Below are 72089 nucleotides of genomic sequence, written 5' to 3'. Positions count from 1 at the left end.
GTTCCCTCGCCGCCTATGAACGGGTACTGATCGGCCTCGTCCACGCCATCCGTCATTGGCATTCGTATCTCTGGGGACGCCGCTTCTTGGTGCGCATGGACCACTACAACCTCAAATTTCTCCTCGACCAGCGCCTCACGACGATCCCACAGCATCATTGGGTCAGCAAGCCCCTCGGGTTTGACTTCACCATTGAGTACAAGCCCGGTGCTATGTACACGGTGGCCGATGCCCTCTCGCACCGCGACACTGAAGAGGGTGCTGTCCTTGCCATCTCCGTGCCTCGGTTTGACTATATCGAGCACCTCCGCCAGGCTTAGGACACCAATCTGTCCCTCGTCGCCATTAGGGACGAGATCACTGCAGGCACCCAGGCGGCGCCGTGGTCCCTCATCGACGACATGGTGGCCTATGATTCTCGCCTCTACGTTCCGCCGGCGTCACCACTACTGCCAGAAATCATGACCGCCGTGCACGAGGACGGCCACGAGGGTGTGCAGCGCACCGTGCACCGCCTCCACCGTGACTTCCACTTCCCCAACATGCGCCGCTTGGTCCAGGACTACGTCCGAGCTTGCTCCACCTGCCAGCGATACAAATCGGAACATCTTCATCCGGCTGGCCTGCTCATGCCGCTGCGGTCCCACAGGCGGTTTGGACCGACATCGGTCTGGACTTTGTGGAGGCGTTGCCGCGCGTCGGGGGAAAATCTGTCATACTGACAGTGGTGGATCGTTTCAGCAAGTATTGCCATTTCATTCCCTTGGCTCATCCGTGTTTTGCAGAGTCCGTGGCCCATGCTTTCTTCACCGACATTGTTCGACTCCATGGCATACCTCAGTCGATGGTGTCTGACTGCTATCCGGTGTTCACTTCCAAGTTCTAGAGGGAGCTGATGCGTCTCATGGGCACCAAGCTGCACATGACAACGGCTTTTCATCCGCAATCGGATGGCCAGACGAAGGCAGCCAACCGTGTCATTGTCATGTACCTACGCTGCTTCACCGGTGACCGGCCCCGTCAGTGGCTTCGTTGGCTGCCATGGGCGGAATACATCTACAACACGGCCTATCAAACTTCGCTCCGTGACACGCTATTCCGGGTGGTCTACAGCCGGGACTCGCCTACCATTCGGTCCTATTTGTCGGGCGAGACTCGTGTCGCTGCCGTCGCCAAGAGCATGGCAGACCGCGATGAGTTTCTGGAGGACATCCGCTACCGGCTTGAACAAGCCCAGGCGGTCCAGAAGCTGCACTACGACAAGCTGCACCGGCAAGTCTCCTACGCGGTGGGTGACTAGGTTCTACTCCGTCTACGCCATCGCCCGGCCGCCTCACTGCCCCAGGCGACCACAGGAAAGCTGAAGCCTCGCTTCTTCGGGCCGTACCGCGTCACCGAGCTCATCAATGAGGTTGCCGTGCGCCTCGCCTTGCCTCCGCACACTAGGCTGCATGACGTCTTCCATATCGGCCTCCTCAAGAAGTTCATCGGTGATCCGCCAGCTACACCGCCACCTCTCCCGGTCATCCACAACGGCGCCGCTGTTCTGGAGCCCGAACGGGCAGTGCGCATCCGCTTGGCTCGCGGCGTTCGACAGGTGCTCATCCAATGGAAGGGAGAAACCGCGACCTCTGCAACCTGGGAAGATGTGGACTCCTTCCTCCACAAGTACCCTGTGTTCCAGCTCGAGGACGAGCTGCTAGTCGAGGGGGGGAGAGATGTCATGTGGGGCCACGCCTATACAAGGAAACAACGCGCCCGGGATGGTCGCAGAGCCACTGAGGATCTGGGCGCGGTCGCCATGCAGAAGGCATGCCAGCTGAAGATATGGGCGTGATCTCTAGGCATGCAGATCAGGAAGAAATGACAAGTGGCTAGATGGAAATAATAGCCGATCAAGACCTTAGATTTAGGAGCAATTAGCTCCAATTTGTAGTGTCCAATGACCTATATATGAGAATAATCAGGATGAATAATAATCAAGAAAGAATCATTACCTAATCTCTCTTCTTCCTCCTCTAAACCGACTGGAGCTGAGAGGCAAAACCTCGCCCAGCTACCACGGGCTGCGGCTACGAACTCCGTAGCCGGGGTCCTGCTAGTCTCGGACCTGACGTCCTTGACAGCCGCTGTTCAGGAATCGCCGGGGGCAAGGGACTGGAGGAGGTGCCGCCGCTGCTCGGTAACAGAGCAGGTACTCGTGCATCGCGGTATGTTTGGCGACGGCGTTTGAGACAGAATAACGGAGCAGGCTGGATACGGGGCTGGGCTTGGACGGGCCTGGCCCAGGCGGGACCCAGTTGCAATATAATGTAAAATAATTAATTTCTTTAATTAGTTGCTTTCAGATTCGTGCCATTTTTTAAAAAGGGAGTACCGGAGCAGTTGCCGTCCAAAAATTAGCTTATCCTGACAGGGCCTAAATATCTGTTCAGTAGTTAATTTATACACCCCATTGTTGGTTCGTTGCTATATATGTGAGAAAAAAAATTCAAGGTATATATACCCTGGGTGCAGAATGGCTACTAGATCTGTTGGATGTTGACAAATTAAGATACCGTACTTAAAACGATTCTCTTTGGAAAATCAGAGAGAGAGCGCCTCCTAACAGCTTGTATGCTTCTAATATTTTTTAGCTGGATAAACAACATCAGCAGATTAGGAACCATGGACACCAAGATCAGGTAACAAAACAAAACTCAAATCTCATGTACCCACGAACCAAAATCACATTTTGTAGTGAACAAGTGAACCTTACATGATTTACTTCTTCAAAAGATTCATCCAACTGCAACACGTTGCCTTTTCCCACCGACTTAAGCAGACCAAGGAAAGCATCCAGCGGAATTTTTTTTGAGACTCACAGCCTCCGCCGCTACAAGGTCCAAGACCAATCTGTATCATACGCCCAAACTATATAGTATATACATGTTGTAAATCACAACCACCTCCTATGGTACACTGTAGACTACCAATGGCACTGCCATATGCCTGCACCTCTGTACTTTAGCCATGCTGTAAATGTATCAGTGAAGATATCTTAACTATGCAAATGATCGCACCTACGACATGTGCCTCATACACACCTAATTCTGCCCATAGCCTTTGCCCACGCGAGCGAGGGTGCGCACCCTATACTAGTACATCATAATAATTAAAAAGGTATGCAGCAACGCACGAGGATTCTGTAAGGAAAATGGATCCTAGGCCCATTTACTTTGGATTTTGTTGCTTAATAACCAACACAACCAAATTGGACTAATGAATTTGCACGTGATTGTTTTATAGTTCAATAGGATGCAAGACGTGACTTGGACAAAGGCGACGTGATGATTCGATGATCAACACATCAAGCAAGACCTTAGGAGCACAAGAGAAGACCCAAGATATTAAGCAAAGTCCAAGCATGAAGATAGAAACCAAGCCGCACGCAAGAACGCGAAGAAATGAGTTCACAGAAGCGATCGGACGCTGGAAGAAAGTGACCGGACGCTCCGATCAGTGGCTCGGCAAAAGCAGGCGTCAGCAGCAGCGATCGGACACTGAACAAGTGAATCGACCGGACGCACCGATGGCACTGTTCATCAGTCCGACAACACACTCAGCAAGTGACCGGACGCTGGCGGCAAACCGACTGGATGCAGGACAGCAGCGTCCGATCGAGTACAGAGAGGTTTGCAGAGCGGCGAAATTGTGACCGGACGCGTCCGGTGGCAAGTGACCGGACGCTGGCAGCGTCCGATCAGTTGTTCGCGGCTCCAACGGTCGGGACGACCGGACGCGTCCGATTAGGACGACTCCAGCGTCCGGTCAGTAGCAGAAAAGCAGGACTTCATCCCCAACGGTTACTTTCTCAGTGGGGCTTATAAATATAACCCCCAACCGGCCAAATGAGGTGTGTGGAGCTAATGAAACATACCAAGGGTGTTGATACACCATTTTAGTGATCTCCACTTACATAGTGCTTAGTGCTTGATTAGGTGATTAGCGTAGGTACTTTGCGAAGTGCTTAGGTTGATTAGACCACCGCTTATGTACTTGCTCTAGGTTTAGGCCTAGTGTTTAGTGATGTTTGCAAACCTGTCACCACTCGGTGCTTGCGAGCACCATTGTTGTACATCGGAGGGGCTTGTAGTCTTGTGAGATCACACCAACCAATTTTGTGGTGTGGCCGCCACCGTGTACTAGAGGGAACAAGGCCCGCACCGTTTCAGCCGGAAGCTTAATAGTGAAGACGGCAGGGAGCATCCAGGAAAGGCTTGCCGGAAGGCACGTCGGAGACCCACTTGCCTGTGGGGATGGCCCGAGGGTATCCACGGAGTTACCCGACCGGGAGCTTGGCCCTGGTGAGGGATTCCTTGCGAGGGGCTCCAACGAGGACTAGGGGAAGCTTGCGCACTTCTCGATACCTCGGTAAAAATACCGAAGTCGTCGATGGGAGTTTGTATATCTCTACCTTACTCTTTAGCTTCCGCATTTACATTGATTGTATTACACCTTTTGCGGTAGAGATAGCAACACACTAGAAAAACCGTAGTTGCACATTTAGATAGTTTTGCTCGGGTTAGAAAAAGAGGCCATAGTTTTGGAGTTAGATTTTTAAGTTGCCTTATTCACCCTCCTCTTAGGCGTTACGGTCCCCTTTCAATTGGTATCAGGGCCGGTTGACTCAATTTAGACCTTTGGCTTAACCGCCGTTGAGCCGACGCTATTTAAAGTGGTTGTGATGGATACCTCTAGGCCTCCGCACTTTGACGGCACTAACTTCCCTTATTATAGAGCTAGAATGGCTTGCTACCTTGAGGCGGTTGATTTGGGAGTTTGGAGAGTCACTTGTGATGGGATGAAACCCATTAAGAATTCCGATAAACCCACTAAGAGTGATGAAAAAGAAATTCATTTCAATGCTAGAGCTAAAAATTGCTTGTTTGAATCTTTTAGCATGGATGTGTTTAACCAAGTATTCACTTTAAATACGGCACATGAAATATGGTTAAAACTCCAAGAGCTCCATGACGGCACATCTAATGTCCGTGAGCAAAATCATTGTCTAGCTAAGCAAAATTATGATACCTTTATAATGAATGATAATGAGCTTGTTCGTGATATGTATTCTCGTTTGAATCTAATTATCAATGAGCTCCACTCAATAGGACTAACCAAGCTAGGTGATGCGGACATCGTGAGGAAGATCATCTCCGTGCTACCAAAAAAGAAATATACAAGCATCATCACCATCCTTCACAACATGGAGGACTTGAGCACCATGACCCCGCCCATAGTCATTGGCAAGATAGTGGCATTTGAAATGTCATGCAAGATGGGTCAAGAAGAAGCCTCTTCATCAAGCAAAGGCAAAGCTCTCGCATGTAGTGAGAAAAAGAAGATGAAGAGCAAGCAAGTTGAGATAAGCTCAAGCTCAAGCTCCTCAAGTGAAGAAGAAGAAGAAGATGAGGATGATGATGATGATGAAGATTCAAGTGATGATGATCAATCTTCCTCCTCCACCTCCGACCATGATGAAGAATCAATCAAACTAATCAACAAGGTGGAGAAGATGATCCAAAAGCTCAATGTCAAGGGTGTGCCCATCCAAATCCAAGATCTCATTTTCACAAATCAAAGAAATGAGCAAAGAAAGAGAGGATGCTATGGATGCGGCGAGTTGGGGCACTTTGTGGAAGCTTGTCCAAATAAGCCCACACCCAAGACAAAGAAGAAGGCATGCAAGAAACAAGCCCTCACATCTATAAGGACATGAGATGATTCTACAAGTGAAGAAAAACACCATCACAAGAGGTGAGGGCGCAAGCACTCATCATCAAGCTCTTCTTATGTGTGCCTTATGGCACGAGGTAACGAAAGCTCATCCTCTAGTGAGAGTGATAGTGATGATGAAATGCCTTCTTATGAAGAAATTGTGCAACAAAATCTTAATTATGTTAAAGTTTACACTAGTCAGCAAAAGAAGCTTGGAAAGATTAAAGAGAAGCTAGATAGTTCACAAGAAGCATATAAAACTTTGCTTGAACAATATGAGAACTTTGCTAATCTCAATGTTGAACTATCTACTAAAATTGAGAAACTTAAGGCTAGTGCAACAACAAATGCATGCACAACTAATGGTGAGCAACTTGTTAAGAAAAATGAAAAATTAAAAGAAAAATTAGCTAGCTCACAAGATGCTTATAAAAGTTTGCTTGCTAAAATGGAAACCATGTGCAAACATTGTGATGAGCTAACTAATAAAGTTGCTAATCTTGAAGCCATTAGTGCAACCCCTACCAAGGCATCTAAAAAGAAAAATTCTAATATGTCTAAAAAGGATGCCTCTATTTCTTGTAATGATTTATGTTTAGACTCATCCTTGTGCAACCAAGTTTGTGTTGAGAAAGTTGTTGTAGATACGTGCACACAAGAGGTTGCAAAAGAGAATGAGCAACTCAAGCAAGAAGTAGCTCGCCTCGCCAAGGACTTGACTCAAGTAAAAGGCAAGTCGAAGCAAGCCCAACTTCATCAAGATAACACCATCAAGGGAGTGAAGAAGCTTGATGAAGGACAAACCGTGGTTCGCTATGTGTGCCACAAGGAAGGTCACAAGTCCTATGAGTGCAAGGTGAAGAATGGGGGAGGAGCAAAGAAGCAAGAGAAGAAGCAAACAAGCAAGATCTCCAACACCTACACCAACAAGGTGGACAAGAAGGCCTCCACACCATACTTGCTAAAGAAGAAGAAAAAGTACAAGGTGGTGGCCATCAAGGTAAACAAGCAAGCCAACAATGGAGTCAAACGCTTTTGGGTGCCAAAGGAAATCATCTTCAACATGAAGAGCACCAAGAAGGTTTGGATCCCGAAAGGGAAGTGAGAAGTCTGATGGACTCGGGGAATTTGGAGACTTGGCAAAGTTTTGGATGCATTTCATGGGATGCATCATGATGGACAAAATCATTGCCAAGTGGGTTAGTGAATACTATGAACCCAAATTCCCCTCCCCATGTTAGGTAACTAGATTCAATTTACTTCAATTGGTATTAGATTTAAATTTTCCTACAATTGGAATCTTTTAGCATCTAGTTACCCTTCATGCCTAGGTTTGCATTTGCATTCTTATATATTTTGTCATGCATACACTAGGTATTTCATATGGTAGGCTTGCTCGGTTTCGTTCTTATTCCTTGGAGCAATCCTACATGGTTTAAAATTGTTTAGGAGCATGGCACATAGCTTGTCCTTCAATTGTTCATCTAATATCTGCCAAAGTCCAAATTATAGATAATTTCTCTCGAATATCGCATTCGAAAATGACTCTCACATTCATGTGATGTCATCTTTCAAGTGGTATTTTGATTCTAAAATCAATGTGCATGTTTCCTATAAGTATTCCATACTTGTGTGCACAAATTTAGGGGGAGGTTACTCTACAAGTTGGATGCTTTGAGACTAACACCTTTTCAAGCTTATCATATGTGTAGTAGTCTCATTGCAAGGAAAATGGAGTCCCCGGAGTTAAGCATCATACTTCAAATATCCACCACCGATTGCAAGTGGTAGAAATCAAATTGATTTCTACATGTGGTATTTCTAAACCAATATCATCATGTTAATTTCATTCTAATATTTATATGCCTTCTCCGTGCATTATATAGATTAAATTCCCTTGTGCAATACTTTGCCAATTATACATATGCTTTGCTTTCTATCATATGTATGCATATATTTAGGGGGAGCTTAGTCTATATAATGTGAGGGTCAAATTTTATGATCTATTTCACTTTACACACAAAGGATCACAAAGTTTGACCATCCCTTGTGCTACTAATGTCTTCCTTTTTGGTGTTTGATTCCAAAGGGGGGAATCTAGAGGTCCAAAAGCAAACATTAATTTGTAGTAATGGTCCGAGAAAGGGAGGATAGTGGATTATGGATTAGCCTATGTAATGGGGAGAATTTGTAGGAAGCAAGGCTTAAATCCATAATACCACGTGAGGACATTTGCAAGGACAAGATAAGTTTTATGTAGTCTTACAAGTAGTATCTTTTAGCATCATATAATCTTGCCCCTTGTATTGCATCATAGCAAGTAGATAGGTTTTAAATTCAAAATTTTTATTGTTTGCTTGCTTTGGTCGTGTTGTCATCAATCACCAAAAAGGGGGAGATTGTAAGAAAAATGGATTCTAGGCCCATTTACTTTGGATTTTGATGTTTGATGACCAACAGAACCAAATTGAACTAATGAATTTGCAAGTGATTGTTTTGTAGTTCAATAGGATGGAAGACGTGATTTTTAAGTTTTGCTAGGGTTAGAAAAAGAGGCCATAGTTTTGGGGAGATTTTTAAGTTGCCTAATTCACCCCTTCTCTTAGGCGTCATGGTCCCTTTCAGTTTCATCTAGTTTAAATAGTTGTGCTATTGCTCTCGTCGGTAGTGGATCCAGCTGCTCAGGCCATCAGTATGGCAGCGCCACAACCGGTAGTGGAACCTCACGCCATTGCGGGTAGCAGCTCCAAGCCGCGATCCTTGGACATCGGATGCCAAAGAGGCGCGTGGGAAGATGGTGTCGACGACGCGAGACGTCTGGACACCAACAACTTACCATCACCGCCCTTCCCCATCGTGTCCATGCTCCGAGCCAAGCAACCCATCGGCACCTTCACCGGCAGCATCCACACGCCGCCACGAACGCCATGCCATCTCCACCTCCTCCTCCGGCGCAGCGCTGCTTCTGACTGAGCGAGCGCCACCACATCTTCCTCCAGCCGCCTCTATTCCGGGCACCGCGAGTGAACGCCACCCCATCTTCCTCCAGCTGCCTCTATTCCTGGCACCGCACCGTCTCCGGCACAATGAGCATCGGTCGCCACAGCCTGCTCCTCTAGACACCACCTCCGTCGTCACTAGGTCAAGGCCGTCATGTGTGCGAGGTGCCGTGTCGCTGAACGAGCGAGTGCCCGAAGATGTGTGAAAAGGTAGAAAAGGAGAGTAGGCAGGGTTACGGGTTCAAACTCGATAATCTTGAGCTCGGATTCAAACTGGATAATAGTTTTACCTTAGTTTATGCCTCTCTATATGATCATATATTTTCATTTTTAAGCTTTCGTATTTCATAGCTTTTAATGATTAGTTTACCTGATAGGTAGTATAATATGAATACTGCTACATTTTATCTTTTCTTTTTGGCTTTTCTACTAAAGCCACGTGTATTCCAAAGCTCACAGCCTATACGTATATGCTGGTATATATATGCCCTTTAGGATGAATTTAGTCAACTATCATCGACAAATTAAATTGTTGACTTTAGATATCACCGGTAATATCTCATTTACATCTTTTCCCCATTCAACTGCTGATATGTTCTCTAAATTGTAACCTCAAAATTCCCGCAGCAACGCGCGCGGAATTCAACTAGTTATAACAATCCATGATCAGGATGCTCCATGCCAATATTGGGAACCATCTACACAAGGCCGGACGAAAAACTCGAAGCTCGTTAGCTCGCTCGGCTCGTGGCTGGCTCGACTTGGCTCGGCTCGGCTCGTTATGATAACGAGCCGAGCCGAGCCAAAATTTTAGCTCGTTAGCTATAACGAGCCAACTCAAGCCAGCTCGCGAGCCGCTCGCGAGCTAAACGAGCCAAGCTTCTAAGAAAAAAAGTATCAAAACTTATATTAGTTTTTATATTATTTCATGCCTTGCACTTTACAATTGACTGGTAACTGGTCTAGATCCTATAAATTGACTGGTAACTGGTCTAGATGCATTTCTTTTATATTATTATTATTCTCAAACTTGAGATAAATGTAAATATTATATTTTGTGTATTTTTTATACCTAGCTCGCGAGCTTAACGAGCCAACTTAAGCTTTTAACGAGCCGAGCCGAGCTGGCTTTCTAGCCCGTTACGATAACGAGCCGAGCCGAGCTAGCTCGTTATCTTAACGAGCCGAGCCGAGCCGAGCCAGCTCGTTATCCAGCCTTATACATAAGTGTGTCATGTATTGCTCGCCGATTTCTCATGACATAATTGCGCCTAAAAGGACTATATATAAATAATTCACCAGACATATGTTACTCAACACAAGACATCTCATTGTTTATTATTACATATATTGAGTAGGACACTGCTCAGAAGATTCATCACAAACATGTCGTACATATATGAAATCAACCATAAAAGGAACTTGAGCTCTATCACTCGTTCGTATTATTCAATTGATGATGCTTGCCTTTCATATATCAAGGCATAAAAAAGTATAAAGGCAACCTAGCCAATAGTCGGAGGTGGCTCATCACAAACGTATCGCAAACCTTGTTCGTCGATGGCGTAGTAAAGAACAACCCGTATAATTCCTTGAGGGGCGGGTGGAGGTGGACCAGAATTCAAAAGTACGCAAACGACCATTTGTACATCCGTCCGGTCGCTCTTGATTTGGAGCACTGCAGTGTCAAGGTCCTCGGCAACCAGTTCGGGCCATGTTGTCTTCAGGGGGGCAGCCATGATCACGTACTATCCTTAGCTTTTCTCTCTTTTGAAACTGTTATAATACCAATAAGAATCAATAATCGAGCAACACTGACAAAATCAATAGAAATTAACATAACATGTTGTTTCGAACTAATGCTATCATCTTTAATTTGGCAAGAATAAACTTGATACTGCGATAGACATCCTACTTTCATACTAAGCAGATGTCTTAATCGATTGCTCCAGGCCATAAACCAACCGAGCAGCTAACAGTCTACTAAAATGTTAAAAGGAACATTTTATAAAGCAATAACTAACAAAAAAAAACATGACAACCTCCAGAGAAGAAGAAGAAAGCAGTAGCCTATAGCGATGATGCGTGCTGTATGTAAATGTGTGTATATATACACACGGACATTTGTATAGTAGCTTGCATACTCTCGGTGAAAACAATGTAAGCATTTTGTCGACCATAACAATGCACGCAGTCTGCCTCTTCTTAGTGCCACTGATTGTCTGTTCTTATCCTTGTTCCTAAGGAGACAGCCGAATACCCATAGTTTACACTGAACTATGTACGTGAGCACACACGTCTACCTCTTCTCGGTGCTATATTGTCTATTCTTCTCCTTGTTCCTAAGGAGACATCTGAATGCACATAGTTTACACTGAACTATGTACGTGAACACAAAGGTGAGCACAAGACTGCCTCTTCTCGGTGCTACCAATTGTCTGTTCTTCTCCTTGTTCCTAAAAGGAGACAGCTGAATGCCCATAGTTTACACCGATCTATGTACATGAGCACAAATCTGCCTCTTCTCGGTGCTACTAATTGTCTATTCTTCTCCTTGTTCCTAAGAGACAGCTGAATCCTCATAGTTTACACTGAACTATGTACGTTAGCACAACGTGAGCACAAACCATGTACACGAGCAAACACATTATATAAGGCTTTAATTTAATAACTGAAAATTTACAGTATACTCGTCCCAGCTCAAAAAAATATATGTTTTTTGGACCATAAACTTACTATTATTAGTTACAAGGTCCAACGTTATGCATATGTATCGGGTTCATAAACCTGGGGTTCCTAATGGCCCGCTTCCCATTAAAAGCTCGGCCCAGCAGACGGCATTACAAACGACGCACAACTCCTGGGCCGGCTCAGATACCTAACGACAGGTCGGAAGAGCGATCCAGTCTCCGACCGGAAGGCCAGGCCAAGGAGGGGACGACGCTCGCTTCCGGCTCCGATCCGCTTCTCCGACCGGAAGGCCTGGCCAAGGAGGGAACAACGCTTGCTTTCGACTCCAACACGCTTCCCTGACCGGAAGGCCTGGCCAAGGAGGGGACGACGCTCGCTTCCGACTCCTTCCTCCACAAGTACCCTGCGTTCCAGCTCGTGGACGAGCTGCTAGTCGGGGGGGGGGGGAGAGATGTCATGTGGGGCCACGCCTATACAAGGAAACAGCGCGCCCGGGATGGTCGCAGAGCCACTGAGGATCTGGGCGCGGTCGCCATGCAGGAAGGCACGCCAGCTGAAGATATGGGCGTGATCTCCAGGCATGCAGATCAGGAAGAAATGGCAAGTGGCTAGATGGAAATAATAGCCGATCAAGACCTTAGATTTAGGAGCAATTAGCTCCAATTTGTAGTGCCGAATGACCTATATATATGAGAATAATCAGGATGAATAATAATCAAGAAAGAATCATTACCTAATCTCTCTTCTTCCTCCTCTAAACCGACTAGAGCTGAGGGGCAAAACCTCGCCCAGCTACCACGGGTTGCGGCTACGAACTCCGTAGCCGGGGTCCTGCTAGTCTCGGACCTGACGTCCTTGACAGCCGCTGTTCAGGAATCACCGGGGGCAAGGGACTGGAGGAGGTGCCGCCGCTGCTCGGTAACAGAGCAGGTACTCGCGCATCGCAGTATGTTTGGCGACGGCGTTTGAGACAGAATAACGGAGCAGGCTGGATACGGGGCTGGGCTTGGACGGGCCTGGCCCAGGCGGGACCCAGTTGCAATATAATGTAAAATAATTAATTTCTTTAATTAGTTGCTTTCAGATTCGTGCCATTTTTTAAAAAGGGAGTACCGGAGCAGTTGCCGTCCAAAAATTAGCTTATCCTGACAGGGCCTAAATATCTGTTCAGTAGTTAATTTATACACCCCATTGTTGGTTCGTTGCTATGTATGTGAGAAAAAAAATTCAAGGTATATATACCCTGGGTGCAGAATGGCTAGTAGATCTGTTGGATGTTGACAAATTAAGATACCGTACTTAAAACGATTCTCTTTGGAAAATCAGAGAGAGAGCGCCTCCTAACAGCTTGTATGCTTCTAATATTTTTTAGCTGGATAAACAACATCAGCAGATTAGGAACCATGGACACCAAGATCAGGTAACAAAACAAAACTCAAATCTCATGTACCCACGAACCAAAATCACATTTTGTAGTGAACAAGTGAACCTTACATGATTTACTTCTTCAAAAGATTCATCCAACTGCAACACGTTGCCTTTTCCCACCGACTTAAGCAGACCAAGGAAAGCATCCAGCGGAATTTTTTTTGAGACTCACAGCCTCCGCCGCTACAAGGTCCAAGACCAATCTGTATCATACGCCCAAACTATATAGTATATACATGTTGTAAATCACAACCACCTCCTATGGTACACTGTAGACTACCAATGGCACTGCCATATGCCTGCACCTCTGTACTTTAGCCATGCTGTAAATGTATCAGTGAAGATATCTTAACTATGCAAATGATCGCGCCTACGACATGTGCATCATACACACCTAATTCTGCCCATAGCCTTTGCCCACGCGAGCGAGGGCGCGCGCCCTGTACTAGTACATCATAATAATTAAAAAGGTACGCAGCAACGCATGAGGTTTCTGTAAGGAAAATGGATCCTAGGTCCATTTACTTTGTATTTTGGTGCTTGATAACCAACACAACCAAATTGGACTAATGAATTTACAAGTGATTGTTTTATAGTTCAATAGGATGCAAGACGTGACTTGGACAAAGGCGACGTGATGATTCGATGATCAACACCTCAAGCAAGACCTTAGGAGCACAAGAGAAGACCCAAGATATCAAACAAAGTCCAAGCATGAAGATAGGAACTAAGCCGCACGCAAGAACGCGAAGAAACGAGCTCATAGAAGCGACCGGACGCTTGAAGAAAGTGACCGGACGCTCCGATCAGTGGCTCGGCAACAGCAGGCGTCAGCAGCAGCGATCGGACGCTGAACAAGTGAATCGACCGGACGCACTGATGGCACTGTTCATCAGTCCGACAACACACTCATCAAGTGATCGGACGCTGGCGACAAACCGACCGAACGCAGGACATCAGCGTCCGATCGAGTACAGAGAGGTTTGTAGAGCGGCGAAATTGTGGTATTTCTAAACCAATATCATCATGTTAATTTCATTCTATATTTATATGCCTTCTCCGTGCATTATATAGATTAAATTCCCTTGTGCAATACTTTGCCAATTATACATATGCTTTGCTTTCTATCATATGTATGCATATATTTAGGGGAGCTTAGTCTATATAATGTGAGGGTCAAATTTTATGATCTATTTCACTTTACACACAAAGGATCACAAAGTTTGACCATCCCTTGTGCTACTAATGTCTTCCTTTTTGGTGTTTGATTCCAAAGGGGGGAATCTAGAGGTCCAAAAGCAAACATTAATTTGTAGTAATGGTCCGAGAAAGGGAGGATAGTGGATTATGGATTAGCCTATGTAATGGGGAGAATTTGTAGGAAGCAAGGCTTAAATCCATAATACCACATGAGGACATTTGCAAGGACAAGATAAGTTTTATGTAGTCTTACAAGTAGTATCTTTAGCATCATATAATCTTGCCCCTTGTATTGCATCATAGCAAGTAGATAGGTTTTAAATTCAAAATTTTTATTGTTGCTTGCTTTGGTCGTGTTGTCATCCATCACCAAAAGGGGAGATTGTAAGGAAAAATGGATTCTAGGCCCATTTACTTTGGATTTTGATGTTGATGACCAACAGAACCAAATTGAACTAATGAATTTGCAAGTGATTGTTTTGTAGTTCAATAGGATGGAAGACGTGATTTTTAAGTTTTGCTAGGGTTAGAAAAAGAGGCCATAGTTTTGGGAGATTTTTAAGTTGCCTAATTCACCCCTTCTCTTAGGCGTCATGGTCCCTTTCAGTTTCATCTAGTTTAAATAGTTGTGCTATTGCTCTCGTCGGTAGTGGGATCCAGCTGCTCAGGCCATCAGTATGGCAGCGCCACAACCGGTAGTGGAACCTCACGCCATTGCGGGTAGCAGCTCCAAGCCCGCGATCCTTGGACATCGGATGCCAAAGAGGCGCGTGGGAAGATGGTGTCGACGACGCGAGACGTCTGGACACCAACAACTTACCATCACCGCCCTTCCCCATCGTGTCCATGCTCCGAGCCAAGCAACCCATCGGCACCTTCACCGGCAGCATCCACACGCCGCCACGAACGCCATGCCATCTCCACCTCCTCCTCCGGCGCAGCGCTGCTTCTGACTGAGCGAGCGCCACCACATCTTCCTCCAGCCGCCTCTATTCCGGGCACCGCGAGTGAACGCCACCCCATCTTCCTCCAGCTGCCTCTATTCCTGGCACCGCACCGTCTCCGGCACAATGAGCATCGGTTCGCCACAGCCTGCTCCTCTAGACACCACCTCCGTCGTCACTAGGTCAAGGCCGTCATGTGTGCGAGGTGCCGTGTCGCTGAACGAGCGAGTGCCCGAAGATGTGTGAAAAGGTAGAAAAGGAGAGTAGGCAGGGTTACGGGTTCAACTCGATAATCTTGAGCTCGGATTCAAACTGGATAATAGTTTTACCTTAGTTTATGCCTCTCTATATGATCATATATTTTCATTTTTAAGCTTTCGTATTTCATAGCTTTTAATGATTAGTTTACCTGATAGGTAGTATAATATGAATACTGCTACATTTTATCTTTTCTTTTTGGCTTTTCTACTAAAGCCACGTGTATTCCAAAGCTCACAGCCTATACGTATATGCTGGTATATATATGCCCTTTAGGATGAATTTAGTCAACTATCATCGACAAATTAAATTGTTGACTTTAGATATCACCGGTAATATCTCATTTACATCTTTTCCCCATTCAACTGCTGATATGTTCTCTAAATTGTAACCTCAAAATTCCCGCAGCAACGCGCGCGGAATTCAACTAGTTATAACAATCCATGATCAGGATGCTCCATGCCAATATTGGGAACCATCTACACAAGGCCGGACGAAAAACTCGAAGCTCGTTAGCTCGCTCGGCTCGTGGCTGGCTCGACTTGGCTCGGCTCGGCTCGTTATGATAACGAGCCGAGCCGAGCCAAAATTTTAGCTCGTTAGCTATAACGAGCCAACTCAAGCCAGCTCGCGAGCCGCTCGCGAGCTAAACGAGCCAAGCTTCTAAGAAAAAAAGTATCAAAACTTATATTAGTTTTTATATTATTTCATGCCTTGCACTTTACAATTGACTGGTAACTGGTCTAGATCCTATAAATTGACTGGTAACTGGTCTAGATGCATTTCTTTTATATTATTATTATTCTCAAACTTGAGATAAATGTAAATATTATATTTTGTGTATTTTTTATACCTAGCTCGCGAGCTTAACGAGCCAACTTAAGCTTTTAACGAGCCGAGCCGAGCTGGCTTTCTAGCCCGTTACGATAACGAGCCGAGCCGAGCTAGCTCGTTATCTTAACGAGCCGAGCCGAGCCGAGCCAGCTCGTTATCCAGCCTTATACATAAGTGTGTCATGTATTGCTCGCCGATTTCTCATGACATAATTGCGCCTAAAAGGACTATATATAAATAATTCACCAGACATATGTTACTCAACACAAGACATCTCATTGTTTATTATTACATATATTGAGTAGGACACTGCTCAGAAGATTCATCACAAACATGTCGTACATATATGAAATCAACCATAAAAGGAACTTGAGCTCTATCACTCGTTCGTATTATTCAATTGATGATGCTTGCCTTTCATATATCAAGGCATAAAAAAGTATAAAGGCAACCTAGCCAATAGTCGGAGGTGGCTCATCACAAACGTATCGCAAACCTTGTTCGTCGATGGCGTAGTAAAGAACAACCCGTATAATTCCTTGAGGGGCGGGTGGAGGTGGACCAGAATTCAAAAGTACGCAAACGACCATTTGTACATCCGTCCGGTCGCTCTTGATTTGGAGCACTGCAGTGTCAAGGTCCTCGGCAACCAGTTCGGGCCATGTTGTCTTCAGGGGGGCAGCCATGATCACGTACTATCCTTAGCTTTTCTCTCTTTTGAAACTGTTATAATACCAATAAGAATCAATAATCGAGCAACACTGACAAAATCAATAGAAATTAACATAACATGTTGTTTCGAACTAATGCTATCATCTTTAATTTGGCAAGAATAAACTTGATACTGCGATAGACATCCTACTTTCATACTAAGCAGATGTCTTAATCGATTGCTCCAGGCCATAAACCAACCGAGCAGCTAACAGTCTACTAAAATGTTAAAAGGAACATTTTATAAAGCAATAACTAACAAAAAAAAACATGACAACCTCCAGAGAAGAAGAAGAAAGCAGTAGCCTATAGCGATGATGCGTGCTGTATGTAAATGTGTGTATATATACACACGGACATTTGTATAGTAGCTTGCATACTCTCGGTGAAAACAATGTAAGCATTTTGTCGACCATAACAATGCACGCAGTCTGCCTCTTCTTAGTGCCACTGATTGTCTGTTCTTATCCTTGTTCCTAAGGAGACAGCCGAATACCCATAGTTTACACTGAACTATGTACGTGAGCACACACGTCTACCTCTTCTCGGTGCTATATTGTCTATTCTTCTCCTTGTTCCTAAGGAGACATCTGAATGCACATAGTTTACACTGAACTATGTACGTGAACACAAAGGTGAGCACAAGACTGCCTCTTCTCGGTGCTACCAATTGTCTGTTCTTCTCCTTGTTCCTAAAAGGAGACAGCTGAATGCCCATAGTTTACACCGATCTATGTACATGAGCACAAATCTGCCTCTTCTCGGTGCTACTAATTGTCTATTCTTCTCCTTGTTCCTAAGAGACAGCTGAATCCTCATAGTTTACACTGAACTATGTACGTTAGCACAACGTGAGCACAAACCATGTACACGAGCAAACACATTATATAAGGCTTTAATTTAATAACTGAAAATTTACAGTATACTCGTCCCAGCTCAAAAAAATATATGTTTTTTGGACCATAAACTTACTATTATTAGTTACAAGGTCCAACGTTATGCATATGTATCGGGTTCATAAACCTGGGGTTCCTAATGGCCCGCTTCCCATTAAAAGCTCGGCCCAGCAGACGGCATTACAAACGACGCACAACTCCTGGGCCGGCTCAGATACCTAACGACAGGTCGGAAGAGCGATCCAGTCTCCGACCGGAAGGCCAGGCCAAGGAGGGGACGACGCTCGCTTCCGGCTCCGATCCGCTTCTCCGACCGGAAGGCCTGGCCAAGGAGGGAACAACGCTTGCTTTCGACTCCAACACGCTTCCCTGACCGGAAGGCCTGGCCAAGGAGGGGACGACGCTCGCTTCCGACTCCTTCCTCCACAAGTACCCTGCGTTCCAGCTCGTGGACGAGCTGCTAGTCGGGGGGGGGGGGAGAGATGTCATGTGGGGCCACGCCTATACAAGGAAACAGCGCGCCCGGGATGGTCGCAGAGCCACTGAGGATCTGGGCGCGGTCGCCATGCAGGAAGGCACGCCAGCTGAAGATATGGGCGTGATCTCCAGGCATGCAGATCAGGAAGAAATGGCAAGTGGCTAGATGGAAATAATAGCCGATCAAGACCTTAGATTTAGGAGCAATTAGCTCCAATTTGTAGTGCCGAATGACCTATATATATGAGAATAATCAGGATGAATAATAATCAAGAAAGAATCATTACCTAATCTCTCTTCTTCCTCCTCTAAACCGACTAGAGCTGAGGGGCAAAACCTCGCCCAGCTACCACGGGTTGCGGCTACGAACTCCGTAGCCGGGGTCCTGCTAGTCTCGGACCTGACGTCCTTGACAGCCGCTGTTCAGGAATCACCGGGGGCAAGGGACTGGAGGAGGTGCCGCCGCTGCTCGGTAACAGAGCAGGTACTCGCGCATCGCAGTATGTTTGGCGACGGCGTTTGAGACAGAATAACGGAGCAGGCTGGATACGGGGCTGGGCTTGGACGGGCCTGGCCCAGGCGGGACCCAGTTGCAATATAATGTAAAATAATTAATTTCTTTAATTAGTTGCTTTCAGATTCGTGCCATTTTTTAAAAAGGGAGTACCGGAGCAGTTGCCGTCCAAAAATTAGCTTATCCTGACAGGGCCTAAATATCTGTTCAGTAGTTAATTTATACACCCCATTGTTGGTTCGTTGCTATGTATGTGAGAAAAAAAATTCAAGGTATATATACCCTGGGTGCAGAATGGCTAGTAGATCTGTTGGATGTTGACAAATTAAGATACCGTACTTAAAACGATTCTCTTTGGAAAATCAGAGAGAGAGCGCCTCCTAACAGCTTGTATGCTTCTAATATTTTTTAGCTGGATAAACAACATCAGCAGATTAGGAACCATGGACACCAAGATCAGGTAACAAAACAAAACTCAAATCTCATGTACCCACGAACCAAAATCACATTTTGTAGTGAACAAGTGAACCTTACATGATTTACTTCTTCAAAAGATTCATCCAACTGCAACACGTTGCCTTTTCCCACCGACTTAAGCAGACCAAGGAAAGCATCCAGCGGAATTTTTTTTGAGACTCACAGCCTCCGCCGCTACAAGGTCCAAGACCAATCTGTATCATACGCCCAAACTATATAGTATATACATGTTGTAAATCACAACCACCTCCTATGGTACACTGTAGACTACCAATGGCACTGCCATATGCCTGCACCTCTGTACTTTAGCCATGCTGTAAATGTATCAGTGAAGATATCTTAACTATGCAAATGATCGCGCCTACGACATGTGCATCATACACACCTAATTCTGCCCATAGCCTTTGCCCACGCGAGCGAGGGCGCGCGCCCTGTACTAGTACATCATAATAATTAAAAAGGTACGCAGCAACGCATGAGGTTTCTGTAAGGAAAATGGATCCTAGGTCCATTTACTTTGTATTTTGGTGCTTGATAACCAACACAACCAAATTGGACTAATGAATTTACAAGTGATTGTTTTATAGTTCAATAGGATGCAAGACGTGACTTGGACAAAGGCGACGTGATGATTCGATGATCAACACCTCAAGCAAGACCTTAGGAGCACAAGAGAAGACCCAAGATATCAAACAAAGTCCAAGCATGAAGATAGGAACTAAGCCGCACGCAAGAACGCGAAGAAACGAGCTCATAGAAGCGACCGGACGCTTGAAGAAAGTGACCGGACGCTCCGATCAGTGGCTCGGCAACAGCAGGCGTCAGCAGCAGCGATCGGACGCTGAACAAGTGAATCGACCGGACGCACTGATGGCACTGTTCATCAGTCCGACAACACACTCATCAAGTGATCGGACGCTGGCGACAAACCGACCGAACGCAGGACATCAGCGTCCGATCGAGTACAGAGAGGTTTGTAGAGCGGCGAAATTGCGACCGGATGCTAGCAGCGTCCGATCAGTTGTTCGCGGCTCCAACGGCCGGGACGACCGGACGCGTCCGATCAGGACGACTCCAGTGTCCGGTCAGTAGCAGAAAAGCGGGACTTCGTCCCCAACGGCTACTTTCTCAGTGGGGCTTATAAATATAACCCCCAACCGCCCAAATGAGGTGTGTGGAGCTAAGGAAACATACCAAGGGTGTTGATACACCATTTTAGTGATCTCCACTTGCATAGTGCTTAGTGCTTGATTAGGTGATTAGCGTAGGTACTTTGCAAAGTGCTTAGGTTGATTAGACCACCGCTTATGTGCTTGCTCTAGGTTTAGGCCTAGTGTTTAGTGAGGTTTGCATACCTCTCACCACTCGGTGCTTGCGAGCACCATTGTTGTACATCGGAGGGGCTTGTAGTCTTGCGAGATCACACCAACCGATTTTATGGTGTGACCGCCACCGTGTACCGGAGGGAACAAGGCCCGCACCGTTTTAGCCGGAAGCTTAATAGTGAAGACGGCAGGGAGCATTTGGGAAAGGCTTGCCGGAAGGCACGTCGGAGACCCACTTGCGTGTGGAGAAGGCCCGGGGCTATCCACGGAGTTACCCGACCGGGAGCTTGGCCCTTGCGAAGGATTCCTTGCGAGGGGCCCCAACGAGGACTAGGGAGAAGCTTGCGCACTTCTCGATACCTTGGTAAAAATACCGGAGTCATCGACGGGAGTTTGTATATCTCTACCTTGCTCTTTAGCTTCCACGTTTACATTGATTGTATTACTTCTTTTGCGGTAGAGATAGCAACACACTAGAAAAACCGTAGTTGCACATTTAGATAGTTTATCTATTGCATAAGTTTTGCTAGGGTTAGAAAAAGAGGCCATAGTTTTGGAGTTATATTTTTAAGTTGCCTTATTCACCCCCCTCTTAGGCGTCACGGTCCCCTTTCAATTGGTATCAGAGCCGGTTGACTCAATTTGGACTTTTGGCTTAACCGCCGTTGAGCCGACGCTATTTAAAGAGGTTGGGATGGATACATCTAGGCCTCCGCACTTTGACGGCACTAACTTCCCTTATTATAGAGCTAGAATGGCTTGCTACCTTGAGGCGGTTGATTTGGGAGTTTGGAGAGTCACTCGTGACGGGATGAAACCCATTAAGAATTCCGATAAACCCACAAAGAGTGATGAAAAAGAAATTCATTTCAATGCTAGAGCTAAAAATTGCTTGTTTGAATCTTTTAGCATGGATGTGTTTAACCAAGTATTCACTTTAAATACGGCACATGAAATATGGTTAAAACTCCAAGAGCTCTATGACGGCACATCTAATGTCCGTGAGCAAAAGCATTGTCTAGCTAAGCAAAATTATGATACCTTTACAATGAATGACAATGAGCTTGTTCGTGATATGTATTCTTGTTTGAATCTAATTATCAATGAGCTCCACTCAATAGGACTAACCAAGCTAGGTGATGTGAACATCATGAGGAAGATCATCTCCGTGCTACCAAAAAAGAAATATGCAAGCATCATCACCATCCTTCACAACATGGAGGACTTGAGCACCATGACCCCGCCCATAGTCATTGGCAAGATAGTGGCATTTGAAATGTCATGCAAGATGGGTCAAGAAGAAGCCTCTTCATCAAGCAAAGGCAAAGCTCTCGCATGTAGTGAGAAAAAGAAGATGAAGATCAAGCAAGTTGAGACAAGCTCAAGCTCAAGCTCCTCAAGTGAAGAAGAAGAAGAAGATGAGGATGATGATGATGATGAAGATTCAAGTGATGATGATCAATCTTCCTCCTCCACCTCCGACCTTGATGAAGAATCAATCAAACTAATCAACAAGGTGGAGAAGATGATCCAAAAACTCAATGTCAAGGGTGTGCCCATTCAAATCCAAGATCTTATTTTCACAAATCAAAGAAATGAGCAAAGAAAGAGAGGATGCTATGGATGCGGTGAGTTGGGGCACTTTGTGAAAGCTTGTCCAAATAAGCCCACACCCAAGACAAAGAAGAAGGCATACAAGAAACAAGCCCTCACATCAATAAGGACATGAGATGATTCTTCAAGTGAAGAAGAACACCATCACAAGAGGCGAGGGCGCAAGCACTCATCATCAAGCTCTTCTCATGTGTACCTTATGCCACGAGGTAACGAAAGCTCATCCTCTAGTGAGAGTGATAGTGATGATGAAATGACTTCTTATGAAGAAATTGTGCAACAAAATCTTAATTATGCTAAAGTTTGCACTAGTCAACAACAGAAGCTTGGAAAGATTAAAGAGAAGCTAGATAGTTCACAAGAAGCATATAAAACTTTGCTTGAATAATATGAGAACTTTGCTAATCTCAATATTGAACTATCTACTAAAATTGAGCAACTTAAGGCTAGTGCAACAACAAATGCATGCACAACTAATGATGAGCAACTTGTTAAGAAAAATGAAAAATTAAAAGAAAAATTAGCTAGCTCACAAGATGCTTATAAAAAGTTTGCTTGCTAAAATAAAAACCATGTGCAAACATTGTGATGAGCTAACTAATAAAGTTGCTAATCTTAAAGCCATTAGTGCAACCCCAACCAAGGCATCTAAAAAGAAAAGTTCTAATATGTCTAAAAAGGATGCCTCTATTTCTTGTAATGATTTATGTTTAGACTCATCCTTGTGCAACCAAGTTTGTGTTGAGAAAGTTGTTGTAGATACATACACACAAGAGGTTGCAAAAGAGAATGAGCAACTCAAGCAAGAAGTAGCTCGCCTCACCAAGGACTTGACTCAAGTAAAAGGCAAGTTGAAGCAAGCCCAACTTCATCAAGATAACACCATCAAGGGAGTAAAGAAGCTTGATGAAGGACAAACCGTGGTTTGCTACGTGTGCCACAAGGAAGTTCACAAGTCCTATGAGTGCAAGGTGAAGAATGGGGGAGGAGCAAAGAAGAAAGAGAAGAACCAAACAAGCAAGCTCTCCAACACCTACACCAACAAGGTGGACAAGAATGCCTCCACACCATACTTGCTAAAGAAGAAGAAAAATGACAAGGTGGTGGCCATCAAGGTAAACAAGCAAGCCAACAATGGAGTCAAACGCTTTTGGGTGCCAAAGGAAATCATCTTCAACATGAAGAGCACCAAGAAGGTTTGAATCCTGAAAGGGAAGTGAGAAGTCTGATGGACTCGGGAAATTTGGAGACTTGGCAAAGTTTTGGATGCATTTCATGGGATGCATCATGATGGACAAAATCATTGCCAAGTGGGTTAGTGAATACTATGAACCCAAATTCCCCTCCCCATGTTAGGTAACTAGATTCAATTTACTTCAATTGATATTAAATTTAAATTTTCCTACAATTGAAATCTTTTAGCATCTAGTTACTCTTCATGCCTAGGTTTGCATTTGTATTCTTATATATTTTGTCATGGCACATAGCTTGTCCTTCAATCGTTCATCTAATATGTGCCAAAGTCCAAATTATAGATAATTTCTCTCGAATATCGCATTCGAAAATGACTCTCACATTCATGTGATGTCATCTTTCAAGTGGTATTTTAATTCTAAAATCAATGTGCATGTTTCCTACAAGTATTCCATACTTGTGTGCATAAATTTAGGGGGAGACATCGGATGCCAAAGAGGCGCGTGGAAGATGGTGTCGACGACGCGAGACGTCTGGACACCAACAACATACCATCACCGCCCTTCCCCATCGTGTCCATGCTCCGAGCCAAGCAACCCATCGGCACCTTCACCGGCAGCATCCACGCGCCGCCACGAACGCCATGCCATCTCCACCTCCTCCTCCGGCGCAGCGCTGCTTCTGACTGAGCGAGCGCCACATCTTCCTCCAGCCGCCTCTATTCCGGGCACCGCGAGTGAACGCCACCACATCTTCCTCCAGCTGCCTCTATTCCTGACACCGCGCCGTCTCCGGCACAATGAGCATCGGTCGCCACAGCCTGCTCCTCCAGACACCACCTCCGTCGTCACTAGGTCAAGGCCGTCATGTGTGCGAGGTGCCGTGTCGCTGAACGAGCGAGTGCCCGAAGATGTGTGAAAAGATAGAAAAGGAGAGTAGGCAGGGTTACGGGTTCAAACTCTAATGTTTAGCTCGGATTCAAACTGGATAATAGTTTTACCTTAGTTTGTGCCTCTCTATATGATCATATATTTTCATTTTTAAGCTTTCGTATTTCATAGCTTTTAATGATTAGTTTACCTGATAGGTAGTATAATATGAATACTGCTACATTTTATCTTTTCTTTTTGGCTTTTCTACTAAAGCCACGTGTATTCCAAAGCTCACAGCCTATACGTATATGCTGGTATATATATGCCCTTTAGGATGAATTTAGTCAACTATCATCGACAAATTAAATTGTTGACTTTAGATATCACCGGTAATATCTCATTCACATCTTTTCCCCATTCAACTGCTGATATGTTCTCAAAATTGTAACCTCAAAATTCCCGCAGCAACGCGAGGGGAATTCAACTAGTTATAACAATCCATGATCAGGATGCTCCATGCCAATATTGGGAACCATCTACACAAGTAAGGCCGGACGAAAAACTCGAAGCTCGTTAGCTCGCTCAGCTCGTGGCTGGCTCGACTCGGCTCGGCTCGGCTCGTTATGATAACGAGCCGAGCCGAGCCAAGATTTTAGCTCGTTAGCTATAACGAGCCAACTCGAGCCAGCTCGCGAGCCGCTCGCGAGCTAAACGAGCCAAGCTTCTAAAAAAAAAGTATCAAAATCTATATTAGTTTTTGTATTATTTCATGCCTTGCACTTTACAATTGACTGGTAACTGATCTAGACCCTATATATTGACTGGTAACTGGTCTAGATGCATTTCTTTTATATTATTATTATTCTCAAACTTGAGATAAATGCAAATATTATATTTTGTGTATTTTTTATACCTGGCTCGCGAGCTTAACGAGCCAACTCAAGCTTTTAACAAGCTGAGCCGAGCTGGCTTTCTAGCTCGTTAGGATGACGAGCTTAGCCGAGCAAGCTCGTTATCTTAACGAGCCAGAATGAGCCGAGCCGAGCCGAGCCAGCTCGTTATCCAGCCTTATACACAAGTGTATCATGTGCTCGCCGATTTCTCATGACATAATTGCGCCTAAAAGGACTATATATAAATAATTCACCAGACATATGTTACTCAACACAAGACATCTCATTGTTTATTATTACATATATTGAGTAGGACACTGCTCAGAAGATTCATCACAAACATGTCGTACATATATGAAATCAACCATAAAAGGAACTTGAGCTCTATCACTCGCTCGTATTATTCAATTGATGATGCTTGCCTTTCATATATCAAGGCATAAAAAAGTATAAAGGCAACCTAGCCAATAGTCGGAGGTGGCTCATCACAAACGTATCGCAAACCTTGTTCGTCGATGGCGTAGTAAAGAACAACCCGTATAATTCCTTGAGGGGCGGGTGGAGGTGGACCAGAATTCAAAAGTACGCAAACGACCATTTGTACATCCGTCCGGTCGCTCTTGATTTGGAGCACTGCAGTGTCAAGGTCCTCGGCAACCAGTTCGGGCCATGTTGTCTTCAGGGGGGCAGCCATGATCACGTACTATCCTTAGCTTTTCTCTCTTTTGAAACTGTTATAATACCAATAAGAATCAATAATCGAGCAACACTGACAAAATCAATAGAAATTAACATAACATGTTGTTTCGAACTAATGCTATCATCTTTAATTTGGCAAGAATAAACTTGATACTGCGATAGACATCCTACTTTCATACTAAGCAGATGTCTTAATCGATTGCTCCAGGCCATAAACCAACCGAGCAGCTAACAGTCTACTAAAATGTTAAAAGGAACATTTTATAAAGCAATAACTAACAAAAAAAAAAACATGACAACCTCCAGAGAAGAAGAAGAAAGCAGTAGCCTATAGCGATGATGTGTGCTCTATGTAAATGTGTGTATATATACACACGGACATTTGTATAGTAGCTTGCATACTCTCGGTGAAAACAATGTAAGCATTTTGTCGACCATAACAATGCACGCAGTCTGCCTCTTCTTAGTGCCACTGATTGTCTGTTCTTATCCTTGTTCCTAAGGAGACAGCCGAATACCCATAGTTTACACTGAACTATGTACGTGAGCACACACGTCTACCTCTTCTCGGTACTATATTGTCTATTCTTCTCCTTGTTCCTAAGGAGACATCTGAATGCACATAGTTTACACTGAACTATGTACGTGAACACAAAGGTGAGCACAAGACTGCCTCTTCTCGGTGCTACCAATTGTCTGTTCTTCTCCTTGTTCCTAAAAGGAGACAGCTGAATGCCCATAGTTTACACCGATCTATGTACATGAGCACAAATCTGCCTCTTCTCAGTGCAACTAATTGTCTATTCTTCTCCTTGTTCCTAAGAGACAGCTGAATCCTCATAGTTTACACTGAACTATGTATGTGAGCACAAACCATGTACATGAGCAAACACATTATATAAGGCTTTAATTTAATAACTAAAAATTTATAGTATATTCGTCCTTGCTCAAAAAAATATATGTTTTTTGGACCACAAACTTACTATTATTAGTTACAAGCTCCAACGTTATGCATATGTGTCGGGTTTATAAACCCGGAGTCCCTAATAGGCCCGCTTCCCAGCATAACCTCGGCCCAGCAGATGGCATTACAAATGACGCACAACTCCTGGGCCGGCCCAGATACCTAACGACAGGCTGGAAGAGTGATCCAGTCTCCGACCGGAAGGCCTGACCAAGGAGGGGACAACGCTCGCTTCTGGCTCCGACCCGCTTCTCTGACCGGAAGGTCTAGCCAAGGAGGGGACGACGCTCGCTTTCGACTCCGACCCTAGCAATGCCTGATGAAGTTCCGTTCCTATGGTCTCACCGGAAGATTAAGGATTTCCATAGAAATGAGATCATGTCAATGGAAGCTGCTGGAATCCGTAAGCATGTCATAAGAGATGTTCTTCAATGCAGATATGGAGGATATGACAAAGTTGGCATTGTTACTAAGGATATTTACAACTATTTTGTTAATAAATAAAGTATTATCGTCATCCTTATGTACTTATTCCTCTTACTGTTCATTACCAGGTAGCTTTGATGATAAAAAAACAGCGATGAAGAAGAAAATTAAGCCTACTACTGTGGTGTCCCAACCACCAAAAATGAAAAGAGGTGAGATATTTGACATATTGATCTAAATAAAGTACTACCCTCATGTACTTGATTCCTCTTATGGTTCATTTTTCAGGTTCTACTAGTGCTAGCTTTGATGATAAAAAAACTCTTATGGTTCATTTTCAGGTTGAGATAGGTCCACGCCACCTGACTGGAGGATCAAGCATCTCACACAGAACTTCATCAACTCAACAATGCAGAGAAACACAAGTGTCTTCAAGATAAGAAGAAGCCAAAACCAAACTGCTCATACATTAGCAAAACAGGCATTTGTAGGGATTCAATCCCAGCCAACGAGTCTATCATTCAGTTGTTCCAACAGAAGCCATGTTCTACAGTGCCCGTTAAGGGATGCACTGACCTCTGTAGTTACAGACTCTGTAACCATTCTATCAGCTTCATGCTGTTGAAATAAAAGTGTGCTTGTTGTAAAAAAAAAAGTTTAGATATCGATAAGAGGGAGCTCTTATGACCACGAAAATGCACATTGTAGGCCATGGCGTCGCAGCTGCGGGAACACAACAACATTCACATGAACTTTAGCTAGTAGTACAAGGAACGGTAATATTGAGAGTATCTTCTGCTAGTCTGATGATTGTAAAAAACTTCACAATGATCTTGAAACGCTCCGTCTTGAGCCGCTATACTTTTGTTTTTTTTTTCTATATACTTCTCTGCTCTTACGCAGTGCAGGTGCAGCTCAGCACAGCGGCAGGGGCTCGCCGTTCCACTCCTTGAGGCACTCGAGCAGCGGGTCGATGTGTTTGCGCTGGTTGATGGCCACGAGCACCTTGTTCAGCACCTTGAGGCACTCATGTAGGAGCTGCCTTCCAAGATGTGCTCCATGATCGCGGCAGCCTCGATCTGTCCCGGGTGGTGCTTCAGCATGTGCGTCAGGTGGTCGGCGAACTCCAGCTTGCCGGTCATGGCCTCCCAGAACACCGCGGAGATGACCTCAGCCATGATGGTGAGCACGTTGGCCTCAAAGAGCACGGTGGACGCGAGGCCAGAGCCCACGGCGGTGCCGTTGACCATGGCGAGACCTTCCTTGGGCTGCAGCTTGAAGAAGCTGTGCTCGATGCCGGCGATCTTGAATGCCTGGGCGGCATCCACCATCCTGCCATCGGGGGCCACCGCGACGGAGTTCTAGCGGCCTGTGATGAGGCCGGCAATGTAGGAGAGCGTGACGAGGTCGCCCGACGCGGTGATGGTGCCCCGCAGCGGCAGGAACGACGTGACATTGGCGTTGAGCAGCTTCGCGATGGCCTCGAGGATCTTGAAGCGGATGCCGGAGTAGACCCACCGGAGCTCCCTAGCGAAGAGCGACTCGGGTGCCTCCGCCTCCTCTTCCTCCCCCTTCCCTTGCTCCCCGTCGCCGCCGGCGTGGCACCTCACGACGCGGAGGCGCAGCCGCGTGGGCGGCCATAGCGAAGGGGACGTGGCGGCGGCGGCGGAGGCCGACGGCGAGCGGGTGGCACGGATCTCCTCATGGTCGGCGCCGCCTAACCTGGCGGCTCCCGGTTCACAGGGGCGTGGGCGGCTGGTCGGCGCGAGGGCAGAGAGAGATGGGATCAGATTTGTTAGAAATTTAGGTATTTTCATTATCAGTTTAATCTAGAAAAATAACATCAGCAGGTTCATGATGGCATATATGTGCATGTGTATTTCTCTAATGAACACTACAGCGTGCAGAGATAACATATAGACGAATACTATAGCAGCAAGTACAATAATCACAGAGATTAGAATGTACCCCGTGGAGGGTCCCATACCGAGGGCATCGGAGACTCCATTCGCACTAGTCGACATAGCGCGTTGTTCGAAGTCACGGACCACAGTCGGTGCAGGACGATGTTCGCAGTGCAGTCCCACGAACGGATCACCAGGAAGAAGGCAGCTTGCGGTTCCGTAGGCAATCACCGGGAAGAAGACGGGATCTGCCGCCAGGAAGAAGACGTACGTGGACGAACAGTCGCGGATCGCTCCCCAAAAACCTAATCGCCGCACACCCCGTGCAAGGTTCACCAATGGACGAGGGTTTCGGAGGCAACTGCTCTCCCGCTACTCCATGCACGCAGAGGTACGGGACGGGGAAGACAGAGGGCTGCGGAGATGTGGATTCTCTCGGAAACGGTTGTGGAAGTAGGGGTCTGGACTGACGGAGGACTGCGGATATATGGCTGCGACAGGGGAAGGGACGAAGGCAGCAGAGAATCCCAGGAGACGGGAAGCGGAAGGGACGGTAACTGACATAGTCAGTTCGCCTCCACCGTTAAGGAGCGAAACTCCCGTGATAATGTGTATTTAAGTGGCAAAAGACTGGCCACGCCCGCCGCCCGCCTCGGCCCCGTCCCACGCCCGCGGCCACGGCCACGGCCCGGCCGGCGGAGGCGGCGGCGGCGCGCGGGCATGTGGCATGCCTTTATCCTTTTCTCAGCTTCTCAATTTAGATGAATGATTTCCAACCATATAAGCTGAGTCAGCGTTCAGTCAAAATCCCATATGGTATTAAACCATACAACACTTAATGTTACGTACCAAAGAGTTTTATTTGATTATTAAATATTATATGGGCCAAGCCCATATTATACGTACCATAGGATTTTGCACATAGGGTTCCTCAATTTGTTCTATCGGAGTAAAATTTTTATGCTCATGGGAATTATAAATTCATGACCAGTTGTGCTAGGTACATTTTTCATGGAAAACTCATTCTCAAAAAATGTAGCGTCTCTAGATTCCATGATTGTATCAACAGCCATCTCAGGAACACTAGAGTTTATAATTAAAAATCTATAACCCACGCTGTGAATAGCATAACCAAGAAAAACACCATCAATAGTCTTTGGTCCAAGCTTTCGCTTTTTGTTTATTGGCACATTCACCTTTGCCAAACAACCCCAAGTTCGCAGGTAAGAGAGATTTAATCTCTTCTTCTCTCATTCCTTGAATAGTATAATTTCTTTGTTCTTTGTGGGCACTCTATTCAGGACATGACACGCTGTCAATATAGCATCACCCCACCATTCCTTAGATAGTCCCGCAGTCTCCAACATGGCATTAACCAAATCAGTTAGAGTGCGGTTCTTTCTCTCTGCAATCCCATTGGACTGTGGTTAGTATGGTGGCGTCCTCTCATGAATAATTCCGTGCACCGCGTAAAACACAGAAAATTCATTTGAGAAATATTCTCCCCCGCGATCGGACCACAATCTCAAGTTGATTTTCTACCTCAGCTTTATAGACTTTAAAATAATGCAACGCTTCATCTTTTGTTTTCAATAAATACACGTAGCAAAATCTAGTGCAATCATCTATAAATGTCATGAAGTATCATCTACCGCATTTAGTCAATTCGCCATTCATTTCGCATAAATCAGAATGAACGAGTTCTAGTGGTGCCAAGTTCCTCGCCTCAACAGCCTTGTGAGGCTTGCACGGTTGCTTCGATTGCACACACACCTCGCACTTAGAATCTTTGACTAAGTTAAATTTTAGGATTAAATTCAGATTTGCATGCCGCGTGAGACAGCCAAAATTGATGTGACAAAGTCGTGAATGCCATATATTCGACTCACCCGAAACATTAACATTGTTCACTACTTTATTACACGCATCATCAAGCAAAGATAAGCGGAACAAGCCTCCACAATCATAACCTTTTCCAACAAATATTCCATGTCTCGATACAACACACTTATTGGACTCAAGTACAATTTTAAAGCCATCGCGACACATCTGAGAAGCGCTAACAAGGTTCTTTTTGATGGAGGGGACATGCTGCACGTTCTTTAATAGCACCGGCTTTTCCGAAGTAAACTTCAAAACAACCGTACCAGCACCAAGAACACGTGCATGCGAACCGTTTGCCATTAGCAAGGCTCCACTCCTGCCGGCCTGATAGGAAATAAACAAAGAAATATCAGCACACACATGAATATTAGCACCACTGTCCATCCACCACTCAGGTGAAAGACAAACTGAAAGAACAAAAGGTAAAGAATTACCATACCCAGATGTTCCTCCTCCAGTCTCCCTAATTACCATGTTTGCGGATTTCTTTTCTTGCTTATATTTGCGGTCTGGGCACGCACTTGCTCAATGCTCATCACTCCCGCAAACAAAGCATCCTCCACCTTTCTTGTTGTTTTTCTTCTTAAACTATGCAGTCTGCTTAGGCTTTGCATTGTTGTTCTCTTGCATGTTCTTCTTCTTTTTATTATGAGATGCAAATGAGTTTTTTTCTACACCATATTGGCAACGAAAGACTCAACTCCTTTTCCACGGTTGTCTTTTGCTCTCGCCCTCTCCTCAACATCAAGAGATCCAATAAGCTCAGTCATGCTAAAGTCTTGTCTCTTGTGCTTTAGAGAAGTAGCAAAATCCCTCCACGAAGGTGGCAGCTTAGCGATTATACTGCCGGCCACAAACTTATCGGGCAACAGACATGGAAAATATTCTAGTTCCTTTGCTAGTGCCTATATCTCATGAGCCTGTTCAACCACAGAATGGTTTTTAACTATTTTGTAGTCATACAGCTACTCCATAAGGTACAGCTCACTGCCAGCATCAGAAAACCCAAACTTTGCCTCAAGTGCATCCCATAACTCTTTGCCTGACGTGCAAGATATGTAGTTTTTCTCATACTTGGGATGAAGTGCACTAATCACGGCGCCTCGAAACAGGTTATCGGTAGCCAAGAACTTTTGCTCCTCCTCAGGAGTAAATTGTTCAGGCTTCCCCTGCGCGGCGTGATAGCAGTTCATCGTAGTCAACCACAATACCATCTTGGCATGCCATATCATGAAATTCTTGCCATCAAAATTATTTGGCTTCAAAGCAGCAGCAAAACCACTGACAGAAAATTGCCTAACATTAGGTTTTTTTAATGTTAGAAATTTAGGCATTTTCATTATCAGTTTAATCCAGAAAAATAGCATCAGCAGGTTCGTGATGGCATATATGTGCATGTGTATTTCTCTAATGAACACTACAACATGCAGAGATATCATATAGACGAATACTATAGCAGCGAGTACAGTAATCACATAGATGAGAATGTAGCCCGCGGAGGGTCCCATGCCGAGGGCATCGGAGGCTCCATTCGCACTAGTCAACATAGCGCGTTGCTCGAAGTCGCGGACCACAGTCGGTGCAGGACGATGTTCGCAGTGCAGTCCAACGAACGGATCACCAGGAAGAAGGCAGCTTGCGGTTCCGTAGGCAATCACCGGGAATAAGACGGGATCTGCCACCAGGAAGAAGACGTACGTGGACGAGCAGTCGCGGATCGCTCCCCAAAAACCTAATCTCCGCGCACCCCATGCAAGGTTCACCTGCGGACGAGGGTTCCGGAGGCACATGCTCTTTCGCTACTCCGTGCGCGCAGAGGTACGGGACGGGGAAGACAGAGGGCTGCAGAGATGTGGATTCTCTCGGGAACGGTTGCGGAAGTAGGGGTCTGGACTGATGGAGGACTGCAGGTATATGGCTGCGACAGGGGAAGGGACGAAGGCAGCGGAGAATCCCAGTAGACGGGAAGTGGAAGGGACGGTAACTGACGCAGTCAGTTTGCCTCCACCATCAAGGAGCGAAACTCCCGTGATAATGTGGATTTAAGTGGCAAAAGACTAGCCACGCCCGCCCGCTCAATCGCCGCTTGCCTACCTCGGCCTGGCCCGCGGCGGCGCGCGCGCATGTGGCACGCCTTTATCATTTTCTCAGCTTCTCAATTTAGATGAATAATTTCCAACCATATAAGCTGAGTCAGCGTTCAGTCAAAATCCCGTATGGTATTAAACCATACAACACTTAATGTTACGTACCATAGAGTTTTATTTGATTATTAAATATTATATGGGCCAAGCCCATATTATATCCAACAAGATTGGCTGGAGGCATGGCGTCTTCTTCCTCAACATCCTTGGCAGCGCTGCCCTGGTCCTTGTGGCAAAGCTCGAAGAAATGGGATCGGGATGAGATTGACGGGAGGAGTAGCGAGCACGGAGCAACGGCTACGATGGCCGAAGGCATGGCCGGAGGCGAGGTGGGGGCGATGGGGGTGCGGTGGCCGGAGGCATGGCTGCCGCTGTTCAGGAATCACCGGGGCAAAGGACCGGAGGAGGTGCCGCCGCTGCTCGGTAATAGAGCAGGTACTCGCGCATCGCAGTATGTTTGGCGACGGCGTTTGAGACAGAATAACGGAGCAGAGCGTTAGGGCTGGATACGGGGCTGGGCTTGGACAGGCCTGGCCCAGGCAGGACCCGGTTGCAATATAATGTAAAATAATTAATTTCTCTAATTAGTTGCTTTAAGATTCGTGCCATTTTTTAAAAAGGGAGTACCGGAGCCGTCGCCGTCCAAAAATTAGCTCTAGCTTATCCAGACATGGCCTAAATATCTGTTCAGTAGTTAATTTATACACCCCACTGTTGGTTCGTTGCTATGTATGTGAGAAAAAAAAATTCAAGGTATATATACCCTGGGTGCAGAATGGCTACTAGATCTGTTGGATGTTGACAAAATAAGGTACCGTACTTAAAACGATTCTATTTGAAAAATCAGAGAGAGCGCCTCCTAACAGCTTGTATGCTTCTAATATTTTTTAGCTGGATAAACAACATCAGCAGATTAGGAACCATGGACACCAAGATTAGGTAACAAAACAAAACTCAAATCTCATGTACCCACGAACCAAAATCACATTTTGTAGTGAACAAGTGAACCTTACATGATTTACTTCTTCAAAAGATTCATCCAACTGCAACACGTTGCCTTTTCCCACCGACTTAAGCAGACCAAGGAAAGCATCCAGCGGAATTTTTTTTGAGACTCACAGCCTCCGCCGCTACAAGGTCCAAGACCAATCTGTATCATACGCCCAAACTATATAGTATATACATGTTGTAAATCACAACCACCTCCTATGGTACACCGTAGACTACCAATGGCACTGCCATATGCCTGCACCTCTGTACTTTAGCCATGCTGTAAATGTCTATCAGTGAAGATATCTTAACTATGCAAATGATCGCGCCTACGACATGTGCATCATACACAACTAATTCTGCCCATAGCCTTTGCCCACGCGAGCGAGGGCGCGCGCCCTGTACTAGTACATCGTAATAATTAAAAAGGTACGCAGCAACGCACGAGGTTTCTGTAAGGAAAATGGATCCTAGGTCCATTTACTTTGGATTTTGGTTCTTGATAACCAACACAACCAAATTGGACTAATGAATTTGCAAGTGATTGTTTTATAGTTCAATAGGATGCAAGACGTGACTTGGACAAAGGCGACGTGATGATTCGATGATCAACACCTCAAGCAAGACCTTAGGAGCACAAGAGAAGACCCAAGATATCAAGCAAAGTCCAAGCATGAAGATAGGAACCAAGCCGCACGCAAGAACGCGAAGAAACGAGCTCACAGAAGCGACCGGACGCTTGAAGAAAGTGACCGGACGCTCCGATCAGTGGCTCGGCAATAGCAAGCGTCAGCAGCAGCGATCGGACGCTGCACAAGTGAATCGACCGGACGCACCGATGGCACTGTTCATCAGTCCGACAACACACTCAGCAAGTGACCGGACGCTGGTGGCAAACCGACCGGACGAAGGACAACAACGTCCGATCGAGTACAGAGAGGTTTGCAGAGCGGCGAAATTGCGACCGGACGCTGGCAGCGTCCGATCAGTTGTTCGTGGCTCCAACGGTCGGGACGACCGGACGCGTCCGATCAGGACGACTCCAGTGTCCGGTCAGTAGCAGAAAAGCGGGACTTCGTCCCCAACGGCTACTTTCTCAGTGGGGCTTATAAATATAATCCCCAACCAGCCAAATGAGGTGTGTGGAGTTAAGGAAACATACCAAGGGTGTTGATACACTATTTTAGTGATCTCCACTTGCATAGTGCTTAGTGCTTGATTAGGTGATTAGCGTAGGTACTTTGCGAAGTGCTTAGGTTGATTAGACCACCGCTTATGTGCTTGCTCTAGGTTTAGGCCTAGTGTTTAGTGAGGTTTGCATACCTCTCACAACTCGATGCTTGCGAGCACCATTGTTGTACATTGGAGGAGCTTGTAGTCTTGCGAGATCACACCAACCGATTTTGTGGTGTGGTCGCCACCGTGTACCGGAGGGAACAAGGCCCGCACCGTTTCAGCCGGAAGCTTAATAGTGAAGACGGCAGGGAGCATTCGGGAAAGGCTTGCCGGAAGGCACATCGGAGACCCACTTACGTGTGGGGAAGGCCCAAGGCTATCCACGGAGTTACCCGACCGGGAGCTTGGCCCTTGCGAGGGATTTCTTGTGAGGGGCTCCAATGAGGACTAGGGAGAAGCTTGCGCACTTCTCGATACCTTTATAAAAATACTGGAGTCATCGATGGGAGTTTGTATATCTCTACCTTGCTCTTTAGCTTCCGCATTTACATTGATTGTATTACTTCTTTTGCGGTAGAGATAGCAACACACTAGAAAAACCGTAGTTGCACATTTAGATAGTTTATCTATTGCATAAGTTTTGCTAGGGTTAGAAAAAAAGGCCATAGTTTTGGAGTTAGATTTTTAAGTTGCCTTATTCACCCCCCTCTTAGGCGTCACGGTCCCCTTTCAATTGGTATCAGAGCCGGTTGACTCAATTTGGACCTTTGGCTTAACCGCCATTGAGCCGACGCTATTTAAAGTGGTTGGGATGGATAGCTCTAGGCCTCTGCACTTTGACGGCACTAACTTCCCTTATTATAGAGCTAGAATGGCTTGCTACCTTGAGGCGGTTGATTTGAGAGTTTGGAGAGTCACTCGTGACGGGATGAAACCCATTAAGAATTCCGATAAACCCACTAAGAGTGATGAAAAAGAAATTCATTTCAATGCTAGAGCTAAAAATTGCTTGTTTGAATCTTTTAGCATGGATGTGTTTAACCAAGTATTCACTTTAAATATGGCACACGAAATATGGTTAAAACTCCAAGAGCTCTATGACCGCACACCTAATGTCCATGAGCAAAAGCATTGTCTAGCTAAGCAAAATTATGATACCTTTACAATGAATGATAATGAGCTTGTTCGTGATATGTATTCTCGTTTGAATCTAATTATCAATGAGCTCCACTCAATAGGACTAACCAAGCTAGGTGATGCGGACATCGTGAGGAAGATCATCTTCGTGCTACCAAAAAGAAATATGCAAGCATCATCGCCATCCTTCACAACATGGAGGACTTGAGCACCATGACCCCACCCATAGTCATTGGCAAGATAGTGGCATTTGAAATGTCATACAAGATGGGTCAAGAAGAAGCCTCTTCATCAAGCAAAGGCAAAACTCTCGGATGTAGTGAGAAAAAGAAGATGAAGAGCAAGCAAGTTGAGACAAGCTCAAGCTCAAGCTCCTCAAGTGAAGAAGAAGAAGAAGATGAGGATGATGATGATGATGAAGATTCAAGTGATGATGATCAATCTTCCTCCTCCACCTCTGACCTTGATGTAGAATCAATCAAACTAATCAACAAGGTGGAGAAGATGATCCAAAAGCTCAATGTCAAGGGTGTGCCCATCCAAATCCAAGATCTCATTTTCACAAATCAAAGAAATGAGCAAAGAAAGAGAGGATGCTATGGATGTGGCAAGTTGGGGCACTTTGTGGAAGCTTGTCCAAATAAGCCCACACCCAAGACAAAGAAGAAGGCATGCAAGAAACAAGCCCTCACATCAATAAGGACATGAGATGATTCTTCAAGTGAAGAAGAACACCATCACAAGAGGCGAGGGCGCAAGCACTCATCATCAAGCTCTTCTCATGTGTGCCTTATGGCACGAGGTAACGAAAACTCATCCTCTAGTGAGAGTGATAGTGATGATGAAATGACTTCTTATGAAGAAATTGTGCAACAAAATCTTAATTATGCTAAAGTTTGCACTAGTCAACAACAGAAGCTTGGAAAGATTAAAGAGAAGCTAGATAGTTCACAAGAAGCATATAAAACTTTGCTTGAATAATATGAGAACTTTGCTAATCTCAATGTTGAACTATCTACTAAAATTAAGCAACTTAAGGCTAGTGCAACAACAAATGCATGCACAACTAATGATGAGGAACTTGTTAAGAAAAATGAAAAATTAAAAGAAAAATTAGCTAGCTCACAAGATGCTTATAAAAGTTTGCTTGCTAAAATGGAAACCATGTGCAAACATTGTGATGAGCTAACTAATAAAGTTGCTAATCTTGAAGCCATTAGTGCAACCCCTACCAAGGCATCTAAAAAGAAAAGTTCTAATATGTCTAAAAAGGATGCCTCTATTTCTTGTAATGATTTATGTTTAGACTCATCCTTGTGCAACCAAGTTTGTGTTGAGAAAGTTGTTGTAGATACGTGCACACAAGAGGTTGCAAAAGAGAATGAGCAACTCAAGCAAGAAGTAGCTCGCCTCACCAAGGACTTGACTCAAGTAAAAGGCAAGTCGAAGCAAGCCCAACTTCATCAAGATAACACCATCAAGGGAGTGAAGAAGCTTGATGAAGGACAAACCGTGGTTCGCTATGTGTGCCACAAGGAAGGTCACAAGTCCTATGAGTGCAAGGTGAAGAATGGGGGAGGAGCAAAGAAGCAAGAGAAGAAGCAAACAAGCAAGCTCTCCAACACCTACACCAACAAGGTGGACAAGAAGGCCTCCACACCATACTTGCTAAAGAAGAAGAAACATGACAAGGTGGTGGCCATCAAGGTAAACAAGCAAGCCAACAATGGAGTCAAACGCTTTTGGGTGCCAAAGGAAATCATCTTCAACATGAAGAGCACCAAGAAGGTTTGGATCCCGAAAGGGAAGTGAGAAGTCTGATGGACTCGGGGAATTTGGAGACTTGGCAAAGTTTTGGATGCATTTCATGGGTTGCATCATGATGGACAAAATCATTGCCAAGTGGGTTAGTGAATACTATGAACCCAAATTCCCCTCCCCATGTTAGGTAACTAGATTCAATTTACTTCAATTGGTATTAGATTTAAATTTTCCTACAATTGGAATCTTTTAGCATCTAGTTACCCTTCATGCCTAGGTTTGCATTTGCATTCTTATATATTTTGTCATGCATACACTAGGTATTTCATATGGTAGGCTTGCTCGGTTTCGTTCTTATTCCTTGGAGCAATCCTACATGGTTTAAAATTGTTTAGGAGCATGGCACATAGCTTGTCCTTCAATTGTTCATCTAATATGTGCCAAAGTCCAAATTATAGATAATTTCTCTCGAATATCGCATTCGAAAATGACTCTCACATTCATGTGATGTCATCTTTCAAGTGGTATTTTGATTCTAAAATCAATGTGCATGTTTCCTATAAGTATTCCATACTTGTGTGCACAAATTTAGGGGGAGGTTACTCTACAAGTTGGATGCTTTGAGACTAACACCTTTTCAAGCTTATCATATGTGTAGTAGTCTCATTGCAAGGAAAATGGAGTCCCCGGAGTTAAGCATCATACTTCAAATATCCACCACCGATTGCAAGTGGTAGAAATCAAATTGATTTCTACATGTGGTATTTCTAAACCAATATTGTGGCAGAACCTCCTAAGGAATTGGGCCCACATGCACCTATCGTTGTCTTAACAGACCTCGGATAGCGTACACGAGTTCCCAACAACTCAACAGGTCTGTCGGGTGTCCTCGGGAAACCCGAATCATCCACGATTCTCTTTTCAAACAGGATCCCAATCACAGTCATTGCAGATTACAACAGTTTATTCAAATATATACCAGAGTAAAAGATAGCGGAAGTCTTAAGATAACATAATTACAAACCGGTTGTTTTCAAACTTACAATACCAAAAGTGTCATACAACCATAGTAGCGGGATAATATTACATTAACTTTATTTATCATACAAACTAGTGCCTTGTCCAAAGGCCATTCATTACTCCTCATCATCATCGTTGACTTCAAACACTGACATGCAGCAGGGACCAAAACAAGCCTGCGCATGCGACTCACCTGCAACAAGGGTTAACAAACCCTGAGTACAAAGGTACTCAACAAGACTAACCCGACGTAACGGGGTGTAAGACTTTAGAGATGCAGGGATTTGGGGCAAGGTAAGGATGTAGCAGGGTTCAAAAGTTCTTTGCCAAAAGCTTACTATCCTTCATTCTATTTTCAAGTTTACCACTAAGTTCTTTTAGTTCATTATCTCAACTAAATGAAATTTTCCCATATTTCATTCCTTCTCATTCCATTCTTTTTCTCATATTTTAGTAATTCACCAGTACTACATTGCTTCTGTAATGAATCGAGTCTCCATATCCGCGGAGCACCGGCAATTCGAATTGATTCAAATCCCAGCTGGGGATTCCTTATCACACGACATATGTAGAACTTAATCTTGCATATATCAACCTCGCTACAGGATCCTCCTATACTAAGCCGTCTCCACGCCACCCGAGAGCACAGCACACCTCAAATCCGGCCACATTCTAGCCACGAGGGTACACGCTACTCCCGCCATCTCTCCACTCCCAGTGCGCGGGCATTCGTCTTAGTATCGGATTAGCCGAAGTAGGCTTACCGGAGTATGTGACCAGTACTACAAAGTGTCTCGTTCAGAAGATCCACAATGAGTGGCCTTTAAGCGACATAGTCGGCAACATTACCCAACGTTCAAGATAAGTCACCCGACTAGTCTCTAGTTCATTCTACCTTCTTTCTTTCTTTGGCCAGTATGCCATCTTTGATGGTATCAAAACTTTTGCTTTGAAAGCCTATCATAAAGCATACTAAGCATTCTACGCCTTTGTAAATAAAAACATCTTCAAGGATGGTAAACAAGTAACAAGGTAGGCAATGCATCAAGTAGGTAATATTTGAATTGATCAACTTAATGCAATAAGTAACATAGGTGACAAACTTTTCAAAGTAACAAGGTAATGGCTTAATGCATAAACCGGGGCTTGCCTTCGTTGACGATTTCCGGTTCCGGATTAGTACCACAATTATCAAATCCCGTGACAACCGGGGATTCTTCCAGAACTTGCTCAACTAGAATCGTTTCGTTCTTGGGTTCTACACGAAATGACAACATATGCTTTAACATGATGATAATGTAAACATGATGCTTTCACGGCACATGAAATGTAAAAACATCCGCAAACGATTTGATTTCGCGGTACAGTTGCAAGCCAACAAAACCAACCTGTAACCCTATCATTAAGAACCACACATGTGACTTGACCTAATGGATCTTGGAACCCTACTAGTCACAAAACATGACCAAAACAAGATCCAACACTAATCAAACACTTAGGGTTTGCTTTTATCTATTTTTGAATTAATTTGGAATTAAGCCCAAAAATAAACTTGTTCCAAATGACCTGAAAATTTTATGTAAGCTTCCTTATGACAAATTAGTGTACCAAAACAAATTTCATAATTTTTGGAATTATACAGTGACCTACAAAAATCATGGAAATTGCATTTTTCAATTAATGGACTGAATATTTGAACATTCAAAATTTATCCAAATTTCAAATTTCAAATTTTTAAATCATACTGGAACATGTACAGAAGCTACACAAAAATTTTCAGAATTTTTGGATGTGTAAATAAATTCCTACAAAAATTGCAAAATTGCTGCACTATTCAAAATCAGAAAATAACCAAAGCTCACTGTTCTCTCTCTTGCTCTCACTGACAGCCGGCCCCCACCTGTCATCCCCAACCTCGGGTCATTGACCACGGCTCCGATGGCGCTGACCGACGCTAGCGCACCGACGGTGAGCTTAACTGCGACGACCATGGTATCTAAACACTCACAAAGACTAGCCGCGTCGATCTATGGCATTTCAGAGGTGGATTACGACACGGAACCAGGCTCAAGCCGTCCATGGCGGACGTGGTGCCACGGCAGCGTTACGCCGGCGAAACAAGACCGGTTGAGATCAAACAAAAGGCTCAGAAAGGATCAGCAGCTCACCCTGGATGTGATGAAGCAAAGAACGAGACCGGAGGCACTACGGTGACGCGGGTCGACAGTGACAGTGCTCACGGCGGAGAAGACTTCGTCGGCGACGTAGTTCCGGCGACTGCAGTGGGCAAAATGACCAAGCAAGGGCAAAATAAGGACCATAGCATCAAGACAAAGCTATAGAACCTACAAACAAGGACCACGGCTCACCAGATGATGCTGGTCGCGGTGAACCGGAGCTTCGGTCGAGATCGCCGGCCGCGAGGAAGAAGAGTCGCTAGCGGCAGTTCTCGGTGGACTCAGACAACCTCAGTTGGTGGGATGGGTTCGGAAGGAAGAAACGGAGTTGTAACACCGATTTGTCGAAACTGGTTTGGACTGAGGAAGCGAGGGGAACTCGCCGGAGTTGAGACGGCGACGTCGGGAAACAGAGCAGGGAAAGAAAGGACGACGACGGTGTTCCGGGCTTTATAGCGCGTCCAGGAGCGCGCGGAATCGACACGCAGCGAGCATGCAGTGCCAGCGCGAAGCCAAGAGCGGCCGAGGGCGAGCCTGGAAGGCCGGAGAAGGTACGTCGGCGGTGGGCGGTGATCGTGACACTGTTCATGAGAATTACAGAATTGACACTGAGTTTAATTTGCAAAATACTCACAAATATCCTAAAGAAGTTGAAAATCTCCAAAAATGAAAGTTGCTCAACTTTTCAAGCTCTACAACTTTGCTTCAAGGAACATTTTCAAATTCTACCTCCATTTTGAAATTTGAATTTGGGGTGCATTTGAGTATTTGAATCATTTCAAAATTACTCCAAATTTTACATGTAAACTTGAAAAACTTTGAATACCAAAGTTGATCCTTATAAAATAAGCTCCAACTTTCCTTTTTGTCACAACCCCAAATTCCAAATGGATTTTGAAATATCCAAAAGGGGCAAAAAGGACTTTTATAATTTAAAGCTGAATTCAAATTTGATTTGATTTCCTATTGTCTTAAATTTGAATTTTGACCAATAACTTGGCCCATTAGGGTTATTTGAGTCAAATGACATATGATCTCACATGATCACATGAATCTTAACCCCTGTGGTCATGATCTGTATTTAGGGTTTTTGAAACACATCACATGAAATAACAACATTATGAAATAAACCTTATTTAGTGAATGCATTCAAAACTTTATACTAAATGAATGCTTTGCAATGCACATGATGACATGTCAAATTTTAGTATTAGGTCAAAACACCAGAGGTGTTACAACCCTTCCCCCTTAAAGAAATCTCGTCCCGAGATTTAAAACTTAAGGCTAAGTAATGGAAAAGGAAATGTGTCAAGCTAACACATTACAACTTTATTCAAAAGGCTAGCGAGGGGGTTTTCCATTCTGTTAATAACAAGACAGGTTACAATATAGACAAGGTATTGCAACTAGATAGAAGCGAAGAAGTCAGGAAAGTTCTCTTCTAAGTAATCCTCGGACTCCCAAGTAGCTTCATCTTCCGTGTGTTGATTCCATTGTACTTTGTAGAACTTGATCGTACGTCTCCGAGGGCCTTGATCTTTCTGATCTAAGACTCTAATGGGGTACTCGGCATAAGTCAAATCAGGTTCTAGTTCTACACCACCAAAGTCGATCTCCTGGTCAGGTACTTGAAGACACTTCTTTAATTGAGATACATGAAAGATATCATGTACCGCTGACATGTGATCTGGTAACTTGACGCGATAGGCGACTGGTCCACATCGTTGTTGGATCTGAAAAGGACCGACATAACGGGGCGCCAACTTTCCCCGAATCCCAAATCGATGAACTCTTTTCATTGGTGATACCTTGAGGTAGACATAATCTCCCACTTTGAATTCTAGCGGTCTTCTCCTCTTATCAGCATAGCTTTTCTGCCGGGATTGAGCTATCTTCATATTGGCTTGTATGAGTTTAACTTTCTCTTCAGCTTCCTTGACTACATCCGGTCCAAAGAACCAACGTTCTCCAGCTTCTGACCAATTTAAAGGTGTTTGGCACCTACGGCCATACAGTGCTTCGAATGGTGCCATTTTAATGCTCTCTTGATGGCTGTTGTTATATGAGAATTCAGCCAAGGGAAGGCATTCATCCCATTTAACACCAAAGGAAAGAACACATGCTCTTAACATATCTTCAAGAATTTGATTTACCCTTTCGGTCTGTCCGTCTGTTTGCGGATGATAAGCAGAACTACGGATAAGTTTAGTTCCTAAAGACTCATGTAGACTTTTCCAAAACTTGGATATGAACAATGATCCTCTGTCAGAGACAATGGTCTTGGGTGCCCCATGCAGACTGAAAATTCTATCAAGATAAAGCTTTGCATACTGCTCCGCTCGATATTTATCTCTGACTGGCAAGAAATGAGCTATTTTGGTTAGACGATCAACAATAACCCATATTGAATTGTAGCCTACAGATGTCCTAGGCAACCCTACTATGAAGTCCATACAAATATCCTCCCACTTCCAAGATGGAACTGGCAACGAATGTAATGGACCTACAGTCTTCATATGAACTGCTTTGACTCTCTGGCAAATATCACACTTGGCCACATATTGAGCTATTTCTATTTTCATTTTGGTCCACCAATATCTCTTTCTCAGATCATGATACATTTTGTTGCTACCCGGATGAATGGAGTATCTTGTAGAATGAGCTTCATCAAGAATCTGCTTTCGCAGCTCCGGATTTTTGGGTACTACCAACCTATCCTTGAACCATACAACATCTGATTCATCAATCTTGAAACATGTTGGTCTTCCAGATCTGACTTTATCCTTAATATGGGCTATGCCCTTACTTTTCTGTTGAGCACCAATGATCTGATCTTTGATAGTGGACTCAACTACAATATTGGACAGGGAACCTTGTTCTAAGATTTGTAAATCCAGATGCTCCATCTCTTGACACAATGTTCTCTGCATAGTTTCTACAATTAGGCAATGACAATGACTCTTGCGACTCAGGGCATCGGCAACCACATTAGCCTTGCCCGGATGATAATGTACTTCTAAGTCATAATCTTTAATAAGTTCCAACCATCTTCTTTGCCTCATATTCAGCTCTGACTGGGTGAAGATGTATTTCAAACTCTTGTGGTCCGTATAGATATGACATATATTGCCTAATAAATAATGTCGCCAAATCTTGAGTGAATGGACAACAGCAGCTAATTCAAGATCATGGGTGGGATAATGTTCTTCGTGCTTCTTGAGTTGTCTGGAAGCATATGCTATGACTCTGCCTTCTTGCATAAGAACACAGCCAATACCAATTCCAGATGCATCACAATAGATATCAAATGGCCTCTCGATATCAGGTTGTGCTAATACTGGTGCAGTTGTCAACAACTTCTTCAATGTTTGAAAGGCCTCTTCACATTCTATTGACCATACAAACTTAGTTTGATTTTTCAGCAATCCAGTAATTGGCTTCGCAATTCTGGAGAAGTCAGGGATAAACCGACGGTAATACCCTGCCAACCCTAGGAAACTACGAACTTGATGAATAGTTGTAGGTGCTTTCTAGTTAAGGACTTCTTCTACCTTGCTCGAATCAACAGCTATACCTTCAGCAGATAGCACATGACCCAGAAATTGTACTTCCTCCAACCAAAATGCACATTTGCTGAACTTGGCATATAGTTGGTGATCTCTTAATCTTTGTAGAACAATACGGAGATGTTCCGCATGTTCCTCTTTGCTCTTAGAGTAGATAAGAATGTCATCAATAAACACCACGACAAACTTATCCAACTCAGGCATGAAAACTGAGTTCATTAGGTACATGAAATGAGCCGGGGCATTGGTTAGCCCAAAAGACATGACTAGATATTCATATAAACCATATCGGGTAGTAAATGCTGTCTTCGGCACATCTTCACATCTGATCTTAATCTGGTGGTAGCCTGATCTTAAGTCTATCTTTGAGAATACCTTAGCTCCCGCAAGTTGATCAAAAAGCAAATCAATTCGGGGTAAGGGGTATTTGTTCTTGATGGTGACTTCATTTAATGGCCTATAGTCAACACATAACCTTAAGGTTTGGTCCTTCTTCTTCACGAAAATAGCAGGACATCCCCAAGGTGATGAACTGGGTTGAATGAAACCCTTGTCTAACAACTCTTGTAGTTGCATTTTTAATTCTGCTAATTCTTTCGGTGGCATCCTATATGCTCTTCTGGACATTGGTGCTGTCCCTGGTTTCACATCAATTCTGAACTCTACGTCTCGGTCTGGTGGTAGACCAGGCAGGTCATTGGGAAAGACATCCGTAAACTCACATACCACTGAAATTTCCTCGGCTCCTTCAACAATAGTTGCACAGACGGTCTCCACTGTACTCTTAGGAAAAGGAAGTTGGATGAGAAGTTGGGTTTTGCTGTCAGGTGCATTTACCCTTATTGTTCTACGCAGGACATCTATGATAGCCCCGTGTTGAGTTAGCCAGTTCATACCAAGGATCACATCTATATCTTGATCCTTTAATATCAGCATATTGGTAGGGAACTCATAACCTCCCAAATCAATAGGTACATGCTGAACTACCTCCCTTGTACAGATTCGTCCCCCAGGCGACTGTATATGATAGGGTTCTTTTGTTTCCCCAATAGCTATCCCATGCTTCACAACAAATGTACGATTGATGAATGTATGGGATGCACCGGAATCAAATAAGGTAATTGCAGGATGCTTAGCAATGGGAAACATACCCATCATAACCGGTTCTCCTTCTGGAATAGATTCCACTTGCGTATAGAATACCCTTCCAGTTTTCTTCTTCTTCGCCTCCTTGTGTCGGCGGTAATTCTCTTCCGAAGCGATAGCAATGTTGATTGTTTCATGGTAAGTTGCATTACCACAGGCTGCCATCATTGTCTGAAGTTTAGTGTTCAAGCCTCGAAGAAAATGATTCTTTTTCTTCCTGTCCGTGTTCACATACTCAATAGCATACTGAGACAGGTGGTTGAAACGCCCAACATAATGCATCACCGGGTGCTCCCCTTGCTTAAGAGCCAAGAACTCTTCCAACTTCATGGTCATCACACCGTCCGGAATATAATGTGCCCTGAAGGCATCTTTGAACTCCCTCCAGTTGATTTGGTGACCAACGGGCTGTACTGCTACCAAATTTGCCCACCAGGCACCAGCAGCTCCTCGGAGTTGCTGTGCCGCAAACCTTGGTTTTTGAACCTCAGTACAGTGAATCAGCTCGAACTTTTGCTCTATTGTCCTAAGCCAATCATCGGCTTCTAAAGGTTCGTCTGCCTTTGAGAACACAGGCGGACGTGTGTCAGTAAAATCCACATAGGTTGACTCGTCGTTTCCATTATTACGACGGCCACGATTAGGGTATGGTGCCTGCTGGTTCTGCGCCAACTCCCTTAACAGCCTGGCATTCTCTGCCATTGCGTTGACGAGTGCGGCTATGGCATCTGCCATAGTCGAGGGCATTGGTGGAGGATTTGGGCACTCATCATCGTCGTGTGAGCCACTAGCACCAGTTCGGGTGATAGGACGAGGCATCTGTTAGAGAAACACATTTACTTACATTATTCTTTATTGAAAGCTTTTAAAAGGTTGCATACTACAAAGGGTTCTTATTTATATTACATGTCTTGTATCCCACAAGACAACCCTGGTTTTCTAAGAAAGCAGTAAAGGAATTACTACTACTCCAAGCTTTCAGTCTTCGGCATCCGTGCCTGTATCGGACGAAACCTCATCTTCATCTGAGAAGTACACTAACTCCTCAGGGTCCTCCTCCTCTTCTTCATTCTCGACTTCTCCTGGAGCTACAATCATTTCTTCATCGGTAACTTCACCATCCCCATGAGGAGGATGAAGTTGAGCATATAGTATATGGACATTCTCATGAAGAATGGCATTGTCCATCTCTAGGTCCTCTACATAGAACTCCAACTCATTGACGCGTTCATTGGCCGCATCTTCTCGTGTCCAGGCTTCATTCCGTAGCTCCATGGTCATGGTGATACCCCTTTGCATTTCCGCTAGCTCTTCTTGGTCTTTGGCATGAGCTCGACGAAGAGTGTTGAGCTCCTTGTTAAGGTTCTCGACGTTGGCGGGGTTGCTCGAAGATCATTCCTCTCCTAGGTTCTTGGAACTTCCTTCACCAAGCTCGTGATTTCTTGGTGCCAATTGGTGACGAGGGACTCCATGAGGTCCGGTGGACTTGCGTGCGGTTTTCTTGGTCTTTGCCATAGCTTGAAGAATTTAGGGTAGGACTATAAGAACAGCTTGAGGATAACGGAGGTTAGCAAGAATGGGATTGACATTACTTACCCAACCACTATTAAGGGGAATTATTATGCACTGTGCTCAAGCATGATGTATGAATCGATCTTACGAATCTAAGTACAAAAGATTAATATAATCATAAGTACTAGATTTTCATAATACATAGGACAAACCTAATCATATCAGGATTGAGTCTAGATCAAAGGTAAGAAGAAAGAAATTGAACTTTCAAAATATCATGTTTACTTTCCTTGATCCAAATCATTTTGAAGGTTTTCCAAAGTAACCTACAATGATCTTAGATGGGAACTGCTCTGATACCAGCTATGGTAGAACCTCCTAAGGAATTGGGCCCACATGCACCTATCGTTGTCTTAACAGACCTCGGATAGCGTACACGAGTTCCCAACAACTCAACAGGTCTGTCGGGTGTCCTTGGGAAACCCGAATCATCCACGATTCTCTTTTCAAACAGGATCCCAATCACAGTCATTGCAGATTACAACAGTTTATTCAAATATATACCAGAGTAAAAGATAGCGGAAGTCTTAAGATAACATAATTACAAACCGGTTGTTTTCAAACTTACAATACCAAAAGTGTCATACAACCATAGTAGCGGGATAATATTACATTAACTTTATTTATCATACAAACTAGTGCCTTGTCCAAAGGCCATTCATTACTCCTCATCATCATCGTTGACTTCAAACACTGACATGCAGCAGGGACCAAAACAAGCCTGCGCATGCGACTCACCTGCAACAAGGGTTAACAAACCCTGAGTACAAAGGTACTCAACAAGACTAACCCGACGTAACGGGGTGTAAGACTTTAGAGATGCAGGGATTTGGGGCAAGGTAAGGATGTAGCAGGGTTCAAAAGTTCTTTGCCAAAAGCTTACTATCCTTCATTCTATTTTCAAGTTTACCACTAAGTTCTTTTAGTTCATTATCTCAACTAAATGAAATTTTCCCATATTTCATTCCTTCTCATTCCATTCTTTTTCTCATATTTTAGTAATTCACCAGTACTACATTGCTTCTGTAATGAATCGAGTCTCCATATCCGCGGAGCACCGGCAATTCGAATTGATTCAAATCCCAGCTGGGGATTCCTTATCACACGACATATGTAGAACTTAATCTTGCATATATCAACCTCGCTACAGGATCCTCCTATACTAAGCCGTCTCCACGCCACCCGAGAGCACAGCACACCTCAAATCCGGCCACATTCTAGCCACGAGGGTACACGCTACTCCCGCCATCTCTCCACTCCCAGTGCGCGGGCATTCGTCTTAGTATCGGATTAGCCGAAGTAGGCTTACCGGAGTATGTGACCAGTACTACAAAGTGTCTCGTTCAGAAGATCCACAATGAGTGGCCTTTAAGCGACATAGTCGGCAACATTACCCAACGTTCAAGATAAGTCACCCGACTAGTCTCTAGTTCATTCTACCTTCTTTCTTTCTTTGGCCAGTATGCCATCTTTGATGGTATCAAAACTTTTGCTTTGAAAGCCTATCATAAAGCATACTAAGCATTCTACGCCTTTGTAAATAAAAACATCTTCAAGGATGGTAAACAAGTAACAAGGTAGGCAATGCATCAAGTAGGTAATATTTGAATTGATCAACTTAATGCAATAAGTAACATAGGTGACAAACTTTTCAAAGTAACAAGGTAATGGCTTAATGCATAAACCGGGGCTTGCCTTCGTTGACGATTTCCGGTTCCGGATTAGTACCACAATTATCAAATCCCGTGACAACCGGGGATTCTTCCAGAACTTGCTCAACTAGAATCGTTTCATTCTCGGGTTCTACACGAAATGATAACATATGCTTTAACATGATGATAATGTAAACATGATGCTTTCACGGCACATGAAATGTAAAAACACCCGCAAACGATTTGATTTCGCGGTACAGTTGCAAGCCAACAAAACCAACCTGTAACCCTATCATTAAGAACCACACATGTGACTTGACCTAATGGATCTTGGAACCCTACTAGTCACAAAACATGACCAAAACAAGATCCAACACTAATCAAACACTTAGGGTTTGCTTTTATCTATTTTTGAATTAATTTGGAATTAAGTCCAAAAATAAACTTGTTCCAAATGACCTGAAAATTTTATGTAAGCTTCCTTATGACAAATTAGTGTACCAAAACAAATTTCATAATTTTTAGAATTATACAGTGACCTACAAAAATCATGGAAATTGCATTTTTCAATTAATGGACTGAATATTTGAACATTCAAAATTTATCCAAATTTCAAATTTCAAATTTTTAAATCATACTAGAACATGTACAGAAGCTACACAAAAATTTTCAGAATTTTTGGATGTGTAAATAAATTCCTACAAAAATTGCAAAATTGCTGCACTATTCAAAATCAGAAAATAACCAAAGCTCACTGTTCTCTCTCTTGCTCTCACTGACAGCTGGCCCCCACCTGTCATCCCCAACCTCGGGTCATTGACCACGGCTCCAATGGCGCTGACCGACGCTAGCGCACCGACGGTGAGCTTAACTGCGATGACCATGGTATCTAAACACTCACAAAGACTAGCCGCGTCGATCTATGGCATTTCAGAGGTGGATTACGACACGGAACCAGGCTCAAGCCGTCCATGGCGGACGTGGTGCCACGGCAGCGTTACGCTGGTGAAACAAGACCGGTTGAGATCAAACAAAAGGCTCAGAAAGGATCAGCAGCTCACCCTGGATGTGATGAAGCAAAGAACGAGACCGGAGGCACTACGGTGACGCGGGTCGACGGTGACAGTGCTCACGGCGGAGAAGACTTCGTCGGCGACGTAGTTCCGGCGACTGCAGTGGGCAAAATGACCAAGCAAGGGCGAAATAAGGACCATAGCATCAAGACGAAGCTATAGAACCTACAAACAAGGACCACGGCTCACTAGATGATGCTGGCCGCGGTGAACCGGAGCTTCGGTCGAGATCGCCGGCCGCGAGGAAGAAGAGTCGCTAGCGGCAGTTCTCGGTGGACTCAGACAACCTCAGTTGGTGGGATGGGTTCGGAAGGAAGAAACGGAGTTGTAACACCGATTTGCCGAAACTGGTTTGGACTGAGGAAGCGAGGGGAACTCGCCGAAGTTGAGACGGCAACGTCAGGAAATAGAGCAGGGAAAGAAAGGACGACGACGGTGTTTCGGGCTTTATAGCGCGTCCAGGAGCGCGCGGAATCGACACGCAGCGAGCATGCAGTGCCAGCGCGAAGCCAAGAGCGGCCGAGGGCGAGCCTGGAAGGCCGAAGAAGGTACGTCGGCGGTGGGCGGTGATCGTGACACTGTTCATGAGAATTACAGAATTGACACTGAGTTTAATTTGCAAAATACTCACAAATATCCTAAAGAAGTTGAAAATCTCCAAAAATGAAAGTTGCTCAACTTTTCAAGCTCTACAACTTTGCTTCAAGGAACATTTTCAAATTCTACCTCCATTTTGAAATTTGAATGTGGGGTGCATTTGAGTATTTGAATCATTTCAAAATTACTCCAAATTTTACATGTAAACTTGAAAAACTTTGAATACCAAAGTTGATCCTTATAAAATAAGCTCCAACTTTGCTTTTTGTCACAACCCCAAATTCCAAATGGATTTTGAAATATCCAAAAGGGGCAAAAAGGACTTTTATAATTTAAAGCTGAATTCAAATTTGATTTGATTTCCTATTGTCTTAAATTTGAATTTTGACCAATAACTTGGCCCATTAGGGTTATTTGATTCAAATGACATATGATCTCACATGATCACATGAATCTTAACCCCTGTGGTCATGATCTGTATTTAGGGTTTTTGAAACACATCACATGAAATAACAACATTATGAAATAAACCTTATTTAGTGAATGCATTCAAAACTTTATACTAAATGAATGCTTTGCAATGCACATGATGACATGTCAAATTTTAGTATTAGGTCAAAACACCAGAGGTGTTACAAATATCATCATGTTGATTTCATTCTGATATTTATATGCACTACTGGAATCTCGCATTTTTCTGTGCGTGCAAAAACCCACAGAAAAATGCGAATACCGTCAGAAAAATATTTTTCTGACGGTGTACCCTCAGAAAAATACCCACAGAAATATAATGACAGAAAAATCAAATTTTTCTGTGGGTTCGCCGTCAGAAATAATTTTTCTGTGGGTATTACACGCACAGAAAAATTACGTTCGCCCAGATTAAAACTAATTTTTCTGTGTGTTAATCCACACAGAAAAAAGAAATAAATGCACAGAAAAACACGTTTTTTCTGTCGGTCCAGGTGAACTCACAGAAAAATTCATTTCGCCCAGATTAAAAAAATATTTCTGTGTAGCCAGCCTCACAGAAAAAAGAGTTGAACACAGAAAAAAAAATTATTTTAAAATAGTAGCAACAGCATATTAAAATATATATTTTCCATACAGTGATTTCTGTGCATGACCAACAAGGTTTCATTCAAATAATACACAAATCGGTAGTTCATCATGAATGGAGTCAACACTTGCTCTCTCTCAAATAGTTCCTTTCCAAGTGGACCAACAGCTGATTCATTTACTGGTTTGTCATTGAATGATCTACAAACAAACATGGAAGTTACTTGAATGATTTGCAGGCACTTGAATGATCTAAGGTCAATACCAGAACAAGATTCAAATATACTATTGTTTAAGTAATGGAGAAATCCAGTAATACCCGAGTCAAGCTTTAACTCAAGTGTATTCAATACTTTCCCAAGAGACCACATCAATGCACCATAAACTCTCATAAGATGCATGTCAATGAGAAAAGGACTATTAATATGTAGAGCAAAATAAAGAAAAATGTCCCATCACGAGTTAAGACACAAAAAGATCCACAAATACTACCTGTTGAGTGTCTACTTGATCTGCCTTGTTCAAAACTACACGTATTTTGTCATCATGTCCACGTAATGATCCAATGACACGTTTGAACTCATCGCTGATGTCAAGCTTACTGAGGATCAAACAGAAGAAGAATAAGATCACACTTCGCAGCAAACCATGATGTCACGCCAGTGAACTCATAGCTGCATTGCGTGCGTTGCTTTTCACCAGAAAGAACACCAGGTGTGTCAACAAATGTGATATGCTCTAGCAGCTTCAAGGTAAATGTTTGGTATCAATTTCCAGATTACATGCCTTTTAGGTTTTCACTTGCATCAAAATTAAATCTTACTGGATGTCGCATCTGAGAGCACTCAAACTTGGATAAAAATGCAGTCCCAAATGTTGTAAGACCGCTAAAAGGCATGTCAGCCTGAACAGCAATAGTATTTCCAGGAATAGTCCTAGGTTATACAATTCATAGGTGGCACACAGGCAATTCATACTGCTTATACTGCAGTTACATTGGCCTAGGTTGAAAAAACTAAAATTGGACAAAAAGAGTGTGCCAATAGGTGCTTAGTATCTATTGCCAGTTTCACAAGCAAGAATCTGCATAAATCTAGCAATGATGAACTTAAACTTTAATATTGATTTGGAGATGTGTGCATTATGCTTCTTTTACATTAGCTAACATTCCCAACAAACCCTAAGGAATCAGAAACAATCATAAATATGATGGCTGGCGATATAATCGTAGCTCAGCATTTCATAGAAAATTTAGAAATTACTTCACAAATCATAATAAGAAGTTTAAATCATTTGATGCACCTATTATACCTACAAAAATGACAGCATTTCTTTATATAGGGAAATGTCTTAATATTGGCACAAAAATATCTCTATTGCTTAATAATGCATAATAGGAACACAAGTACTGAGAGCTATGTTGTCTTACAAACATTTTGGTGGACTATGGGCTTCCTTTTAGACAACTTACATGCATCATATTGTTTCCAAAATTTCACAGAAGAAATACCACAAGACAGTGACCATCTCCAGAAATTTACCCATTATCAAGAGCAAAAGAACTCGAGAAATGGCTCAGATTTACCCATTATCAGCATGACAACTGCAACTTAATTTCACCTGGAGCTTAATTTAATTCTCTCTCTCTAATGGGAATTGAACTGGCCACAGAACTGGTTGCTTGTACTGGTACAAGCCATCCTAGTTAAGTAGCAAACAGAACAAAATATCCCAAGTACGAGCTCATAAGGTGCTAAAGTGCAGAAGTTCTCTAATGGAAACTTGATTCATCACAGCCACTCAAGAGTAGTACAAAACAAAAAAAGTCACAAGGCATAGTTAGGGAAGGGGAGAGCAGCACGGCACGAGACTGGAGTTTCATAGCATCTCCAACTGCAGGATGCACCCCCAAAATATTTTTGAATGTGTCACCTCAGTTTTCCCATCTGAAACAATGTAACAAAAAAGCCTGAGAGAAGGAACTCACTTGGAACAAAGAGACAATGTAACACAAAGAAGCGCAGTATACCTGGTTGTCTGCAGCCCTGCCATTGGAGAAATGATGTCATTAGTACAGGGGAAAGAAGCAACAGAAAGGTTCTTATCCGATAATAATGCTGCTCTGAAAATATTTCCAGAACTGAATTTGTTGGATCCGATTACTTATCATTACGAAACTATTTTAAAAAAACTATCCTCATAGAAGGGCCTTTCAGCAATGCATGCTGCCCAGTGAATTCTGTGGAAGGGGACCTTCATATGTTTAGGAGATCAAGCTAGGAAGTTCAGCTGTCCTTAATTCTGTGGAAGAGCAGCGCGGCACGAGACTGTCAAAAGATATTTGAATGCTGAAAATATTATAGTAGAAGCAGCCAAGTAGGCATGCATACTCGGGGAAGGAAAAAAACAACAGCAAAAAAGCCATCAATCCCAAGCATGCTCATATTAATCCTAACAATTGAATACTGATTATTGTGGTGCTCTAGCACCTCCTACTAATCCGAACAATTCAGTTGCTGAAAGATGACAACTGTTAATTGTTGTGCAATAACTTAAGAACAAATAACCAGCAAGATTATGCAACTGTATTTTCAATTCTACTACGAACCACATATCAATCTCACTAGATCTCTTTTTAATTTAATTCTAACACAACACATGACATAGAAATATTAACTTTTTACTAAATATACAAATGTTACTACTGCTAGTCATCATATAAATTCACAGGTCTTATCCTTACTGGCACTTAAAGGCACTGGAATCACCAACCCACAAACTGAAATAAGTACAAACTATGCAATGTAAATATGTGTAACAAGATGAAAATCTGTGTAACATAATTTTAAACAGATGCAACTATGCAAGCAAAAGCCTAGCAGCTAACAAGGCATACCTAGCACATTTTTTGTCAATGTAAATATGATAGTTTTCCATGAATTGTTACCCGCAGGCTAGGGTTTCGTGGAGCACAAGAACCGACGCGGACCGGCAGGGAGGAGGCAGCACCGGTGAGCAGGCACGGCGCCGGCCACCGACGGAGCCCAGCCGCGCTGCGCTCTCGGCCAGGGGGCTGCAGCTCGCCCCTGGCCCGCGCAGCCATCCCCTCCGCCGCCTGGGGTGCGCCACCGCCGGGCCCCCGCCAACAGATCTCGCCGGTCAGGAGTGGGAGGGGAGGGGCCACGCCGGGGAAGAAGGTAGGGGAGGGGGGAGAGGGAGGGGGCGGCACCGGCCGCCGGATCTCGCCGATGGGGAGCGGGAGGGGAGGGGAGGGGCCGCATCGGGGAAGAAGGTAGGGGAGGGGGGAGAGAGGGAGGGGGCGGCACCGGCCGCCGGATCTCGCCGGTGGGGAGCAGGAGGGGAGGGGCCGCGCCAGGGGAAGAAGGTAGGGGAGGGGGGAGAGGGAGGGGGCGGCACCGGTCGCTGGATCTCGCCGGTGGGGAGCGGGAGGAGAGGGGCCGCTCCAGGGAAGAAGGTAGGGGAGGGGGGGGAGAGGGAGGGGGCGGCACCGGCCGCGCCGAGGAAGAAGGGGAGGGAGGGAAGGGGCGGGATGCGGCGGGTGCGGGTGCGGGTGCGGGAGGAGGGGAGGGGAGTGTGGGGGGCTGGGGAGGGGAGGGGACGGTGCGGCGGGGAAGAAGAAGGGGAGTGGGGAGAACGTGCGTGCGTGAGCCGAGCGGACGAGTCCGCGGCGGGTTAGGGTTAGGACTTCTGGGGTTATTTTTCTGTGCGTGGGTTTGTTTTTCTGTGCGTTTTAAAATAACCGACAGAATAATAGCATTTTTTCTGTGCGTGCATTTTATTTTTTCTGTGCGTTTTTAAAAAACCGACAGAATAAGTTTCATTTTTCTGTGAGTTCTGATTTTTTCCGTGTGTGTATTGTCACGCACAGAAAAATTATGCAATTATTCTGTGGGTTTTCGTATTTTTCTGTCGGGATATTTTGAAACCCACAGAAAAATCATACTTTTTCTGTGCGTGCCGAAAAAAACGCACAGAAAAATTCTTCACCCACAGAACAATTCGATTTTCCAGTAGGGATGCCTTCTCCGTGCATTATATAGATTGTAAGGAAAATGAATCCTAGGCCCATTTACTTTGGATTTTGGTGTTTAATGACCAACACAACCAAATTGGACTAATAAATTTGCAAGTGATTGTTTTGTAGTTCAATAGGATGGAAGACGTGATTTTTAAGTTTTGCTAGGGTTAGAAAAAGAGGCCATAGTTTTGGAGTTAGATTTTAAGTTGCCTAATTTATCCCTCCTCTTAGGTGTCATGGTTCCCTTTCAGTTTCATCTAGTTTAAATAGTTGTGCTATTGCTCTCGTCGGCAGTGGATCCAGCTGCTCAGGCCATCAGTATGGCAGCGCCACAACCGGTAGTGGAACCTCACGCCATTGCGGGTAGCAGCTCCAAGCCGCGATCCTTGGACATCGGATGCCAAAGAGGCGCGTGGAAGATGGTGTCGACGACGCGAGACGTCTGGACACCAACAACGTACCATCACCGCCCTTCTCCATCGTGTCCATGCTCCGAGCCAAGCAACCCATCGGCACCTTCACCGGCAGCATCCACACGCCATCCACACGCCGCCACGAACGCCATGCCATCTCCACCTCCTCCTCCGGCGCAGCGCTGCTTCTGACTGAGCGAGCGCCACCACATCTTCCTCCAGCCGCCTCTATTCCGGGCACCGCGAGTGAACGCCACCCCATCTTCCTCCAGCTGCCTCTATTCCTGGCACCGCACCGTCTCCGGCACAATGAGCATCGGTCGCCACAGCCTGCTCCTCTAGACACCACCTCCGTCGTCACTAGGTCAAGGCCGTCATGTGTGCGAGGTGCCGTGTCGCTGAACGAGCGAGTGCCCGAAGATGTGTGAAAAGATAGAAAAGGAGAGTAGGCAGGGTTACGGGTTCAAACTCGATAATCTTGAGCTCGGATTCAAACTGGATAATAGTTTTACCTTAGTTTATGCCTCTCTATATGATCATATATTTTCATTTTTAAGCTTTCGTATTTCATAGCTTTTAATGATTAGTTTACCTGATAGGTAGTATAATATGAATACTGCTACATTTTATCTTTTCTTTTTGGCTTTTCTACTAAAGCCACGTGTATTCCAAAGCTCACAGCCTATACGTATATGCTGGTATATATATGCCCTTTAGGATGAATTTAGTCAACTATCATCGACAAATTAAATTGTTGACTTTAGATATCACCGGTAATATCTCATTTACATCTTTTCCCCATTCAACTGCTGATATGTTCTCTAAATTGTAACCTCAAAATTCCCGCAGCAACGCGTGCGGAATTCAACTAGTTATAACAATCCATGATCAGGATGCTCCATGCCAATATTGGGAACCATCTACACAAGGCCGGACGAAAAACTCGAAGCTCGTTAGCTCGCTCGGCTCGTGGCTGGCTCGACTTGGCTCGGCTCGGCTCGTTATAATAACGAGCCGAGCCGAGCCAAAATTTTAGCTCGTTAGCTATAACGAGCCAACTCGAGCCAGCTCGCGAGCCGCTCGCGAGCTAAACGAGCCAAGCTTCTAAGAAAAAAAGTATCAAAACTTATATTAGTTTTTGTATTATTTCATGTCTTGCACTTTACAATTGACTGGTAACTGGTCTAGATCCTATAAATTGACTGGTAACTGGTCTAGATGCATTTCTTTTATATTATTATTATTCTCAAACTTGAGATAAATGTAAATATTATATTTTGTGTATTTTTTATACCTAGCTTGCGAGCTTAACGAGCCAACTTGAGCTTTTAACGAGCCGAGCCGAGCTGGCTTTCTAGCCCGTTACGATAACGAGCCGAGCCGAGCTAGCTCGTTATCTTAACGAGCCGAGCCGAGCCGAGCCAGCTCGTTATTCAGCCTTATACACAAGTGTGTCATGTATTGCTCGCCGATTTCTCATGACATAATTGCGCCTAAAAGGACTATATATAAATAATTCACCAGACATATGTTACTCAACACAAGACATCTCATTGTTTATTATTACATATATTGAGTAGGACACTGCTCAGAAGATTCATCACAAACATGTCGTACATATATGAAATCAACCATAAAAGGAACTTGAGCTCTATCACTCGCTCGTATTATTCAATTGATGATGCTTGCCTTTCATATATCAAGGCATAAAAAAGTATAAAGGCAACCTAGCCAATAGTCGGAGGTGGCTCATCACAAACGTATCGCAAACCTTGTTCGTCGATGGCGTAGTAAAGAACAACCCGTATAATTCCTTGAGGGGCGGGTGGAGGTGGACCAGAATTCAAAAGTACGCAAACGACCATTTGTACATCCGTCCGGTCGCTCTTGATTTGGAGCACTGCAGTGTCAAGGTCCTCGGCAACCAGTTCGGGCCATGTTGTCTTCATTCACGGGGGCAGCCATGATCACGTACTATCCTTAGCTTTTCTCTCTTTGGAAACTGTTATAATACCAATAAGAATCAATAATGGAGCAACACTGACAAAATCAATAGAAATTAACATAACATGTTGTTTCGAACTAATGCTATCATCTTTAATTTGGCAAGAATAAACTTGATACTGCGATAGACATCCTACTTTCATACTAAGCAGATGTCTTAATGGATTGCTCCAGGCCATAAACCAACCGAGCAGCAAACAGTCTACTAAAATGTTAAAAGGAACATTTTATAAAGCAATAACTAACCAAAAAAAAAACATGACAACCTCCAGAGAAGAAGAAGAAAGCAGTACCCTGTAGCGATGATGCGTGCTCTATGTAAATGTGTGTATATATACACAACGACATTTGTATAGTAGCTTCAATACTCTCGGTGAAAACAATGTAAGCATTTTGTCGACCATAACAATGCACGCAGTCTGCCTCTTCTTGGTGCCACTGATTGTCTGTTCTTATCCTTGTTCCTAAGGAGACAGTTGAATGCCCATAGTTTACACTGAACTATGTACGTGAGCACACACGTCTACCTCTTCTCGGTGCTATATTGTCTATTCTTCTCCTTGTTCCTAAGGAGACATCTGAATGCACATAGTTTACACTGAACTATGTACGTGAACACAAAGGTGAGCACAAGACTGCCTCTTCTCGGTGCTACCAATTGTCTGTTCTTCTCCTTGTTCCTAAAAGGAGACAGCTGAATGCCCATAGTTTACACCGATCTATGTACATGAGCACAAATCTGCCTCTTCTCGGTGCTACTAATTGTCTATTCTTCTCCTTGTTCCTAAGAGACAGCTGAATCCTCATAGTTTACACTGAACTATGTACGTGAGCACAACGTGAGCACAACCCATGTACACGAGCAAACACATTATATAAGGCTTTAATTTAATTACTGAAAATTTACAGTATATTCGTCCCAGCTCAAAAAAATATATGTTTTTTGGACCATAAACTTACTATTATTAGTTACAAGCTCCAACGTTATGCATATGTATCGGGTTCATAAACCCGGAGTCTCTAATGGGCCCGCTTCTTAGCAAAAGCTCGGCCCAGCAGATGGCATTACAAATGACGCACAACTCCTGGGCCGGCCTAGATACCTAACGACAGGCTGGAAGAGCAATCCAGTCTCCGACTAGAAGGCCTGGCCAAGGAGGGGACGACGCTCGCTTCTGGCTCCGACCCGCTTCTCTAACCGGAAGGCCTAGCCAAGGAGGGGACGACGCTCGCTTTCGACTCCGACCCGCTTCTCCGACTGGAAGGCCTGGCCAAAGAGGGGACAACTCTCGCTTCCGACTCCGACCCGCTTTTCCGACCGGGAATACACCAAACCTCTGCTTACGGCTCTTCTCTGACCGGCGTGGTTGGAGCCGACTGGGAACGACCGGCCGGGGACGCCTGCTCGGTGAGGACCCAAGAAATTAGGCGGAGCAGATAAGGTTAGGCGCTCAAGTCAACCGCAATACCATGGACCGTACCTTGCACACCTGCAGGACAGTATCGCCAGACCATGTCAGATGGGTGCTCTGCAACCTTCCAAATATGTCAGAACACGAACAATGTTGTGGGCGCCGACATTTGTCCTACAGTATGGTAGGCGCCGACATTTGCCATACCAGAAGAACACGATGGAGTCTACCACATGCATCTGGGCGTCAACGGTATTGTGGGCGCTGACAAACCGTCTTGTACCCGATGGCGTGGGCAACAAGACTAGGTAGCACACACACTCTCTTTCTCTCACTGTCTCGCTCTCTCTTGTACCCGACGGCTTGGGCAACAAGACTAGCTAGCAGCAGGACGCTTACTAGATGAGCTTCCCCCATTATTGCCGTCCTCCTCTTCAGGCAAGCAATCTGGGTCAACATCCTCTGCATGATTCGCATTCTTATCACCAATTAAATCTCCATCCTGAGTGGAAGGAAGATCGTATGGTGCTTGTAGAACAGTGAACTCCCCAGTTGCATGCTTGTCTTGAAAAATGAATTCCATCTCATCATAGCAATGGATTGGGACATTTATAAATTTCGCCCTTGGATCTTTGTGCTGCACATGTCCGGTCTTAATTTCGTACTTCACTATAATAATATATAAGTAACATAACTAAATCAAATTTATAAGGATAGAAAGACTTACATTCTGCATCCTAACAACCTCTGTTTCATCATAAAGTATTATTTTCTTAACATCATCAAAGTTTGCTCCGCTTAAATTCTTTGCTTGCAGTATAACCTTTCATTGACCTTTCAGCTTATGATACTTGTGATAACCTTTCAAATTTATGATATTTGTTTGATACTTTGCATTAATCTGTTTTGCGCACTCCCCATGATGTATCTCACGAAAAACCATTAGTCTTCCCTAAGCTTGTATCTTCTCTTTGTAGCATCGTAGCATGTCCTCCACCACCTGGGGCTGCCACACAACGTTATTTCCTGCCATCCCTGCATGTGACAGTACTTAAAATATTTTCGGAGATTACAAAATTCATATACCTCATATGACTATGTGGATGTAATTAAGATAATTCATGTAAAGAAACTACATTTCATTCAGAGAAATCCATGAATACAATAAAAAGGACTACTTTACATTGCAACACAAAAATAATAAATAGTTTCATAGATGACTGAACAACACACATCAGCCATGCCTAACATTGTTCCTATTTCTCCACATACTATTAGCTATGGCATCCCTGTCTCGGAGTAGTTCCCTCTGTTCCTCACGTAAATCTCATTGAACACGTCCAGCTATTCTGGGATAGTTCTCAAACCAACTTTGTTCGCTATAGACTAGTTCATCAGGTCCCCCATTTTGTAAGATCCAGTTATGAAGAATACAACATGCTATGACAACTCGTACTTGTGAAGGGAAGGGATAATATGGTCTTGTTGTCAGCACTTTGAAATGATTTTTTAGTGTCCCAAATGCTCTCTCGACAGTAACTAGGAGGGATGAGTGCCTTAGGTTGAATAGCTCATTTTGTTTCCACGCTCTATTGCCCCTCCATTCACGCAAATGGTAACGAGTTTGACAAAAAGGAGGTAGAAATCCTCTCCTTGCTGCGTAGCCAGCATCTGCAAGGTAGTATTTACCTACCAGGCCATTGGGAACACAATTAATATCACTAAGTTGTATATGTAAGTGTTCCAAAGGTAGACTACACACCAACCTTCAGGGACTCGAAGGCCATTTGGATGCTCAAGAGAATGTCTTAGGACCGTGGAATCATGTGCGGACCCCTCCCAACTAGCACTTCCATACGTGAACATCAAATCAAAATCGACCACTGCAAGAACATTTTGGGTAGGAAAACCTTTCCTACCGCGGAACCTATCTACAATCCTTGATGGAACATTACAAGGAATGTGGGTACCATCAATTGCGCCGATGCAATCCTAGCCATTCAATTGGTATAGGAACATAAGTACATACTAATATATTATTAATAAGCTATTTTGGTATAAAATAGTGAAGGGCCATACCTAAAAATAGGGATCAAACCGAGGGTTGCCTACAATTTTTGATGGTATATTGAGAGAGCGATGCCTAAGCATTTCAGGTCCAAGTTGTCCAATTGCATATAAAACTTGATTGAAATATCGGCTAACGGTTTCACCTGACCTTGTGAAATGAAAACTAATATCACTGTTTTTCTTATGATGTCCTACAGTAGTGAGAAACATGGCAATTTGTTCCTCTATGGTACAATGCCAAGTATCTCTAAGTGCTCCCATAGTACGCAGTTTTAGACACAGCTTGAAAAGCACTTACTTTCCCATGCACAACTCTGAGATGCAGTGTTTCTCCTCACCATAATACAGTTCTGTAGATACTTCAGCCTTTCTTTACTCCTCTCTAACACTGAGTATCGTATAGGATCACCGGTATTGCGTTGAAATATCACCAATATCAACCATGCTAAAATAGAAGCGCTATTGAATGCAATCATTCTATTAACAATAGCACTATCATCCATCTATAGTAATCAAACAACAAAGGACAAACAGTTAAACTACCTACAAGTACAGAGTAAAAATCAAATGAATTCTTTGATACAGAGGACATAAGTAGGGTATCACAAAGTTCATATGAAACCACACTAAGGACAATATTTTCACCATTTGCTTTACAAGAGAAAGAGAAACACCTTTAAGATCTCAGAAACTTTAGCCTAGGTAAATACTTATAAAAAACAAAAATCAGGAAAACCAGAACAATAGCAGAGAAAGACCTTTGAAACTCAGAGTAAGATTTTCACCAAAATCACTTCACAACACCTCTAGTAATTAGAATAGAGTAATTGTTCTTTCAAGGAATTGTTGATACAGTAGCAAATATCTATGTGTGGAGAGGATTGACTAGAAATCACATGATTATCCTTTAAATAGATCTTCAGACTGCAGTGTGCTGCGCACATTGGAGCCCAATCATTAAGCACACCATCTACTCTATGGAATGAATCCCCAATCTAAAGAGTCCTCAGGCATATTCCAATCACAATTAATCTCTGGATGAAAAAATAGACATTTGGGATTGATTACAGACCTTGCAAGATGAAGAGGAGGAACCTGCTCCTCCGTCCCTACTCTCTGTCGTCCCCTGCTCTGCTCTCTGTCCTGCTGAAGACAGCCTGGGAAATCGATCTCGTGGTCTCGCAGCGGTCAAGTTTGAGAGGACGAGAATGGAGCTACTGGGTGGAGGTTATGGTGCCTGCAAACTGAGATCTGGCTAGATTTATGGCGCTGTTGGAGCAAAAATCGCATGGGACGCTGAGGAACATGGCGGTGTGAATGGGGGAAAAGCGGAGTTCGTTGCAGATGAGATCGTCTCGCGCACATTTTCTTCGGCACGAGCGCGATTTGCCGTTGAAGGTGAGCCGAATCGGCTCTCCCTCTGGAGCGATGCTTTTCTGGGCGAGCAGAGCAAGGTCGCCCCCAAAAGCTAGGTTTTTTTGGATTACCAAACGCTGTGGCTAGCCTAGCGAGGCTAGTATTTTTCTTGCCCAGGATCCAAACATACCCATACGGCACTCGGATTGTTTGAATCACATATACTTGACCTGCTATATGTGCACGATAAGCACTGTTGCATTGCATGCAAATTTTCCAATGTCAATCTGGATTTTTGCCGTTTCACAAAAAACATCTGGATTTTTGGAAAAACAAAAGAGAAACTAGCAAAGTGCGAACCCAATTCAGCTTGAAATTGGACTTTATACCAACACTGGACATGAGTCGTTCCAACTCATTTGAGCACACATCTGCTTGGGACCTTGAGTCCCTGAAGCACATGTTGTAGCCCCTGGTTTTGAGAATAAAACTAGATACACACCATATGTGAGCTTAGAAAGTCAAATCACACATATGGCTACAAATAAGGGTAATATCAAAAGACAACGCTCAATACATAACGTACTTAAAACAAAGAATACAACCTTAGATAGAAGACAACGGAAAAACACTCCGATCTTCAGATGAAAACTCCACTCCACATGGACAACTGACTGGTTGATTACAATCCTAACCATCTGGTACCCAACCGAGATTTTCCAAAGAATTAAAAAGTAAAGCAAGGATAAGTACATGTCATACTCAGCAATATAACATAGGGTTCATGAGGCTCAAAAGGTTGACACTGGTTTACTGCGATTGGTTTTTAGTAAGTCATAATTTTAGCAATTGAGTAGCAACAAGTTTAGCGTAAGCCCCAAATAACCATACGATTATGTAAACAAGATTAATGTATAGCAAAAACAATTATTATAAGTGAGCATCTGTATCATTAGTATCATTAGTGTTCGCCATCTATTCAGTAAGCGGCACAGGCCGCTCATGACCATGAGCACGGTTGATATACTAGTTTTACACTCTGCAGAGGTTGTACACTTTCACATGTGCCGTGATACCCATATGTCTGGGTTAATTACTCCCAAAACACTTCCAAGGTGAGCCGGCTTCGATCACTATAAAGTCTTTCAAAGGTTCGTCTAACAAGTGTAGCCCGCTAGGTTTCCCCATCAATAAGCATGAACTCCCTTCCAAGGGGTGACTAATAAAAATACAAAGAAACCAAAGTGCACCCTCTTGGTAGGCCGAGAATATATAGATTGGAGCCCCTCTTGCACCTTTCGGTAAGCTACTATGAGCTAGAAAAGGTCCTCATACTTGACTAAAGCTAGAGCCATATAACACTCATGGTTGTAAGTCTCGGGAGAATTCACTTACTGATAAGTCCTTAAGGAGAGGAATCTAGAGCACCACAAAAATAATACTCTAGCCCCCTTATTCCATGTTGCTAAAAATCATATTTTAACGTTTATTACATATACCACTAGTCAGGTTACAGATCATGGTTATTTAATCTAAGCACTAGCAAAGTACTATCCAATTCAATTATCCCATAGGTATCAAGTCACAAGTTATCAACAACTAGGATATCCTTAAGGGTAATAAGATAGACACATGCATCATGTATTAAATGATTAAAGGTGAATGGGAAACAAGGATGATCCCTTGATATACTTGTTTTTTGCTCTTGCTCACATTTTTCACATACTTTGCTTTTGGTCATCACCTTCTCATCTTCAGTGCTCATAGACTGTTCTCGTTCTACTCGAAGCAAGCACCAAGCACAAAAACATACAAACAGACAAAGTAAAGACAGCTAAGCACATTACAACAATTATAGCAAAAGCTTTAAAAACAACGTGCTAAAAGGGGCTCGTGGTTACGGTTACAAGAACGCAAGAGACGTCAAAAACGGAGCTAACAGCTAAAAACAAATGACAATTGAAAGATTTAATTATATTATAAAAGTGAAGAAACAACTACAGGCTTGGGTTATTTTAATTAAGAAAACTCATATGAATGACAACACAGATTAGTCAATTTGTATTTCCTTTAGAAACCAAGTTAAACCTAATCATATTTTATTCATAAATGTTGTAGTATAAATTAAGCAAATTAAACCGTAACCTTACAAAATAAAGTAGCATGTGAGAACACCTATTTTTTTAATATATTCAACGGGGTTTAACTAATCAAATTATAAATAAAGAAAACGACGTGGTTTAACTAATCAAATTATAAATAAAGAAAACATATTCATGTAGCAATTAATCATATTTAACATTTTTTGTATATGAACTACCGTTTTTGAACGGTTTTGTAGTTGAGGGTTAAAATTAGACCAAGACAATAGTTGAGGGGCCAAATGTAGACTTAATCCTTAACAAGATGGTACTAATTGATATTGCATCTTCCAACTTCACTAATAGCCCTAAATAAACATTAAAGCCATTAGTAAATAAAGACATGGCCTTTATGATTTATTAGGATTATTGCACATGGGCTTTAAGGGTTTGTGGAACAAAAGGGGTTTTCTTATTTTTGGAATTTAGTTAATTTCAGGATTAAAATAATTCTAGAAAAGTCTAGAATTGAATTTAAGCAATGAAAAATACTCCGAAAGCTTCAAAAATTCATGGAAAATTACCGGAGATACTTTGGCACACGATGAACCCAAACAATGTATTTGGAGCTCATCAAAAGATATTTCGAGGCATCTAAAAATTAGATTACGCTTGTAGAAAAGTGGGAACAAGTTCTAGAAAAAAGCTAAAAAAACTCTTGAAAAGCCTGTAGAGATAAGTTGATGGACGAGAAACTGAAATGAGTGATTTGGATTACAAAGGAAAGATTTGGGAAGCTCCAAACCATAGCTTAAGCTAGGAAACAAGGAATTTGATGATATAGAAAGACGGAGACAAGCCAGAGAAAGATAAACGACTTAATAAACGCTTTTTCAAAAAATTTCACACTCACAACACAAAGTCAAGCAACAGACAAACATCACGCAAAAGCCTATCAAATTAATTCAGAAAAGTTTGAAAATTCATATTTTTCTATAACTAAATTTGTGCTAGCTCAAACTAAACTTAATAAATTTTATCCAAATATTTAAATCATTGAGTTTATTTAGTGTTTTCTATTCATAACCCAAAATCAAAAATTTTGGGATGTGACAACATGCACATCCACTTGGAAACCTCACCTGTCACCCAATCTGGATCGCCGACTAATACCGACTTTAGCAAGTAAAAGGAGACAGAACGAGAAAGATTAAAACCAAATTCTGGTGGCCTGCTGGACACAACCGTAACCATGGAGATCTCCTTTTATGCGCACGCTTTAATTTGCAACAACGTTCACAAGATTGAGCCGCGGAATTCAAAAGGGTGCCGGCCGGTCTGCTGTCAAGCTGACGGCATCCGAAAGGGGTAATAATACATTGCTAAGGCCAGTCTCCGTGGAGAGTTTTATTACGCTGTTTTCAAGATTGCCATGGCATATATAATGAAATAAAACTGGGATTAAACACCCACTCTTGATGCAAAATTTTATTCCATGGTTTCATTGACATTTAATTCTAAGACTCATAGAGAGTTGATAATCGTACCAAGATAGTTTCATCCCCACGAAACTTATTTATTCTCTCTCTTTATTAAAACATTGGCATGTCATAAAAATACATACGTGGCAGGCTATTAAATGCAAATGAAACTCTCAGAAAACTCTCACTGCCACCACTTCCCCGTTCATCCAAATCCATTTGATTGATTGGAGCTTCTCACACAAGCTCATTTAGCAATAATTATGTCGTACTATAAAACCGAGTTAGAATTAAACTGAACTGATTCTGCGATCGTTCAAGTTGCACATGCCGGGCCAGCCAGCAGCCAGGTAGGCACGCAGCTCGATCGGTGAAGCAAGATGGATGGGAACGCGATCGACGTGAAGTGTATTGTTAGATTATTGTTATTGGATTAAATAAACGTGTATAATGGTGGTGTGTGTGATCCGCGGGTATTGTTGTTACTGGTTGGTAGTGGTAGGTACGGACAAACAAACAATCCATCCACAGGCTGAACGATATTTCCCACATACTTTTAGTCGTCGTTTTCATGGGATGATTTGGTTCGGCTTGTTCGTAAGTAGTAAGTATTTGTTTCTGGCCGTCGGTAATACACCGAGGACCGTACCCTGCACACCTGTAGGACAATACTGTCAGGTCATGTCAGAAGGGTACTTTATAACCTTCAGACATGTCAGAACACGAACAGTATGGTAGGCGCCGACATTTGCCATACCAGAAGAACACGATGGAACCTACCACATGAACTGACCATCAACAGTATTGTGGGCGCCGACAAACTGTCTTATACCCGACGGCGTGGGAAACAAGACTAGGTAGCGCGCACACACACTCTCTCTCTCTCTCACCTGTAAGGCGATCCCCTTAACCTATAAAAGGGGATGCGCTCTCTCCTAAAAGACCGACGAATGACAGAGAACAACAGACGGATCATTCCGACTCTCTCTGCTAAGCTTTAGATATTCTAAGCACTTGAACAGCTCCATAGCTCTAGAACTCTAAAGCTACACAGAGCATACGTTCAAATACTTAGCGCACGTAGGAGCTCCCGTCGCTCTTGGCCCTTCAGTCTAGAGTCCGACCGGACCTCTAACACTCCCATCTTACTCCCACCAGTTTGTAACCCCACAACAAACTTCGAGAACCTGGGCTTAGGAATAAAGTCTCCGACCGACTCAAACTGGACGTAGGGCACGTTGCCTGAACCAGTATAAACCCTATGTCATTGAGTGTTAGGCCACATCCGATCACAACGTACGTTAAAACGACAAATATTTACTTGTTGGTCACTTTTCGCACCCGACAGTTGGTGCCGTCCGTGGGGAGGACGCCGTACGTTCACGCTTTTTGTCATCGAATGGCCCACCTTTCCGCCATCTTCGGCATGACGGGCTCAAGCGATACGATTCGCTTCAGTTCGCTGGAGTTTCCCACGCTCCCACCTGTTGGGATGTGAGTTCCTCCCGTCTTCGAGCCATCCCAGACCTTCCTCTTCGGAAGCCTGGACTTCATCGCCGACCGGTTCGGCGTGCTTAGCCTTTGCGAGGAGGCAGTTGTCCCGGCACCCATCGGAGGAGGAGTGCCCTCTATCGGCTCCGGGCCACCCGGCGACCTCAACGACGAGATTCCTGCGCTTCGCTCCGAGCCCACGCTGGGCTCAAACCCCACTATGAGTAACGTACATATTGTTCTTTACTCGCTATTTAATATCTTCCGCTGACTCTCCGAAGGGACCCCGTTGTCCCCACCAAACCCGCCATGCAACCGACCCCCTACGGCCTCGTGTCCCCCGCGAACGCGTATGCACGGGGGCTCCGAAAGATGCTGACGCCACCCCCTCTCACATTCGAATTCATGGGGATGGCGGGCTACGCTCCCACCTCCTTCCATGACCTCATGGATGACGAGGTTGAAAGCGACGGTTCTAGCATCGGCGACGTCGTGGCACCTAGCCATCCTCTGTCCCGGGAGTGCGCTATGGCAGACACTCTAGGACAGCCACCGGTGGTAGCGGAGTCTCTACAGACTCAACCCCTCCAGCCCCTTGTGTGGAGGCCCTCACGCATGCGCAGGAGCACGACGAGGAACTACGACAAAGGTGGCAGAGCCAGCCGCCACCTGCGCCGGTGCGCTCGGCGTAGCACGCTGCGCCCCACGCGCGTAACCCAGCGAGCGACGCCCGTGGTCGCGCCCGCCAGGTCCAGTGCAACACCGTGGATGGGGGGAACGATCCCCCATAGTTCGCTCGGGCTGGCTAGAACATCGCCGCTGCGGCGATGCTTCTGCGGGGCCTTCCAGAGCTTGTCGACCCCCAGGAGCAGGCGGTCCACCGGCACCTCCGGGCGCTAGTGGAGACCACCACCATTCAATAGGTGGAGAGCTCCGCGTAGCGACACCGACTCACGGCCTCCCTCCCCACCCGGGGAATGGGCGCGTACCAGTCGAATCGCTCCATCCGCTCACCACTACAGTCACCGGCGTGGAATAGGAGGACGCAGCCGCACCACGGCCTGACCAAGAAGGAGACGACGCTCGCTTCCGACTCCGACCCGCTTTCTCTGTTCAGAAGGCCTAGACAAGGGGAGGACGACGCTTGCTTCCGACTCCGACCCGCTTCTCCGACCGAAAGGCCTGGACAAGGAGGGGACGACGCTCACTTCCGACTCTGACCCGCTTCTCCAACTAGGAACACACCAAACCTTTGCTTATGGCTCTTCTCCGACCGGTGCGGTTGGAGCCGACTGGGAACGACTAGCCAGGGACACCCGCTCGGTGAGGACCCAAGAAATCAGGCGGAGCAGATAAGGTAAGGCGCTCAAGTCAACCACAATACCGAGGACCGTACCCTGCACACCTGTAGAACAGTTTCGCCAGACCATGTCAGAAGGGTGCTCTGCAACCTTCCAGATATGTCAGAACTTGAACAGTATTGTGGGCGCTGACATTTGTCCTACAGTATGGTAGACGCCGATATTTTCCATACCAGAAGAACATGATGGAACCTACCACATGCATCTAGCCATCAACAGTATTGCGGGCACCGACAAACTGTCTTGTACCCAACGACGTGGGCAACAAGACTAGGTAGCACACACACACTCTCTCTCACCTGTAAGGCCATCCCCTTAACCTATAAAAGGGGATGCACTCTCTCCTAAAAGACCGACGAACGGCAGAGAACAACGGACGGATCATTCCGACTCTCTCTGCTAAGCTTTAGATATTCTAAGCACTCGAATAGCTCCATAGCTCTAGACCTCTAAAGCTGCACAGAGCATACGTTTGAATACTTAGCGCACGTAGGAGCTCCAGTCGCTCTTGGCCCTTCGGTCTAGAGTCCGACTGGACCTCTAACACCCCATCTTACTCCCACTCGTTTGTAACCCCACAGCAAACTTCGAGCACCTGGGCTCAGGAATAAAGTCTCCGACCGACTCAAACTAGACGTAGGGCACGTTGCCTGAACCAGTAGAAACCTTGTCATTGAGTGTTAGGCCACATCCGATCACAATATACGACAAAACGACAAATATTTACTTGTTGGTCACTTTTCGCACCGACACCAGGTAATTAAAGAAATTAATTATTTTACATTAAATTGTACCTGGGTCCCATCTGGGCCCGGCCCATCCAAGAGCAGCCCGAGCCCAGCCCTAATCCAGATGGGAAGAAACGTCCGTGAAGGTCTCCGTGACTCCGCCACCGCCGTTTCACGCGTCCAGCAACACTCGATGGCTACTCCTCCCCGGATCCCATTTCTTCCTGCGGTAAGGACTATGGCACCGCCGAAGCCATTGAGGAAGAAGACGACATGCCACCGACCTGGGAAGGCGCCGGCGCGCCATCGGCCGCGGGAAGCGCCTGTCTGGGCCCCGCTCATGACACCGCCCGCGACACCAGTCCGCCCGCGCCCCTGTCCTCGCCCCCCTCGCGCCTACGAGCCGCCGGCGATTCCCGAGCGGTAGCGGCCATGGCACCGGCCATTGCACCCCTATCACCCCCACCGTGCCTCCTGGCCCCTCCGTCCGCGCCCCCATCATACCACGCACCATCGGTCGCTGCGGCGAAGGGCACACCGGTCGGGGGAGGCAACCGTCCGAGCCTCCATGGCCCCCAGGTGCCACTGGCCGAGGGAGGCACCTGCCCGCGCCCCGCCATGTCACCGGACGGTAGGCGCCTGTCCTCTCCCCGCTCGTGCCAACGAGCCGCCGGCGCCCCTTTGATCCGGGAGCCACCAGGTTCGGCGGCACCTCCCCCTTCTCCACCGATCCCATTTCGTTGTGCTGGCAGCGGCATGGAAGTTTGTCGCCAACTGCTGACCGTTTTTGAAGTGTGCAAGGATGGCCAGCGCGACGGCTGTGCCATGGATGGTGTTGGTAGCCCCGCCGATGAGGCAAGGGCCATCCACGGCGGACGAGAGGGCATGGAAACCATGTACGCATCATGCTTTTGCATCCATTTTGTTGAGGTAGCACACATGGTTTGAAATTGTAAGGCTGAAGCTGAAATATCCTCTTGTCAGGGATACGCTACATGAATCTGCCATGGACAACATCGGTGATGCTGGATATGCGGAGAATTTATTCTTCGATCTTGGGACCGGTGATGATAGTAGTTCTAAGGATGGTGATGATAGTAGGTTAGATGATACAGATACCTCTGCGGATACAATTTCTCCATCGAAAGGCAACCATTCACATAACCATCTCGTGGAAAATGGCTGGACAAGGGGGATTACAGCCGTAGATGGAAAATGGCTGGACAAGGGGGATTACAGCCGTAGACCACGAGCCCTAACTCGATGTGATTGCAGTGCATTACTTGATATTAGACTACACAGATCTCGTGGAGTTTGGTACGTGAATAATTTTGTGGATGAGCATAACCATCGCCTAGCAATGCCTGATGAAGTTCCGTTCCTATGGTCTCACCGGAAGATTAAGGATTTCCATAGAAATGAGATCATGTCAATGGAAGCTGCTGGAATCCGTAAGCATGTCATAAGAGATGTTCTTCAATGCAGATATGGAGGATATGACAAAGTTGGCATTGTTACTAAGGATATTTACAACTATTTTGTTAATAAATAAAGTATTATCGTCATCCTTATGTACTTATTCCTCTTACTGTTCGTTACCAGGTAGCTTTGATGATAAA

General features: G+C 44.5%; 1 protein-coding gene and 2 pseudogenes across 1 annotated transcript; 1 reads left to right on the top strand and 2 right to left on the bottom strand.

Annotated features, from left to right (window-relative positions):
- Positions 1–95: 95 nt before the first annotated feature.
- On the top strand, positions 96–1837 carry LOC136480390 (uncharacterized). The gene is made up of 4 exons (XM_066477947.1): positions 96–286; positions 350–652; positions 1114–1288; positions 1346–1837. The coding sequence occupies exons 1-4, from the start codon at positions 96–98 to the stop codon at positions 1835–1837; spliced, it is 1161 nt and encodes a 386-aa protein (XP_066334044.1).
- A 25684-nt stretch (positions 1838–27521) lies between these two features.
- LOC136480389 (phenylalanine ammonia-lyase-like) lies at positions 27522–29200 on the bottom strand (annotated as a pseudogene).
- A 31078-nt stretch (positions 29201–60278) lies between these two features.
- LOC136480388 (uncharacterized) lies at positions 60279–70053 on the bottom strand (annotated as a pseudogene).
- Between the last annotated feature and the right edge of the window lie 2036 nt (positions 70054–72089).

Source organism: Miscanthus floridulus, chromosome 9, assembly GCF_019320115.1.
Source record: "Miscanthus floridulus cultivar M001 chromosome 9, ASM1932011v1, whole genome shotgun sequence".
Classification (NCBI taxonomy): domain Eukaryota; kingdom Viridiplantae; phylum Streptophyta; class Magnoliopsida; order Poales; family Poaceae; genus Miscanthus; species Miscanthus floridulus.
This window is presented reverse-complemented; position numbering and strand designations above follow the sequence as displayed.

Excerpts from the sequence above, each read along its gene's own strand:
- LOC136480390 (XM_066477947.1), top strand. The coding sequence starts at position 96 with ATGGACCACTACAACCTCAAATTTCTCCTCGACCAGCGCCTCACGACG. Across the intron at positions 653-1,113 it reads CCGCTGCGGTCCCACAGGCG|CCGGGACTCGCCTACCATTC; the intron begins GTTTGGACCGAC and ends GGTGGTCTACAG. Across the intron at positions 1,289-1,345 it reads ACCGGCAAGTCTCCTACGCG|GCGACCACAGGAAAGCTGAA; the intron begins GTGGGTGACTAG and ends TCACTGCCCCAG.